Source organism: Esox lucius, chromosome 16 (genome assembly GCF_011004845.1).
Source record: "Esox lucius isolate fEsoLuc1 chromosome 16, fEsoLuc1.pri, whole genome shotgun sequence".
Lineage (NCBI taxonomy): Eukaryota > Metazoa > Chordata > Actinopteri > Esociformes > Esocidae > Esox > Esox lucius.
Window position 1 is genome coordinate 24,860,174 of NC_047584.1, and position 70,562 is coordinate 24,930,735.

At 42.7% G+C, this 70,562-nt stretch overlaps 5 protein-coding genes across 8 annotated transcripts; 2 read left to right on the forward strand and 3 right to left on the reverse strand.

Annotated features, from left to right (window-relative positions):
• Window positions 1–18,039: 18,039 nt before the first annotated feature.
• On the reverse strand, window positions 18,040–20,442 carry c16h3orf38 (chromosome 16 C3orf38 homolog). The gene is made up of 4 exons (XM_010880210.4): window positions 20,200–20,442; window positions 19,931–20,106; window positions 19,428–19,660; window positions 18,040–19,300 (listed from the first exon to the last, which is right to left on the reverse strand). Exons 1-4 carry the CDS (start codon window positions 20,336–20,338, stop codon window positions 18,931–18,933), a joined length of 918 nt encoding a protein of 305 aa, XP_010878512.1. The 5' UTR covers window positions 20,339–20,442; the 3' UTR covers window positions 18,040–18,930.
• A 50-nt stretch (window positions 20,443–20,492) lies between these two features.
• On the forward strand, window positions 20,493–28,083 carry zgc:152951 (uncharacterized protein LOC569013 homolog). Its single transcript, XM_034286900.1, is given in 15 exon segments — window positions 20,493–20,592; window positions 20,696–20,758; window positions 22,483–22,722; window positions 22,925–23,048; window positions 23,280–23,281; window positions 23,757–23,869; window positions 23,871–23,899; window positions 24,023–24,145; window positions 24,148–24,198; window positions 24,473–24,546; window positions 24,632–24,829; window positions 24,918–25,055; window positions 25,200–25,289; window positions 25,395–25,538; window positions 26,060–28,083. Coding segments are annotated over 15 exon segments (1,527 nt in total). The 5' UTR covers window positions 20,493–20,583; the 3' UTR covers window positions 26,189–28,083.
• Window positions 28,084–28,173: 90 nt separating this feature from the next.
• On the reverse strand, window positions 28,174–37,186 carry LOC105016401. Of its 2 annotated transcripts, XM_010880212.4 has the most exons (13): window positions 36,907–37,186; window positions 36,029–36,174; window positions 35,852–35,933; window positions 35,633–35,768; window positions 35,333–35,535; window positions 35,103–35,239; window positions 34,670–34,811; window positions 34,269–34,544; window positions 32,602–34,050; window positions 31,743–32,497; window positions 30,520–30,930; window positions 29,172–30,088; window positions 28,174–28,928 (listed from the first exon to the last, which is right to left on the reverse strand). In XM_010880212.4, exons 1-13 carry the CDS (start codon window positions 37,027–37,029, stop codon window positions 28,924–28,926), a joined length of 4,782 nt encoding a protein of 1,593 aa, XP_010878514.2. In that variant the 5' UTR covers window positions 37,030–37,186; the 3' UTR covers window positions 28,174–28,923. The 2 variants fall into 2 exon arrangements, with proteins under 2 accessions (XP_010878514.2, XP_010878513.2); XM_010880211.4 differs by having other exon boundaries at window positions 28,174–30,088.
• A 5,084-nt stretch (window positions 37,187–42,270) lies between these two features.
• Window positions 42,271–48,932, reverse strand: ccdc93 (coiled-coil domain containing 93). Of its 2 annotated transcripts, none has more exons than XM_010880214.3 (22): window positions 48,654–48,932; window positions 48,256–48,369; window positions 48,055–48,149; window positions 47,433–47,544; window positions 47,251–47,349; window positions 47,059–47,115; window positions 46,865–46,965; window positions 46,420–46,456; window positions 46,111–46,212; window positions 45,947–45,997; window positions 45,761–45,847; window positions 45,573–45,686; window positions 45,339–45,475; window positions 45,150–45,231; window positions 44,971–45,045; window positions 44,804–44,875; window positions 44,582–44,690; window positions 44,406–44,488; window positions 44,274–44,311; window positions 43,874–43,958; window positions 43,141–43,254; window positions 42,271–43,013 (listed from the first exon to the last, which is right to left on the reverse strand). In XM_010880214.3, the coding sequence occupies exons 1-22, from the start codon at window positions 48,735–48,737 to the stop codon at window positions 42,957–42,959; spliced, it is 1,905 nt and encodes a 634-aa protein (XP_010878516.2). In that variant the 5' UTR covers window positions 48,738–48,932; the 3' UTR covers window positions 42,271–42,956. The 2 variants fall into 2 exon arrangements, with proteins under 2 accessions (XP_010878516.2, XP_010878515.2); XM_010880213.3 differs by having other exon boundaries at window positions 45,573–45,689.
• An 8,008-nt stretch (window positions 48,933–56,940) lies between these two features.
• On the forward strand, window positions 56,941–62,294 carry insig2 (insulin induced gene 2). Of its 2 annotated transcripts, none has more exons than XM_010880216.5 (7): window positions 56,941–57,136; window positions 57,883–58,153; window positions 58,940–59,033; window positions 59,617–59,741; window positions 60,003–60,169; window positions 60,268–60,367; window positions 60,491–62,294. In XM_010880216.5, exons 2-7 carry the CDS (start codon window positions 57,974–57,976, stop codon window positions 60,530–60,532), a joined length of 708 nt encoding a protein of 235 aa, XP_010878518.1. In that variant the 5' UTR covers window positions 56,941–57,136; window positions 57,883–57,973; the 3' UTR covers window positions 60,533–62,294. The 2 variants fall into 2 exon arrangements, with proteins under 2 accessions (XP_010878518.1, XP_010878517.1); XM_010880215.5 differs by having other exon boundaries at window positions 56,941–57,052.
• The last annotated feature ends 8,268 nt before the right edge of the window (window positions 62,295–70,562 follow it).

Below are 70,562 nucleotides of genomic sequence, written 5' to 3' on the forward strand. Positions count from 1 at the left end.
TGACCACAGAGTCAATTGGTTGTAATGGCATAATAGAAGCCAGCCTGGACAGTGATGCAGACCTAGAGAGGAATGGACAAAGAAACATATAATGACAGGATCCCTGTGGGCTAGCCTACACATTTGATCTTAACATGGCACATTTGACATTTCTGCCCCATAGGGAAAGTGGGTACGTAGCAACTTACAAAAGAATGTAAAAACACGGAAAAAAACAACGACAAAAAACATGAAAATGTAACAATATGGAAAATAGGCCAGATGAGAGGCCAGAATGGTCTATAAGCAGTACGCAAGGCAGTAGTCTATCAGCAGTACGAAAGGCAGTAGTCTATCAGCAGTATGAAAGGCAGTAGTCTATTAGCAGTACGCAAGGCAGTAGTCTATCAGCAGTACGCAAGGCAGTAGTCTATCAGCAGTACGAAAGGCAGTAGTCTATCAGCAGTACGAAAGGCAGTAGTCTATCAGCAGTACGCAAGGCAGTAGTCTATCAGCAGTATGCAAGGCAGTAGTCTATCAGCAGTACGCAAGGCAGTAGTCTATCAGCAGTACGCAAGGCAGTAGTCTATCAGCAGTACGAAAGGCAGTAGTCTATCAGCAGTACGAAAGGCAGTAGTCTATCAGCAGTACGAAAGGCAGTAGTCTATCAGCAGTACGAAAGGCAGTAGTCTATCAGCAGTACGCAAGGCAGTAGTCTATCAGCAGTACGCAAGGCAGTAGTCTATCAGCAGTACGAAAGGCAGTAGTCTATCAGCAGTACGCAAGGCAGTAGTCTATCAGCAGTACGAAAGGCAGTAGTCTATCAGCAGTACGAAAGGCAGTAGTCTATCAGCAGGATGCAAGGCAGTAGTCTATCAGCAGTATGCAAGGCAGTAGTCTATCAGCAGTACGAAAGGCAGTAGTCTATCAGCAGGATGCAAGGCAGTAGTCTATCAGCAGTACGAAAGGCAGTAGTCTATCAGCAGTACGAAAGGCAGTAGTCTATCAGCAGGATGCAAGGCAGTAGTCTATCAGCAGTACGAAAGGCAGTAGTCTATCAGCAGTACGCAAGGCAGTAGTCTATCAGCAGTACGCAAGGCAGTAGTCTATCAGCAGTATATGAGGCAGCTGAAGAACCTCCAAGGAAAAGGGAACCATAACTCTTCAAACTACAGACCTCTGTTAAAACAATGACCTGCTTATTAAAGGTCCTCCAGCCGAAGCAGGGCTAATTGAAACTTACTGTATGTAAGACCGTTCTTTAATTGATTACTGCCATAGAACCGCCCACCAACACAGAGGTATATGATAAGAGATTTCAGGTAGGCGCTGCCATGGTTATTAAACATCCCTAGAGGAGGCATTGTAAAACACTGGACAGATATTAACCTACCAGTTGATGTCAGCCTGCGTTGGCTTTCAACAGGGTGACAGGAGAAGGAGAATGAAGAAAAGAAGAGGAAAATGTAGTGCCGGAGGGTGAACTTGAAGGAGATTAGTCTAATTTGCTGCAAACAGCAGAGGGAGAGATGGGGGGGGGGTTTATCAGGCTCTTGAAAGGGAAACGTTAAACAATCTGAGATATGGGGCAGAATCAAGGCCTTATTAATTGCATCAGCATATATAAAAGACCTGGAATAGTGACCTCCTCTAATATGAGGGATGCAGGAGGGAGAGAAAAACAATATGTTAATCTTCTCAGCAGCACTTAGATAAATGTCAACAGTATCTATCACCTCAATTATCCAGGCTGAGAGGCTGTCAGGTTAACTGCTGTCAGGCTAACTGCTATCAGGCTAACTGCTGTCAGGCTGCTGCCAGAAGGAGGTTGGAGATGGGGTGCTTTCCATCATTGCCCACCACACACATATACATATACACACACACACACACACGCATGGCCTCTCGTCAGCAGCAGATTACCAGTCAGGCAGGTCAGTTCACAGTGGTAGATACACAGTTGTCACGGGGGAGGCGGCTTCTGTTCTCAAATCACCGTCTCCTCAGGTCCTCCTCCACTTGCTCCTCTCCACTCTCTACCTCCGTACTTTATCTGTCTCTTTCCCTCCCTCTTTCTCCGATCGAAGACCAGAACAGCAGAACACTGTGGTTCTGACCCCAAAGAGGCTGCCACAGCACATACAGTATCCCGTCCATTAGGAGTGTTTTTAGTCAGCCCTGTCTCCATTGTAATAACAGCAGTTTTCATGGCAAAGCTTTTGGAGCTGTGTTATATTCATTCATTCGCCCCATTTTACTCCCCCTCTCAATTCCCCCTCTCAATTCCCAATTTGCAGGTTTGTGAGAGTCGATGATCGATACCCTTGTTGTGTTCTACTACTTAATTATTCGCCCAATCAGGAAGTATTCGCACGAGCCTATGCACGTGGAGGATAGCATTTTCTGCGGCTAACAACGAATGAGCTTGCCGACCCAAACAGCGATAAGCAGGTTCTGGAGCGTGACAAGGCATTTTTGACATGTCAAGACATCTCAGAAATTCACTCCACCAATCCCAGTGGATCTAATTAAACACCCTCCCAGAGACCCCTGGGCACTGTCGGAATGTCGCGACCAGGATTTGGCTTCGGTAATCTAAAGCTTCACACCAGTCTCTAGACTCAGTGAGCCTGGCACCGCAACATAATCTCTCCCTAACTGAATCCAATGCTGCTGGGCTAAAATCTCACAAGCCATAGCATCTTTGGTCATTCTACCAATAAAGTAATTAAGAGCCCAAATTAAGCTGTTTAAGAAAGAGTTGAGTGCTGTAAATGTGTGTTTAACTGTGCTTCTCAGCTACTGGTAACACTTTCTAGCTGCTAATGTTCCTCTGATGTCCAATGCATTCAGAACCTTCCAGTGGGTGATCTCTATTACGCACTACTGTTCTTAAGGACCAGATGGCTAGAATCCAGCTGTTAGCTAAACTCCACTCTCAGTGATTAAGTGTGATGATAAGTTGCCTGTCGTTAGAGAGTGTCATTAGTGTGTTAATTAAAGCAGCAGCAAGGGTTTGTCTGTGACATGTCTGTGTGCCGGTCTGGGAACAGATTCCCTTCACTCAGGGGGCCTAACTCGCTCCTCTGTATGTCTCTGTCACTGTCTGGCTCTGTCTGTTCCTCTCTCCCTCCAACGCTCCAACCCTCTTTCTCTCTCTCTACCTCCCTTTCTTTGTCTCCCTCCCTCTCGGTTTGTCTCTCCCTCTGTTCCTCCCTCTCTCTATCCCTGATACAGTTCAGTTCACATTTTTGCCACGTCTGTTTGTCACCTCGTCGGTGTAGAGTACAGACACACACGCACGCACACACACCCAAACACACACGTACACGTACACACACCCAAACACACACAGATGGCGGGCCCCCTGATTGGTCCCAACTTCGCCCTGTGTGGTCGAGCGTCTAGACAAAAGCCTGGCATGATGGTTGCGTTTACAGAAGGGACAAATGGGTAAAGTGCTGTGCAGTGCAGGGAAAGGATGGGTTGTAGAAGACAGTGACTCGGGTGCTACACAACCCAGGCAAACCCCTCCCACACACACACACGTTAACAGGCCTGAAAAATGGAAGTGCACTGTCATATTTCTAGCATACAGCAGCATGTAGGCACTGTCTACTGTATTCAGATTGTTACACAATATGGAACCATTTCCCAGTCCAAGGGACTTTGCCCTGAAGGCAAACCCAGGGAAATATACTCTTCCCCCCATCTGATGTGTTCAGAGCAACACAATTGCTGTACCTTTATAGGGAGCACAAATATGTGCTAACACAATCAACAGGCAGAGTGAAGTTCAGCGAAGTAAATGGATATATTGGCATAACCTGGTATAAACAAGCCTAGGTGCTCATGCTGTGTTTTGTTGACCACCCACGGCGCTTCATATCTAGATGCTAATTGTGACCTCTGAGCGAATTAGAAAACTGGAGAAGAAACTGCTTGTGAAAGTCAACAAAAGAGTCAACAAGGGAGGGGTGCTTTGTATTTCTGGCTTTTGTGCGAAACAAATCTTCTAGATGGCTTTCGCTGCTGAAATCAACACATATAGCTAGTACAAACAACATGTTTCTACAAACATGTCGGTTCATAAAGGCTAACTTACTTGTTTAACTTATTGTGGACTGTCGGAATTTCCTCAGTCGAAGCACAAAGCCATCCATGCACACATGGTGACCATGCTCCCACTTTCAAGTGGAAGTATAAATTACATTTTAGGTAGTAAATAGACCATATACCACACACCCCGTGCTTTATTGGTTGAATATATCACAGCTTTTATAGCCAGTTAGCATTCAGGGCTCAAACCACGCCGTTTGTAGATAAGCAATAAGATATGAGAAGGTGTGGTACATGACCATGTTCTTACGGATGACTTCCTCGACACAGTCCTTAGGCATGGTACATCAAATCTAATTCTGCCCCCAAAAAGCAAGAACCAGCCCTGGATGTGAGCCAGCGGGCTACAGCCCTGCTGACACATGGCGATTGGAGGAAAAGTTACGAATACAACTTTAGCTTTGTCTATTCTGTCATTTTCAGACTGAAGAGTTGTGAAAGTGCCCTTCCCTCCCTTTCACAATCTCTCTCTCTCTCGTTCTCTCTCTATCTATCTCTCTCTCTCTCTCGATCTATCTCTCTCTGCCTTCCCCGTCAGCACTCTCTTAACCAGCACTCAGAAAACATCAGGTACCTGACAGAGCCTTTATTAAATGAATCTAGTGCTAAATTAAATGTTATCAATACCTCTAAATTGCAAGGCGCTGTATAAAATGTCAATCACTGTCCTTGCGGATTTGACGTGGCTGGCCATTTTGATTACTTACTTTGTTAATGTCCTGGGATTTACAGCACTCCCAAGGACAGTTGACTTTAAATCACTGTCTGATTTAAAGACACTACAAATGAATACTGTCTGGCTTGGCCTGCTAGGATGCATATATATAACAGACATTTCAAAGCATCCTGTGGCAGGAGAGACTTTCACTCAATCACAACGGCCAAACTCACCTTGACACTGTCTGTGCCTGTGCAGGCTGTCTCACAGCGTGTCATGGTCTCACCTCGACTGTCTCCTTGCTGTTCTTGGGTGTTGATGCCTTCTCAACGCTTTACCATCAGTCTTGATTTTTCTGTTGCTAGAAGAACAAAAACAAATCCGTTAACGAATACAAATATATTAACAAATACAAATCCACTAACAAACACTAACCAGCTGAGGGACGAAGGTAAAATAGATAGGTACCGTAAAAACAACACTCCTCCACTAATACATTTTTCATTACATTACAGTACATTACAGCTCATTCTTCCGCACTTACAAGCTTAATTTTATTACTTTTTGAATATGCACAACTGAATTTGTTCTCTATTTTTTTTTTCTTGCAATACCAATGTTATTGTTTTTTCTCAATTTATTTCTTAATTTTATTTTTGTAATGGCCATTTTGATTATTAATGGCTCAACAGTAATTCCATATTAGTCGGCCTGGATGATGAGGAAGAGCATCTCTCTGGATGTTCTACAACTACTGCAGAGTATTATAGGGCTGTCATAATGTGAAGCAGCAGGCTACTTAATAAATCCTCTGTAATCCCATCATAATGCTTAGGAAAACATGTTTATACTCTACAGGCACTAAAGAAGTGAAAGTTGCATTTATCAGTAGATAAGTCTTTTTGAATCTGAGAAATTTCACAGGAGTAAAAGATGTACTTCAACAAACACATATGCATCAATATTCTGTATTCAACAGGTAAAATACAAAATGCATTGCTGACTTTGCAAGTCTTTGTAAGTATTAAATGTTTAATCCTTAATCATAAATACATTGGGGCTACATGGGTGTTTTTTCTTTATTATAGGCAACAAACTGTATGCTCCAAACAGTCCGAAGAATATAACAAAAATAAATAAGTAATATTAGATTAAATGTTATAGATATATTTTGGGGAAAATCTGAGATTTTTTTATTCTTGCTGCTTTAATTAATCTACTTTGTATAAGTTCAGCAATATATGAGTATGTGTGTGGGTGGGTGTGTATGTGAGAAACTGAGAGAGAAAGAGAAGTAGAAAAAGAGAGGGGAAGAAGACAAGGAACCTGACACTCCACTAATCGTGTTTGATTGGTGGATGTAATTCCAGACAGTTTTCTGTGATTACGCCAGTTCAGTGAATTATCCAAAAATGACAAGCTTTTTCAGAGAAAAGTCATGGAGCGGGAAAAAAGGAAGAGGGATGAAAACTCTGGTGAAGATGTTAACATATTCTTCAGAGGTTAGGTAGCTAAAAAACATATTTTTCCAAATGTTTTCCCCTTGTGATCATTATAACATTTTCTGTAACCTATTTTTGCCCTACTGGCATGAAATGTTTCCAGAAAATGGTCCTGCTGTGGTCAGTTAAAGCCGTTAAAATAACAATTTCAAGTTTCCTACTATTTAACTAGTCAAGTTGATTAAGAACCCATTCTTATTTACAACAACAATCTGGGGGGAATGTTACAGAAAAGGAGAACCAATTAGAGTTAACTGTTTTAAACAGGGACAGAACAACATAATTAGGGGGATGTGAAGAAGTCACCTTTCGGGCACTAGTCAGATGGCCCTAACCATTAGGCCTCTTAGCTTATCCTAATTGCTATCCCTTTCTTCAAAATATCTATATATTCACACTCAGTCCTTTTTAATGCAACTAGACTCAACAATGTTTGGCCTGACAATGTACCTGCATCATCTAGCTGGCTTAGGATGGAGTTCAGGGATTGCCTCTCCTCGATAGGTGCCATGATATTGTTCCCTACAAGCAAGACACTTTATAATCATAAACCCATTATACACAGTCAACTCAAGAGGTATTTGCACCGTTCATGTAATTGCAAAATTGAATGTTAAAAATAAGCAACACAAAGGGCTCCAACATAAAGGAGAGACATATATTTCATTTCAACACAATAATTTCTCCGACACAAAACCACTTCATGAAGGGTGCCAATACTGATTGTAGATTACATCGCCACTGATGATAATTAGAATAAATGTTTTATTGCGAGTAATGTCAAGAAACGTACGATCTGTTCCTATATAGGAAGCCTATTTGCATTTTGTAAACAATTCTTTTAGTAGGAAACACTATGGTCAATTCACATGGCCAGATAATTATCATAGGAATAATGGTAAAAGAGTACACCATTCAATGTACCTAAATCAGCAGAAATATGTGACTTGGCCTGATACTTGATGGATCCCGAAAATACATCTGGAAGATCTAAGCTGTAAGTTGATTAATGATTCCAATAGTTTTGCTCAACAAAACTATGTTAATAAATTGTAATAGTTATTTATGTAGGTGTTATACAAAGGGTTCACCACCTTTGTGTAGAGGAATCACATGCTTGTAATAAATACTCAGGAGAAGGTCAGGGTTCAAGCACAGAGCGCAGGAGGCTTTATTGGCAAACAACCCAAAGAAGGAGGCATAAATGGTGGTAAGGAGTCATGCTGAGTGTCCTAAACAGAATCACAGGCAAAGGCACAGGTCAGGTAAATGCTACAAACATTGTCTAAATAAAACAAGCGGAAACTGGTCCGTACACAAGGCTAAAAATGGAGACCATCAGCTCTGAACCGGTGTCAGTAGAGTTCACAAAAACAAACAAGACCTCACAAAAGAAAATGGGCACTACGTAGATAGTGGGGAACTAAATAGTGGCGCTGATGAGAAATAGGTGAGCGAACAGTTGAATGGAATTCCTGTGATTGTGAACTGAGGAGTGAGGTGCGTTCAGGTGTTTGGGAGAGTGAGGTGTGTTCAGGTGTTTGGGAGAGTGAGGTGCATTCAGGTGTTTGGGAGAGTGAGGTGTGTTCAGGTGTTTGGGAGAGTGAGGTGCGTTCAGGTGTTTGGGAGAGTGAGGTGTGTTCAGGTGTTTGGGAGGGTGAGGTGTGTTCAGGTGTTTGGGAGGGTGAGGTGTGTTCAGGTGTTTGGGAGAGTGAGGTGTGTTCAGGTGTTTGGGAGAGTGAGGTGCGTTCATTGGATTGTGAAAGTGAGGTGCGTTCATGCGATTTGGAAAGTGAGGATTATTCATGGGATTGTGAAAGTGAGGTTTATTCATGGGAGTGGGAACGTGAGGCGTGTTCATGGGAGTGGGAGTCTGGTCGAGGACCGGACCTGGAAGCAGACCTCACAATCCTGCCTTCCAGAGCTTAGTGATGAGGCCTGAGACAATTGATAGGTTCAAAATATTAGTGACAGTATTATGATCAAAGGATGAGCAAGAAAAGGACCAAATAAATGACCTCCAATAGATTTATTTCAATCAATCTTAAGCTAGCCATCTAGCACATAGCCATCTAGAAAAATTTTCAAATGAAAACTATGTCATTTGAAAAGGGGGAGGATTTCAACATTGATGGAATATACATGCGAAGTAATAGCACTGGTTGAGCTAGCCAAAGTGAGCTTCCTAGTTGAGCTAACAATAACAGAACTAACAATGGAATTTATCTTCATGGACAGGGATTAACTGGGAATATGAACGTCTGTAACAATTCAACGATGGCTCTGTGATGTAATGGAAGGGATTACCTAAAACAACAATGATTTATTCCATAGCGGTGGACGGGGATATACTCCCGAAGGCTTGGGCTGTAAGAACTTCATTTAGTCAGTGACTACAAAGCGTTGTGAGCCAGTGACATATCCAAAACTTTATTAGAGTCTATTCTGCAAATATGTTGACCATGCACTGTTGTCAATGAGAGATTTGTGGGAAACAGGATTCTCTAGTTGGACCCTATGACTATACAGCTGTCCACCCCCAAACATTGTTTCCACGACAACCACAATGTTTGAAAAAACTATTAAGTGAGTCAACACATCTAAGAAGAAGCAGAGAAAATATGCATGATCCAGTTGTTACTCACATTATCACAGCCATCATCTATGTCATTACCGCTGTTTTATCTTCCAATGGAATTTTATCTCTTATCTTCCTCCTCGTCATCATCATCTACGGTCTACAGGATCTTTGCCAACGTGTGCTGCTCCCGCTCTCATCTCCCCCTGAACACACAGAATTAATTCAGGCGAACAGCAGCAAAGTTGCAATTTCCTGTAATTTAGCTGGAAGGGGGTAGCTTCTGGGCATCTAGTGTGGTTGAAGGAGACTGGAGCCTGCTTCCCTCAGTTCCCTTTACCTCTGGTCCTACTCCCTTCCCTCTTCGTCTCTCTCTTCTCTTCTGAACTGAGGATGAATTGGTACTTATTTGTGTCCTAACCCTGACACAGATGACAAACTATAAAAGAGATTTTTATGCTGTTTGTCTGACAGACTTAAGTAATGACATAGAAATTCCTCTTATGCGACTATAGACCCTAGATGTATCTTATTTATAAGCAGCTCTGTTTTACTGCAACAAACCCACTTTACAGTATGATGCATCATGTCTGATTTCATTGAATGAAAGATTATTTCTAACATACACACATTGTAACAATTGCAAAATGTTTCTATATTTGAAAAACAACTGGTACTAGCAGAGTCGCGTGCTGGCTGGTTAGTATTATGAAATAGCTATGGCAGCACATTGAGAGCAGACTTTAAACTCACAACTATCATATGCCTCTGTTTAGCATTTAAACGTAAATGTTTCGAGCTTGCACATGATGCTTCTACAGGCTGTGATGCATGTATTTTCCTCTCAGCATTCAAACAGAATGAGTGATGTGAAAAAGGATAAACGATCAGTTTAAAGAGGAGAACGGAGCCAAACTCTGCCTTTTTCCTGGTAGCGAGCCACTGCAACACAAAGACACACAGGTGAATTATTAATATGATACATTTGTATTGAGGAGGTATCATCTGAGGAATCTGCTGTCTTCCCTCTGCCAGCTGAAACACTGCTGTCAGCACACCTAGTTCAAGCCAGAAGTGCTTACTGTTGCTGTACACCCACACAACGTTGTGTCTTAGGGCTAAATACGCACACACACACAGTAAGAGAGACACACAGACACAGCTCTTTGTGTCTCAAATGGCCACGTGTCTGTCTGTTCATCACAAATACCTCTCCATTACAGGAACGGACTTTCTGAACAGAGACAACTTCATGATGAGTCCAACTCCACTAGGACCCAGCTGAGTTACGTTTGACTGTGTGTTCCTGACTTAACAATATAACAGGGATGAAAATGTCTCCAAACTGGGTTAAAAACAGAATAAAAGCAAAATAAATGGCAAAATATTTTTTTTGTCAAATTCCGAACAAGTTTGAGGGCAAACAGGGTTGGGGTTTGAACAAAGGTAAGGATGAGGCATTATCGGTTAGGTTTAGGAATTAGGGGTATGTTAAGTTTTGGCATACATGTTAGTAAGGTTAAGGTGAGATTTGGGTTGAGAATAGGAATAAGCATAATGTTAGGATTAGGGTTAAGGTTAGGGTAAGATTTAAGATTAGTAAAAGGAGGATTTCTTTTACAGGCAATCAACTTTGGTGTCTCAATTTAGCTAAAGAAATGTGTGTGCGTGTGTGGGTTTCAGTGTATGTGTAGGATTTGTGCAGATAGCTCTTTGTCTGATAAAGAGAGAGGGATAGATCTGCTGACCCATCTCTGCTGTTCATGGCTCTGCTCCTCTCTGCTCTTCTCCTCTCACAGTGCCAACTGGCTTATATACGATGACATACTGACAGAGGCTCCATGGAGACATGGGGCTCCCTCGCTGCCTGCTATAGGGTCTGTTTTATGGGGTCGTCTAGGGAAATAAAGAGGGGGAGCCCAGGGCTGTGGTTGAGATGAGAATAAATGAACACATTCCTGGGTGTCAGCTGCTGCACGTTGATAACCAGCCAGACGAGAGGTGAGAACGAATTAGACTATTGAGATGCACCCCTGGGTTCTAAGAGAGCACGGCGGACATTGATTTCCTCTCTCTCTAACTGGTGTTACCAGTGGTTACCAGGCCCGCTGGGCAGCAGTCTGGCCTCCAACACAAACACACAGCAGGAGACCTGGGGGTTGACAGCCCAACCAGGCCAGCCACAGTATCAATATGACCTTCTAAACCATGGAACAATGATACTACTTTCTGACTACATCCCCTAGAAAGCACTCTAGACCTGAGGCCCCCTGGGTAATGGAGTTCTGTACTACCAACAGAGCTGAGACAGCCTGACCTCATTATTTGTCTTTTAGAAAGGTACTGGCAGATGATGAACAAAGCCCCTTCAATAGACAAGTGTTTTGGCATTGATTCAGTGTAGTTTCCTTGATGGAGCCCTTAAGAAATAATTTCCCAACACTAAAACAGTCTTGAGACAGGGGTGAGCAGGAGATTTGGTCTAGGATATCGCCCCCACAATCCATTTACCGTGGCTCGAATCCGGGGTTATAACTATATTGAGTAATATACAAACAACCCTTGAAAATCACAGAGGAAAATTATTTAATAAACTAACACTCTTCTCTTGGGAAATCTAGAGCAGAACATTTTCCCTTTTCATCCAAGCTCTGTTCTCTAATTGGCTTACCGTGTGTGGGTTGTGTTGTGTGAGGAAGTCAGTCAGGCTGCAGGGGTTTGAGCTTAGGTGTTGCCCCCTGGAGGCCTGTTAGGGTACAGCTGTACAATGAATCACTCCTGCAGACTCGTTTTCCCAGAAACCCCCAGGCTGTGAGGTGACAGAGTGAGAGGGAGAGAAGCAGCAGCTGGGTAGGAGGTGAGACTTTCACTGCTCCTCTGGTCAGCCAAATGTAGGCTTAGTAGAAGAGTTCTGCAGTTGAGTCCATGCAGCTGAGGCAGTGATGTAGCAAGGCAATGCGCAGCAATAGAGCGGCAGTTCTCCCCACGTACAGAAACTACCATCTAACACCACTTACTTGAATATCAAAACATTCATAACTTTTTGTTGAGTTATTTGTTAGAACCTCTAGAGTTTTCTCTTTGTCCTCATCTATTCACCAGGAAGGAGCAGATGCTTTCATTTTGTACACTCCGTAAGGCTCTGAAAGAGCTTGAGGAAGAAGAAAACAGAGATGAAGAAGTTATTATCAAGATGAGGCATGGGAATTAATCTGATCCACTTGCTGGGTATCTGGAGGCTGGGCTATGGGCTTAAAAGATACAGTCATAGGTCAGTACCCACAGGTACACCTGTCATGGAGCGTGTGTGTGTGGGGGGGGGGGGTCTAATGTTTTTCTACATAAATCCCCAAACAATGTATAAATAGGATAATTAAACAATTAATATTTGACTATGTGGAGACATGTCACTGGTCCAAATAAGGAAAACATGCTATTTTGCCTTAGGGGTTAGGTTTAGAGTTAATGTTAATGTTGAGGTTAGGGTTTATGTTTAGGGTTAGGGTTAGGGTTTTCAATGGGAATAACATCTTGGGTCCCCACAAGGATAGTAAAATGTCAAACATGTGTTTGTGTGCGTGTGCGTGTGTGTGCGTGCGTGTGTGTAAAGCTGTGGTGGCTGGGGTTCCCTGGGAATTGAAATTAATGAGTGTAATCAGAAGCAAACAGCGAGCAAGGCAAGGGCAATTAATACAAACAGGCGAGCAGCGGGCTGAGGGCTGCAGGCTGGAGGGAGAGGCTGGAGAGGCTGGAGAGGCTGGAGGGAGACGGGGATTAAGATGCAGCTTGGGCCGGCCGGCAGCTCTCAGCAGCAGATGTCCTGGAGGACGGGTGCTGGGAGGCTGGCACGAACACACATCCGCCAAACGGCCGCTATGGTCGGGATGGCCGGCAGGCCCAACACGAGCTGACAACCTCCTGCCAGCACTCTGATAACGTGATCATCTCCATAGAGCCAAGCTGAGAGAGCTGTCAGGGCAGTGGGCTGTGCAGCAGAGGTCCGGCTGTCAGAGAGGGACACTGCAGTATGTAGGCCAGAATGTGATAGACCTTCTACTAAAGGACTCTGTGTCTATTTATGAAGGAAAAAGTGGCGGCCTAGACCCTATAATACTGCCACTTTATGCTGTGAATTAACCAATTTTTAGCTGTCAGTCAAGCAACACAATCCCTGAGTTACTGAATCCATCCCACCCCACTTCAACCACTGCATAGGAGGATGCAGAACAAGGATTGTTTCCTACTGGTTTATTTCTGATTCAAACATCCTAGTTGGCTTCACGTATATAGGTGTGTTTATCCTTTTACATTCCTCTTGTATAAATACACAATTCTTTTCCCATAGAAAATGTTCTGGACGTTGTTTAGGTTCGTTGATGCTAAACTAGACTGTCACAGACACGGGATCCTCTCCTCTCTGCCTGTTTGTTTCCTGGGATCCTGTACATTCCCCTGTGGTCTAACGTTTCCAGTGTTTACAGGAGCTAATTATGGGAGTGTAAAATTACACTGAGCTGGAGCATGGAGAGACTGTCAGAAGCTCTGAGGCCTGCCTCTCCAGTCCACACCAATTTACCCTGAAACGGAACAATGATGTCAGCTCTAAATAGACGCATTCAGCTGACATAGCAGGAAGGAAGAAGGAAAGAAGGTGACATCATTTGTCAATCGATGGAGGTCTTGCCCAGAATTTTGTCGACCATAACCTGGAACCCCAGGTTTTTACCCAACAAGTCTACTCACCAAAAGTATGTGAAGGCTAGTGTGGAAATGCTCTGGTTGAACAGCACTTCTGAGATTTAAAATCATATGAACAAAAAGGGAAAGAAAAACATTTACCCCCTTTAGGTGATTTGTCACTCAATGTAAAGAAGAAATATGATGGCCTATTGATTGATTATAGTTCCCGAATTGTAAATCCTCTTTTTATTGTCTATGCTCTGGAGCGGTCTATGCTGTCCCTGTAAGCTTCATGTGCATCCATAAATTACTGGCACCTCAATAACTAATGAAATATACGTGTTTTCATACCTTTGAAAGGCACTAGTTAAATGTGCCTCTCCTTAAGAACCCTATCAATTTAATGGCAGACAATTCACGATATACTCAAAAATTTACTGTTTTGTTCACGACCTGGGCTACAAGCAACTGCCAGCTTAAATAAAGTAGTCTAGGCTGTGCTTAGCTATGGACGACTTTCTTCACATAATCGCTTTAAAAGCTTTTGAATCAGCCAAGGATCAACATTTTATTCTTCCTGATGAAGCACGCCTGCCCCCTTGAGGAACGATGGGATTATGTCACTCTGAAAGTCAAAAACATGAGAGGAACTAAGTTCAGTACTGTTCTTTGAGCATTACATTATTTTGAAAAGTTGGACAAAATTATTCTATATAACATTCATACTTTATATATTATACCTTAATGAAAAACAGACATAAAATGTCAAATGTTTATCTAAAGAACAAACATGGATTTCAGTGAACCCGTCCTTTTGTCTCTAAGTCTCTGAGAAGGGCTTATGGTTCCAACATCTTCTCTCACTAGAACTTATTCATATCAATTAAAAAAACTACTGTGTTACATAATAACAACTGTCATATCCAACTGAAGGGCAAAAACAACATTCTTGTCCATTGAAGCTCTTTCCACAGTTCGACACCCGAAAACTACAACTACTATTTCGAAGACTGAGCGACCCACGGCTTCAACTTTCCAATGTCATTTATGAGAAACACACTTCTCCATTAAAGACAAACTCAGAGTCACAGTGAGCACACACACACACCACACACACACACATACAAACACACAGAAACACACACAGTCAGACGCCAGTGAATGGTATTTTTGAGGCTGTGCGTCAGAGCTGTGCCATGGGACAAACCGCTTATTAAACGGAGGAAAAGCCAAGTGCCATAAAGGCAGGGGGCGGCCTGCTTGTTATTATTCCTTCTGTGAGGTGAACAGCCAGAGATCAATGGTCACGGTGGTTTCCTTTGCCACAACTATGGCCCAGTAAAGCACAGAGACCCGGCCCAAAGAGTTTGATATTAACTAGCTCAGTTCTTTTGAAGGGAGCGCCAAGAATAATTTCCCAGATGTAACATTTCCCACCAAAACCACAGTCACGGCTGCATTCTATACCCCGCCACACAGAGCCCAACGGATAGGCTGCGCTCACACAGAGTGAGAAAAGAGACAGTGATGGAGAGAGATTTAGGGCAAGAGAAAACTAATGAAAAAGCGAGTGGACCATTATCACTCCATCATTAAATTGTGTTGGTGAAAGTACATTTTGTGTCACTGTCCATGTTCAGTTTTTTATTGTATTCACTATCACGAAATGTGGCCTAGTTGTTACAGCCTTAGGGCTTTTTGCTAGAATATAAAGGGTGTATCTCTGCAGGGCTCCCTTAAACTTTACATAATTAAGTTGTCAGAGACATGCACTTTGTAGTTCCTTTTTTGCAACTCTACATATTTCTCCTTGGGGTGTAGAGAATATTTAGCAATTGTAATTGAATAATATTTGCAGTTTGTAATATATTTATGAAAGTGACTGAATCAATGTGAGCCCTCTGGTAGGAAATGTGAACATGATAGAAGTTCAACTAGCAGACTAACTTAGCAGTTAGCTGACCTGGGCTCCTAGAGCGACTTTAAGGAAAAAAGGCTGATGCACACAACCACATTTTTAAACTGCACCATGTGTATACTACAATTCTAACTCGTAGTTGTAAGTTGTCGGCCCTGTGTAATTCGTAAATGTGAAGTATTTTTGTTTGTTTGGGGAATTGATCCATGGACAGCCCATCCCTGATATAATATTAAAGGTTAGAGTAAGATCAATGGGACTCATTGCCTAAATAAACAGTTAAGGTTAATTCAATGGGACTCCCTGCCTCTGTGTTAATGGCCCTGTTATAGCTACCATCTGTGTCAGGATACCAGGGCCTACTGGCCATAAGAGTTTCATGCCTCGGCAGGGCCAGGAAACGCAGGCCGATCATCTCTGCTCCTTCTCAGCCATCTGTAGAATTCTTTCCATCACGGATCTCAGAGCAGTCTTTGTAGGTCTCAGACTGAGCTCAGGGCAGTCTTTGCTGGTCTCAGATTGATCTCAGAGCAGTCTTTGCTGGTCTCAGCTGGCCTTTGAAGGTCAAATCGTCTACAAACACAGTGTCTTTAAAAAAAATAAACAGCTATAATACTTTTGTAGGCCACATACTGCTACTTGGGCAATCTTGGCAATGGCGTATTCGCAATCTTGCAGTCTTAATATTTAAATCAAAATAAAATGTTATTAAATTAGATTTATTTACTAAATATCATTTTTTAAATGAAAGGCTTTTATTGAACATTTTCCCCAATAACAAAATGTGATTAAAATACACTATTAATTTATTGCATGTTTTAACATTCCTACTTTTTTTACATTCATTTGGTTGCCATTACAGCTGGGAATACTTTTGGACTCTTATGCAACACTTGGCCATTGTCTTTGTAAAAATGGCTCAAGCTGGGCCCAAGACTGGCGCAGCATTAAAACGACTGCCTTGAAGTTAATGGCGTCATTGCAAGGCCAGTGTTCATGCAAATCTAAGTCAGGGCTGAGACTGGATGACTCACATGTATTTGCTGTCTTACGCATTAAAATGACTATTATTGTCGAGACAAAAAAAGATTCAGGTCAGTAATTGCTTTAATGTTTGTCTGGGCTTTCCTCCTATCATATTTCATTTGGTCCTTGCCAACTCCCCAGTCTCTGCCCATGACAAGTATGACCATACCCAATTGAGCAGGGTAATTAAAAAACAGTGGGAAGTTAATTGGAAGACCGGTACACTTCTGTGACATTTACAAAACAATAGAAACAATTGCTGAGAGGGAACAGCTTTCAACATAACACCAACTAAATGACAAGTATAGCCCCTGCTCACCAAGGCACCTTTCCTGCAACATTCTATGTTTCAAATGCAATTTGATATCTAATAAATTATGATTATTTTTAGGCTAAACTATATCCTATCATTGTGAAGGTTATGAGGAATCCAACAAAATGGTCAAACCACCTACAGGACTTCATAAAAGACTAAAAGAAATGTAAAAAATGTGTATCCAAGTGTTTATTTGTTCACTATAACATTTAAGTAAACACAAAAGAAACAATGATATAATAAGAAATATACATTTTGTAGCCTCCCAGAAAGTCCAAAGCTGAAGCGATTCTATTCGGTAGACTGTTGAGTCATCTTTTCCAAGTAGTTCTGTGGTATATGCTTCTTACAGGATTTGCCATAAGTCTTCTTTTCCATGTCCGAAATGACCCTTTAATTACTGCTGATCAGATGCAGATAGCCTTTTGGATCCCTCTGTAAATGTTCTGTCTTCAGGATGTTCAGTTTCTTCAGATTGGTATATGATATTTCTTCTAGCAATCTCACAAGATGGCAGTTACCTTTAGGGCATAAAATTAATTCTTATTACATTTTATTGTATCAGTGTTTATTTGTATTTATTGGTAAGTGTCCTGTTTTATGAGCAAATTGTTACTGCCTAGATAGCTTTAAACAATTTTCAGGAAGCCTAAGACGTTTGCATTTATGTAACAACGTAATGTTTTTGTCACTATTGATGTTAGTTATTGAGTTTGAAAGGTTTATTAGCCATAATTTCACACCACTCTGATATTAAGAATCTCATTATGATTTATAATCTTAAGCAATCCTAATGTTAACCATGAGTGTGGATTTGATGTGTGGATTGGCATCAGTTGGAGGGGAATAATGGCACATATATTATATGTTATTTATTTAAAAACAATCACAGATTGTATTTTTAACTTTGACATCATGGACATTGTGTTCATCAACAGAAACCATTCCAGATTAAAATGCAATTCGACTTCATTTTGTAACACAATAAAATATGGAGAATTCAAAGGGGAGTGAACAATTTTGAGAGCTACTGTACTTGAAATGTGTCAAGATAAATTCCTTGTTTAAAAACTCATTGTTTGACTGTCTGTCAAAGTTTGCAGCTTTCTCACTTCAGAGAGGGAAGTAGAGTACAATCAATGATCTTAATTCATCATAGATTACAATGTACAGAATCAAACAATCTGGCTTGGTGGAAGTCAAGCTTTGAAGTAATTATGTACAGTACCTAGTGGACACGACAATGATAACCCAACAGAACACTGGCATCCGAATACATTTATTTTCTTTTTAGTACATGTATGATACATATTTTACAATATAATGTCCTAAACATTCTCTAACCCTATTTACAGATTTTAGAGGCATGGTTCAGCTAAACAAATGATATTATATAAGGCACAGATCCCCAGATCCCAGGCACTGAACCACAGAGGAAGAGACAACTCAAATGAGACAACAGAAGAATTTTGGGTAAAACCTATTCCATTACTGTAAATCTGAAAATGTCCTGGAATATGGTTTAACAGCTCGGTAACAATTGGCTGAGGGGGCCAAATAAAGGGGCCCAAAATAAAAGGGGGCCAAAATAAAAACACAGAATGATTGCCTGGTAAGCATCGGTTAAACATGTTTTTTAATGACCCTTGTATGGGCAATTGTTCAATTAAAAATTGCCCATATTAGCAAACAGATTTTTATTCAAACTACAGATTTCACTGGCATAGGCTACTTATCGTAATAAAAAAGGTTATCATCAAAATGTCTGATATAATCTGGCTCAGGGTCAATCCTTTTCGGTTAAATGTCCTTGTTCTAAGCAAGGAAGTAGCTGTATGTCAGGTATCACTAGATTATACTGTTGCAGAAAACAACACATAAATCATAAGAGTATTACAGCCATCATGACAGTAACACAAATTGCATCATGTATTTAGTGTTTTGACATCCATCAAAGACATCTCTAACCAGCGCTTCCTCATAGCCCACATTAACACCAGATGTAAATCTTATTAACCTGAACCTCCTTGCTTTGCAAAGACCTGACAACCCAAGATCAACAAAAGCAATATGGTAGATGGCTACCTATACAATGTCCATGTTTCTCCACCTGAGTGATTCTGAAGAAAAGTCAGCAGCGCCCGACGTTCCTCGTCATCTGAGCAACAGCAGCTGTAGTTCAGTGGGGCTGCAGGTCAGCGAAGGTGAGACCAGCTCTCCTGCTCCTCCCAGGACTTCAGGCCCCCTAATCTTTAGGTTGACAAACTTAATCTTCCAGCTGTTCTGTTCCAGCGGAGAGCGAATGAGGCCAAACACCTGTTCATAGACTCCCAGGCAGACGGTGTCTCTGTGGATTGTCCCAGCCACAGCGACCAGCACCAGGCCGTGGGGGGAGGACAGGGCCTTCAGGCCGTTAGGCTCCAGGTTGGGGCTCAGCAGGAGCCTCTCATCCTTCGCCAAGGCCAGGAGGCGCATGCTGGTTAGCTCAGAACCACGGAACTCCTCCATCTGTTCACCATCAACACTGAGAAACGGTGAGACAGATCGTATGGACAGAACATCTTCAATACCAAAGAAAATACAAAAAAAAGCAAACATTTTAATAAAATGATAGTCAGTCCTAACACAGCTTAAAATATATAATTTTTTACTTAGAGAAGAGGCACAGGTAGACATCCTCCCAGAAGTGTTGCGGTCCCCAGTCCTGAGGTGGCTGACCCAGGGAGGGATTCTGACTGTTGAAGAGCTGGAAAAACCATTGACAGAACTGTCTGGCCAGTGCCAGATGGTCAAAACCAGCCCCATCCTCCGTCTCAGAGGACAAAGATGCTGATGGTCTCAGACCTAGGCTGGTCACAACTGATGGGGTTTGTTGGTCCAATGCCTACAAATAAGGAGACAAAATCATAATTTAAATGTTCCATGGAACAGATAAACGAACAAGGCAAAATAATGTTCTATTGAACAGATAAAACAAGGCAAAATAATGTTCTATGGAACAGATAAACGAACAAGGGAAAATAATTTTCTATGGAACAGATAAACGAACAAGGCAAAATAATGTTCTATGGAACAGATAAGCGAACAAGGCAAAATAATGTTTTATGGAACATAAAAACAAACATGTGAGATGCTATTCTGACTGGCTGTCTACCTTGCCAGTAGACCAGAATTGCAGAGTCTTCTTCACTAGCTGGTTTTTATCGCTATCCGTGGGCATCACAACCCCCTCTTTCGCCAGGTACTTGAATATGATGTCACGGTGCACCTTTCTTCGTTTCAGCAGCTCCTCAGCATCCTTGGTGTATGAAAGAATAGCCTCGACTGCCTCTGAAACATACAAAGACACCATAGAAATTATACTATGATATCCCATTACTGATTAAGACAGATAGCAAACTGTTCTAGCCACTAAGATATTACCGGTAGTACTTCCCACCGCAATAAGTTTGTTTGTTACTGTGTCGCTAAGAGAAAGTATGTCCTTCATTGACATGATATCAAACATATTTTTAAAGCCATTGCGCTCTGCATCGGACAAACTAGACATCTTTAAAAACATAAAATCTAATGTTTCATCCAGTAAACACTGAAGCAGTAGCCCTAGTAGGGGTCTGCACTTCCGCGATCCGCTTCTCTCTAATTTAGAGTCTAAGATTAACTGGATAGCAACCAGAACGTCCGGAAGGAAACAAACCATTGCTCGTGAAAGGTTCCTAGCAGTGTCGATTTCTTACTGCCATCGACACAGACCAAAGCATAAGAGACAGAGATGGAGAGCTTACGCACACAGTGCCATCTGGCTATATGAGCTCTGTAATACTTTAAAGAATTTACTAGTTAATTGCTTTCATTTAATAATGCATACTAAGGCTCAAAAGCAACAATGGCGTCATTTATTCCTTTATTAATCTCTTAGATTTGGAAGTACAGTACTGTAACTGCTGTAGAAAAAGGAGGGGGTCCGACGCTGCACGATAAGGTAGGAAACGATTATAGATACTGCTGACAGTAGATAGCTAGATGGCAGGCGAACGTTGTAGACTGTTTCATATTAGATAGTTATATTCGAGCATATACATTTGTTTATGATAGCCTCCGGTTGACCAGTGGTATAGTGACAGAAACGTTACACTAAGGCGTCGCACATTTTTAGGTTCATTGCTAGCTGTTCCCTGCTAGTGCTAGCTAAGGTTAGATGTCTTAATATTAACCTCAAACGAACTCAATTACCAGAGAATGGACGGCTGCAGTGGAGTGAAAAATGAAGTGGACACTGCGGTGACGTTAGCTTTATACTGAAGATTCAGACTTTGATCGTGAATACCTCGTCAATGAAAACTGCCAGAAAGAAACAACTTAGCCTACATTTTCCCAATATGCTTTTATCTCATTTGCCTTTCAATGAAAAACGTTAATTGCTCTGAGCCATTACAACTTTTCTCTATATAACCATTACATATAACTTCAGGAACAACTGCCCTACAGTAAAATGTTTCTTAAATGTCTGGAATATGTTCAGAAGCACTTTTGATCAAATAAATGTCAATAACTCGGACCCAATATAACTTTGATCAAAATAACCAACTAATGCAAGTTCTGGCTACAATCAGTATTCTTTAGTTTAGCATTTTTTTAATACAGACAATTACTGATAATTTTGAACGCATTATTATATATCATATACATGTCAATACCCAAATAAATAAATTGGACCAATTAGAACTTTTGTCAAAATAACCAACCAATATAGGTTAAGGGACATTATACCTACCTTTAATTTTCAAATGTTTCAATATTGGTAAGTTTTTAAATAATTTTACCATGAAATATTTGTAATAGCTCTGAGCCAAAAAAAACGTTCATCCATATAATCAACAAAAATAGCTTCAAGGAATACTGCTCTACCATCAGCAACAACAGACAATCAACATGACTGTAAAGTTGACTTTTGAACATGGAACAAAACAGCAAAAACAAGGAGTGTTGGAAGTCCTAATCTTTAATGTACAGCTAACTTAACCGCAGTGAAGTGGATGACCTAGTGAAACGGATGATTGCAAGGGTAACAGCACACAACCACATTAAATAAATAAATATGTACTAATACTGTACTACATGGGAATAACCATTAAACATCAAATTAGCTGGACTACAGTGGGACACATGATGATAGGTTTGAGGATGTCAGCAGCTGCAGATTGTTTATGCTGTTTTTGTTTGGAAGTGAGATCTGAAGTGAAATTAAAGTCGACCAACGGTTTTTGCCAAGTTAAATAAGGTATAGGAGCCATTTAGCTGAAGAAGTTGGTAATAGTGAGTCTGGCAATGTGTCTGTAGCAAGGGTTAAGTATCGTTTTATTTAATGATTCCTCAACACAACAGATTCATGCTTAAACCACACCAGTGTGTTAAATGTCACAATGGAGTGAATAATAGACTTTATCCAGTATTGAGTGACTGTAGATAAGCTGGCCTTGAGGAAGAAGTAGATAAGTGTACCAGGACATTATCTACCACATTAGCCCATATTGCTAATCAATGTAGCTTCCCCATTAAAGAATTAGGTACGCCTACATCACTATTTCCACACCTCAAGAAAGTGTTGAAAAAGCCCTGTTCATTTTGACATTTTCACTTCTACCAACCAACAGTAGCTGCTTCCTCAACATCTTTCTCTACTCTGTCCTCTCTGGGGCTGTTTAGATGGGGGACACTGAGGGCATGGTGCTGGGCAGGGTGGTCGTCTACTCTGTGATGGGCTGTCCCCATTGTGTGCAGGCGAAGAACAGCCTTGGTCAGCTGAGGCTGCCTGTTTGTGCTGTGGACATGGGAGAACACCCAGAGCTCTGGGGGAGGGTTAACGAGCTGACCGGACAAACCACAGTTCCTCAGATCTTCTTCAACAGTGTCCACGTTGGGGGGGGCGATGACTTACAGAAATTGGTGAGCGTGAGCACACTGATCCGCTGTCATTTTCAGTGTCTCAGCTAAACAGATACAATTGTCTATCTGTTGACCTCACCCAAATAAGCTTCAGTTACTTTCCAAAAACCAAATGTCACCAGTTTGTTTTTGTAGAACATCACTTTTACCCTGAATGACCTGCCTGCTTAAGGAAAGGTTAAAATTGAACTGTTTACTGCAGGCTCCAGAGGAGTTGGAGCGCCTAGTGCGCCTGGTGAGGGAGGAGGCTGTCCCAGCAGATGGCCCACCCCTGCCACAGGAGAACCAATCACCTGGCTCAGACACGGTTGGAGGTGTTAATGGAGGTCAGTGGACACACAGGAGTCCTTTGTCTCATGTGATTTGGGTTGATGTGGAGTAGGCTTAGAATTTTTAGACATTCAGTGAAATGTGTTTAGGGGGGGGGGGGGGGGTGTTGTTATCTGCCAGTTGCAGTTCTATGGTCTGAACTCTCCACTCTAGAAAACAGGTCTGTCCTCTTCCCAAAATCTTCATTTTGTTGAAACCCATTTTGTCGAAACCCAAAACTACTGTAGAAGTACGGGTCTGACCTTGAGCTATAATAACTGGGTTCATTCGACATGGTACTGTTGCAATATCGGTAGTAATATCAGCCCTGTAAGACCTGGTGAAGACCTGGTGAAGACCTGGTGAAGACCTGTCTGTCTGTCATTTCTTGTGGAATGTAGGAGTCTGCTACATGAGACAGACAGGTTTTGTTTTAGCATCCCCAGCTGTGCGCGTGTGCGCTTGTATGAGGGTGTGCATGTGTGTGAGTTCCAATGTTCTGTCATCACGGCAGATAGAGGCCCTTGCAGAGACAAGGGATTAGTGTTATCTGATAGCCCCTGACCTGCCAACACCTGGCCTCTGCCTGTCTGAGTTATAGGCCAGCCTGCTGCCTCTCCAGTCTCCAATCATTTGCTCTTACATTCCTGCAACATTTATTCAACAACAAAACAAAAAATGTATCTGTTCCCACAAATGATGCCGTTGATCCATATCTTGCTGAGTTTATGTGTGACAGGGATTTATTAGGGGATGTGGTACAGGAGTTCAAGTGGAGCAGTGTGATTGGATGTCAGTGGAGTGGACTGAGCATGTGCAGAAACAGCTTCACAGGAGCACGGCTGGCTGCAGAAGGACAGGGGCATAGGTATGTCCTATGATAGTCGTGGAACGAACATTCCTATTCATAGATTCTACTCGTTGATGTTTAGTCTATTTTTCTATTCTGTGATTCTACCTAATCATTCTCTTACAAGCCTTACTTCGCCAGAGCGAAGTAAGGCTTGTGAGACTGGACAGTTGTTACTGGACAGGAAGTACATGGTGGGCATGGCTGAGAAAGGGAAGAGGGAGGAGTTTGAAGTGAGTGACAGTCTGTACAGGCTGATGGAACATCACACTCTGCCCTGAATGCAGGACAGACTGCTGCATGCTCCCCTTTAAAGGGTAGGTAGGGAGGACTTTTTTAGAGGCTGGTTCTTCTCAAGGTTTTTCCCTAATATGGTGCTTTTCCTTGCCAACTTGTCTCTCAAATAGATGAACAGTTACTGCCTGTATAGCTTTAAACCGTTTTCTTAGGTGGCCAAATATTTTAGCAAATGACTGTATATATAATAATATAAACTTAAGTGCATACATTATATATTCACAGTATGTATATACAAGTTTATATTATATTACTTTATTATATTATATTACTTTATGTATTTCTCTCTATCAGCTGCAGAGTTGTCAGTCATTCTGAGGGATATGATCCTGAAGTTGTTTTCGGAGTATCTCTCCACTGATGGAAAGGTAATAGCCAAAACAAAGAAAAAAAGAATGTTCCCCTGAAACAGATCTATGAAAATATGACATCACGATAAGTTTTTCCAAACAGAGTGTGGATTACAAGGCAATGTCCCTGAGCCCGGTGTTTGAGCACTACTGCGAGCTGGCAGTGCAGCTACAGAGAGTAGAGCTGCTGTCTCTGACCAGAGAGGAGAAACTAGCCTTCTTCATCAACACCTATAATGCTCTGGTGATCCACGGAAACCTCCGACTGGGAGCCCCCACCAACATGTGGCAGCGTTACAGGGTAGGACCATCTAGGGATGTGGAGAAGTGACAAACCACATAGCACTGTCTGGCCTTGACATGTTTTTGTCCCTGTGTTTCGTTTGCAGTTCTTTAACTATGTAAGCTACCTGATTGGAGGAGAGGTGTTCACACTGCAGGACATAGAGAACGGAGTTCTAAGGGGGAACAGAAAGGGTGTCGCACAGCTTCTCAGACCCTTCTCTAAGACTGACCCTCGCCTACAGGTGCACAACTCCGTTTGACGGAAAAGGCTACTTAACTAATCCTCGTACATTCATGTGGTTCCATTTACTTTTTGTAGTGAAATGTGCGTTCCTTGGCACAATCTGTAAAGTGGTTGTAATTGTTATTCTCGTTTCGTCCACCAGGTGGCTCTCCCAGACGCTGAGCCCCTGGTCCACTTCGCCCTGAACTGTGGCGCTAAGGGCTGTCCACCCATCAAAACTTACACTCCACAGGTAACACAACATGGTACACTTCAAATGCTGCACGTATAGTGGACCGATCTATTGTAGTCCAAAGTTTGAGAAGGGTCACATGAGGTGTCCTCTCCCACCAATCAGGACGTCGACAGTCAGCTGCGCACTGCAGCAGAGGCCTTTCTGGAGGACGACGGCGGCTGTATGGTGGATTCTGAAAAGGGAGAAGTCCGTCTCAGCCAGATTTTCAAGTGGTACAAGGCAGACTTTGGAGGCACGGACGAAAAGGTATCTCAGCACTGGCTTTGTGGAGGCAGCTAGCCTAGTAGTTAGTATGTATTTCACCAGTAACTGAAATGTATTCGAATCTCTTACCCAGGTGAAAAGGCTGTGGTTCTGTCCCTGAGCAAGACTGTTGACCGTAATTGGTCCCAGATTGCTGTTATAAATTTGAATTTGTTCTTCCGGATAAAGTTAGGTTAACAAAACGCTGCACTTTCACCTTTAACTGATGTGTACAATGTCTTAAAACCCTCCTCCAGACTTCTTAACTGCAGGTAAAATTTGTTATTAACAAAAGGCCCATCTCAGACGGGTGCCTTCTGACCAGTGGTTTGCCCAAAAAGTGTTAAATGGGGTGGCCAGGCATGTAATTTCTACACCTTTCCTTCATACGTTTTCTTTACTCTTTAATGTGTGTATTTATCACCATATTTATACTTTTAATATTGCTTTTCAACAACTAAAATAGCTGGAAGACATCTTTTAAGTCTACTGTCCTAACTCAGACTTGCCCCGTCTCTCTTCAGCTGCTGAACTGGATCCTGGAGCACATGGGGAAGTCGCCCAAGAGGTCCAGCCTGCAGAGTGTCCTCTCCTCTGGGAAGATCAAAGTCAGCTACCTGCCCTACGACTGGAGCACTAACAACTCTCACTGAAGCAGAGGAACAAGCCATATAAACACACTGTTTTGTCAGCAACACAAAGAAGCCCAGCTCAGCGGGGCAGATAGTACTAACATCAGTAAAGAGGTCTGTATGTTTAATCCCACACTCTCCTCCTCAACTACCAGGCTACAGCATGTGGACCATTTTGGTCTGGTTTTACTTCCTCTTCCTGGGTCTTCCATTTTGAGCCTTGAAAGTGTTAATGCTGCATTTTAGCACACCTATTTATTATAAATTGTAAAGCATTGATTAAAAATAGATATATTGATACTACATCCAATAGGAAGGCTTGAATTCCATGCATGTTTATGATCCAAGTCAACACGTGACACATTTTTACTTTTTTAACAAGAGAATAGTTGCCTATTTAAATAACTGTTTTGTTCCTAATTGTAGTTTCATCTGTTTAATGCACACCAGATTTAGCTTCTCTCTGAATAACTAGGTACTGGTTCACTACATTGCTTTCAGACAAAGCTTTGTTTTATTAGCACTCTGAGTATCTTCTAGCACATTTGTCTACAGCTCTATTACAGGACAATAGAGGGGTAGATTCCTTGCTACCCACAATGCACTTGTGTTCTCAGGTCAGCTTCCCCATGTTAGAGTGGGAGGAGAGGGCTTTCTTTGTGAACAGAATCAAGAAAACTGTTTCTTCACAATAGATTTTGTTCACCAATCCAACACGGTTTGTGTATGTACATCTAATGAGGCAAGGGGTACTGTCAAGAAGGGAATAACTCAAGCCTAGAAACTATTTATGCATAAGCCTCAACCTTTTAACGGTTTGTCTCGTTCACTTACTGAAATGCATGTTACAATGACTGGAATGCCATATTAGTTTGATGCATGCATTCATGTATGCCTGGGCTAGTGTATGTTCTAACCCTGAAGCCTGTTGATAGGATGACCCTGTTCTTTAGCCAGTGCCTTTTAACCCTGCATGACAAATACCTCAGACCCTGGCCACATCCATTGCTAGTCCTCTTTATCCCCACTTCTGACCCTGTTACACATCAGCCCGTTGTAGCACAGAACTTAGTACTCCATACTACCGCAGTGGTAACTACATGTAAGTACTACTGTGTAGACCTGTTTGCAAGTTACTTTAACTTGGGCTGTGTTCTTCAATCCTGATCCTGGATAGCCAGTGTTTTCCGACTTGTTCCGACACTTCACTGCCAGAACTGTGAACGAGACCATGGCTAAAATCCCATGACCTTATTCCCTTCAGCCCTCAATTTGCATGTTCAAGTGTCTCAAAGCTGAGGGAGTACAGCTGATCAAGGAATAATTAGAATCCAGTGGAGAGTTTGCATCAATTGAGCCTTTAATAAGCAAATTGGAATTCCTTAATGCACTACATCTTCTCCTAATTATATTTGTCTGAGGCTTGACATGATAGACCTTCTAAAGTAAATGTTTAGTAATGGTTCTCTATCATATGCACATTGTATTTAGAAGTGGGACACGATGTTCCATCAATCAAGTCATGAGTGCATCCCATAGTTGAAGGGTTTATAATCTGCTCGGCCTCCACATTTTGTCCGCAACACATTGTAGGGCCACCCGAGCAAGTTGGAGTTAGGGACTGCTTTGAGGTTCAAGGTTTGATTACCCCCAAGACCAGTAATGAAGAACACTTAGTGGGGTTTTAAGTACCAACAATGAGCTTTTACTCTGAAGGAGAGCTCAGTCTGCTACTATGACTGTGTACCTCTTAAACTGACCTCATCCCTCTTTGTACTTGAAAAAGTGATGCAAACCTGTACATAATACTGTCATTACTTTTGTCTGGCTCAAACTATGATCTAGCCAACTGAAGCAATACTTTTGATTGAAACTATGAAATTTGTGATTTAAAATAAAGAGTTTCTTATAGTTCACCGCTTTGTGCGTCCTACCTTGTTGACCCAGACAATCTTGTCATTTTTGTCAAGTAAATAACCATCACAGCTAAGCACTTCTTAGGTTCATAGTGGAAATTGTTTATTGAAAACAAAGTCAGTAATTTTTCTTTAAGAAAAATAGAGTAATTGAGAAGGATATTTTTACATTAAGTACAAACTTAATAAATATCAACATTGGTTCATATAAATGACCAATGCAGGTAAGTGCACATCATTCATCACATTATCAGTTCATTAACAGTGATTTCTTTCCCCCATTCATCTTAATGCTCTTTTACAAAATAATTGTCATCAAATGCATAGATGACCAGTTTCTAATACACTGTGAAACTGTTTTTCATTTCTGGCATTATAAAAATTCTGTTCAAATACTGAATAACATTGACCCCAAAATGTCAGATTTTATGTCTGAACTAAAACATAGGTTAAACTGAATATATTTCAAAGTACTTTTGAAACACCTATCTACAGTATGAATCTTCATACTGAGATTTTACAATACTTACTGAAAGTATTTTAATGAGGGTTGGCAATTACTGAAATGCAGAACTGTTTGGTCTAGACCTATGTACAGTGTATTGCAGTATTAACACTGATTAAAGAATGTAGTAGGATGTAGTGCCAATAGTCTGCCATGGAACTGGCCCTACAGCTCTCAGAGCTGAATGTGTGCTAGTATTGCCTGTGATGGGTCCAGTTCAGAGGACAGACAGAACACACCTGAAGAGCACTGTGGAGCTTCAAGAAGTCTCTGTAGTGCCTAACATCAACACTCTTCCCCACCACAAAAAAAACTTTCACTCCAGTCCTCCACCACTAACCTGGGAAGGAGAGGATCAAAATTAAGTTTTGCATGAACAAATACTTGCTTTAAAAACACACACACACACTCCCCCTCTCTCCTGGATAGGACCATCTGCTACATTTCTAAAATGTACAAAACAAGTACGGTCATTACATTTTTTTAAAGCAGCCATTGTGTATTGGCCAGGACTCGTGTCATTGTCATTTGGTTCCCATAACCGATCACCAGCTGAAGCGTCACTCCCATACGTGCTACTTACTGTCATCATCGGAGTCAAAGCTGAAGAGGGACGAGCAAGTGTTTAGGGAGATGTGCTTCTCCAGGTCCTCGGGACTGGTGAAGGAGGAGAAACACTTGGAGCAGCGCTGTCTCTGAGGAGGGACCTCCTTCTCAGCCACAGCCCTTTCCGGAACGTTCTTCTTCCCCAGCACACTCTTCACCGCGGCCTTGCTCTTTTTGACAAGCCCTTCAGAAGCTGCTTCGCCGGGCTTCCTGCGCTTGCGCATGCTCAGGGCTGCCTCGTTTAGGTACGTGGAGGGGGGTGGGCGGATGAGGGGAGCTTTGGCCAGGGGTAAGTAGGAAGGATCCTCTGGTTTGAAAGTTTTGTGTTCTGCAATGACTGGTTCCTCGCCACCGGGCATCACCTGGGCCAAAGTGATGATATTGTCCACTTCCCTCATGGTCATGGTCTCGGTGAACGTCTGGAGGATTCTGGCAGGGGGGATTGTGTTTGTGGCGATTTGGGACATGGCAGGGTCGGCTGTCTCAGGGGCTTGGTCTTTGTTGTCCTCTCCATCACAGCCGTTGATGGGTTTCGGTGGTGTGTGCTGCGTTGGCGTGGTGACGGCAGCACCGCCGGTATCTGAAGTCTCCATGTGGCCGTCGTTGTTGCCATTGGTGTCCCCCGCCAGAGTCTCCTTTCCGGTTGGTTCTGGGGGCTTGTCTTTACTGTAGTGTCGCCACTCGTGGTCGTGGAGCAAAGGGAGGCGCGAGAAGGTCAGCCCACAGCCAGGGTACCCACAGAGGGCCTGGAGAGGCCGGTGGGTGTCCATATGCTCCCAGAGCAGTTGGGTTCTGGAGAAACGCTGGCCACAGTTCAGGTGGAGACACAACTGCTTCAGGGGGGCATCGTGGATCTTAATGTGGTCGACAAAGTGTTGGTGGTTCCAAAGGTACCTGAAACAGAAAAGGGTATGCATCAGTAACACCATGTTAACCAGGCTGGAAAGGGATACTTCACCATTCTGGCAATGAGGCCATTTAATTATTTCCCCACATTTTTTGTCACTAGCCGATACCATAGACTACCGGTCTCCTCTAATGTCCTAGATACTGCACACAGAGAGAGAAATCCTACCAACAAATTAATCTGACTAATGAGAAGTAGCTGAAGGGCCTCTGCCAAAATCCCAGAGTATCCCCTTAATTAATTTACCAGTAAACCATTAATAGGCTGGTTCCAGAGTTGCAGCTGATAACAGAGCTATAGACTGGTTTGGTCATCAGTATGTAGTTTCTCAGGCCTGGCATGAGGTGACATCTCATGATTGAAATGTTGCTGTGATAAGTGTCATATTCCAGTTGTGTGTGGAGTCTGCCTCCTTTACCTGCTACAGTGAATGCACTTCTCATGTGGATCAGAGTGCCTGGATTTAGGAGTTGGTGTCTCTCTTTGTCCCCTCCAGCCATGCACGGTCATATCCTGGCTCTTCACCCTCTGTTTCCAGGGGGCTTCACCGTCAGGGCTCATCCCTTTGGACACAATTACCTCCTCTTTAGACTTGGGCTGGGTGTAATGTCTCCACTCATGTTCATGGAGAGAGGGGATCGTAAAGAAGATCTTCCCACAGCCCAAGTAACCACAGGGGGCTTGGAGTGGCCGGTGGGTGTCCATGTGGTCTTTGAGCTCCTGGACGGTCTTGAAGCGATGGCTACAGTTTATGTGAGGGCAGGCCTGTTTCAGTGGAGCATTGTGAACCTTCATGTGGTCTCTGTAGTGCTCGAACACCAACAGGATCCTGGAGCATAATAAGGAAACAAGACATTAAGTTGCACCATTGTACACTCAAGGGATGCAATGATAAGAAAATCATTGGCATATCAATAGCTGATATTCATATACCATTAAGTGCTCTGACATAGTTGGCAGCTTAAAAAACACGATTCTTCAAGGCAGGGCTTCAACTTAACTTTTAGGCTCACCAGCAAATGTATTGGGTAGACAAAAAAAAATCTACCAGCCACTCATTTTGGCAGTCAATCCCTTTACACCTAAAACACCAAACCAACACGTATACTGTGTAATGATTCGAAGACAAAGAATACACATTTCTAGTAACAAATAATGTGGTATATTGCTGCTCAATTTACACAAAAAAAAAAGATTGTGACCCCAGTCTAATTTAAGACAAAGTATCACTCCTCAGAAATGTTCATCTGTAAAGGAGGTTACTGTGGTAAAGGAAACCCACAGCACTTGTGTGCATTAGTCTGCAGTCTCTCGCTATCGGACTAGAATCTGCCTGTCCTGTAGTAATTTGACACCTTTGCTGGCAGTTTAAACTCAAACATAAAAAAACCACCACGCGTGTAAACCAAACAATGGACACAGAAACGCTGGCATCTGGCCCTTTTCAGGACGAAAAGTATCTTGTGCTTGAAAATAAACTTTCACCATTCCAGTGAAGCACAGTCCACTGGCAAGACATACTTAACCCGGCTACGACACGCCTGGTACGACAACTGACCATTCTGATCTAGGGGGGCTGGAATATTGGGACAGGTGCCCGAGTCCAACCTGGGAAATAACATGTGGACAGACCCTTCTTACCTCTGACAGATCAGGCATTTCCCCTTCCCCCACTGGAAAGTCTTCTCCAGGACAGCAGAGTCTTCCATGTGGTAGGTAGCAGCGTGCCTCAGCAGCGACGGGCCAATCCTGGTAAAGATGCTGTCACAACCCTCGGCGGGGCACAGGTGGTACTGCTTCTGTTTCCCCTCCTCCTCCTCCTCCCCGCCCTGGCTCTCTTTCTCCGACTCCACGTCTCTTACGATCACCACTTTGTCCTTCACGGTCACCTGCTCGTCCTTCACCTCCACCTGCTGGTTATCCGTGTCTTTTTTACACTTCAGATTCTGGGTCTTTTTGATCAGGTTTCTCAGGTTCTGGATGATTCGACTCTGCTTGCTGACCACTGGCTTGACTTTAGCACGTCTGGGTTTGGGAGACTGGTCCGCCAGAGACGGAGAATCAGTCACATTGTCACTGGGTTTAGTCTCATTCTCTGGAGCATGATTAAGCTTCTCCATAACCTTTGCATCCCCATTAACAGCAGGTTTGATCTTGCTATTGAGCACGGAGGTTCTCAGTTCCTCTATGTGCTCTAGAACATGTTCCTTGGCGTGATTGTACCGTCTGAAGTGTTTTCCACAAAAGACACAGCTGAGCCTGGTCTGTCTTAGCTTCAGGTGAGCCAGGGTGTGTCTCACCACATTGCCTCCCTTGTAGAGCTTCTGGCAGTGGCTGCAGTGGAAGCGTAGGTGCTTGGAACGACCTGGAGCCTTGTCTGGTGGTGGGCCCTCATCCTGCAGGAAAACAAGCTGTTACGTAGTCAAAGTGAAGAGGTTATATAAACAGAACCAGGTGTACTAGAGGACCATTCTAAATATATTCTAGGTTAATTACTAACCTGAGTGTTGGTTTCTAGCCCCGCCTCTATCACTGTGGCATCACCCTCTGTCACAGTTAGTTCCTTAGCATCCGTCACTTTAGAGATTTTGGAGTACATGTGGAACAGTTTCAGTGGGCACTCCTCCATCTCCAAGGCTGGACCGTCCAGCTCTGGATCGGTCTGCATGCTGGGACCTTCTAAAACCGTTAAGTCTGAAGTCTCCAGGTCTGTAGGCTCTACATCAAAATGCTCTACCTCTGAAGATTTGAAGTCGAAAGGCTTTACACCTGAAGGCTCTACCTCTGAAGGTTCCATTTCCAAGGTCTCTACCACTGCAGGCTCAACTTCCAAAGGCTCCACCATTGAAGGCTCAACCTCCAAAGGCTCTACCACTGAAGGCTCAACCTCCAAAGGCTCTTCCACTGAAGGCTCAACTCCCAAAGTCCGTACCACTGAAGGCTGAGCTTCTAGGGGCTCTACAACCGAAGGATCCCTTTCTAAAGGCTCTTTCACAGAAGGCTCTAACACTAAAGGCTGTACATTTGTTTCCAGGTCACACTTAAACGGTCTTTCAGCATACAGACCATTAGGCTGTCCCATGTTAACGTATTTTTCAGAATCACTGTACTGCTGTTTAATACTAAAACTGGGTTCTAGACTGTTCTCTACCACCTCCTGGTCCACAGGCACTTCGTTTTCAGGGAAGGACAGCTCCATGCCAGGTACAGTCCTACGGTAAGGTCTCTTGCCCTCCCTTATCTGCCTCCTCTCTATCTTGTCCACCTTTTTACGGCCCCTTTTTTCCCCTTCCCCCTTTACCACTTCTCTCTCACTTTTATCCTCCCCTCCGTCCCTCCTCTCTTCAATACCTGGTGGTCCTCTCAATCTCATTCCCTCCCTTCCCTTCACCCTGGTCCCCCTCTGGGACTTGTTCTCGGTTTGTCTGGTCACCTCCAGAAGTAGCCATCTTGGTTTTCTGCCGCGCCTCTTAAGGATTTTGTTCTTTACGTGCCTGGCCAGGTATTCCCTTTGCCGGTTGGCAGGCGGCTTAACAGAGTTTTCAAAACTGTGATTGTGTTTGACGGACAAATTAATATCCGGATCATCAGCACAGTCGACATCAGACCTACACCTCGTTCTCCTCATCCACCTTCTCTTCTTCCTCCTCCTTACAGGGAGGTCCCCACCCTCTCCCTCTCCAGGCGCCGGGTCTGTTGTCTTACAGCTCTCCAGTGCCGTGTTGGCATTCACGTGGAGATGTGGGGAATCGGTGTGTATTCTGCATGTCTCCTCCTCCATCCAGTAACTGGGAATCCATTCCTCCTCCACCTGCTCCCACTCCTCCTCCTCCCTCAGCTCGTTAAGAGCGTCTCTCATGGCCTTGTCAGTAATCAACTCCAGGCAGTGTGTTCTCAGTGTGAGCAGATTCCAGAACTCTGGGTCAAAGAACAGCCCTTCCTTCAGCACCTGGACCACATATGAGCAGTTACAATTATTAACATGACATTATTAATGAATGTTTGTCAACAATTCAGGCCCAACAATTCATTGCAATTCAATGAACAGGAGTGGGAGAGAAAAAGCATGACAATGGTCTCTGTTCCAATCTTTTACTCGTTAAATGCCCTATTTTGCAATTGAATGTTTTGGGCACCATGTGTCCCACCTTCCAGGTGACTTCTAACCTGTAGGACATAGAAGCGGATGTTGGTTCTGACAGGGGTGTGGTGGGGCTCCTCATCGGGGTGTGTGTAGAGCAGATACACGGTCTTGTAGGCCTCCACACTGCGCTCCAGGCAAAACACCAGCAGGGCACAGAGGCGACACACCTCCAGGTCGCTGGGGAGCAGGAAGGCGATGGCCTTACACAGCAGGCAGCGTGTCACAGGGTCAGACTGGAGGTCTGTCTGCAGCGCTGTAGCACAAAGCTCCACACACAGCGGCACTCCCTCACTGCCCATCTGAAAAAGACAGAATATGTTCAACTGATCGTGTGGATCATAGAACAAAGTGGACTTCAAGTCGCCATCGAAAGCAAAGGAAAGGGTGTCCGATTTGGAAGTGACTGGTTGGGCTGTGCACCCACCTCTGCAGTGATCACTTTGATGAAGGGGAAGATGGCTCTGGCATTGATGGCGGAGAGCATCAGCTGACGACACTCAAACAGAAAGCTCTGCTTAGAGGGATGGGCCCTGAGGTACAGTCTGCTCCAGAGGAACACCAGATCCCTGTATGAATAACACACAGTCTACAATGTTACAATTGTGTCATTATAAAGCCCTGTTAATAGAAGTGAATCCTGAATAGATTTACAACATGTAGTATATACATCTTACATAAAGTGTTACTGACCAGACGCAGTGCATCAGTAACGGTGTTACTGACCAGACGCAGTGCATCAGTAACGGTGTTACTGACCAGACGCAGTGCATCAGTAACGGTGTTACTGACCAGACGCAGTGCATCAGTAACGGTGTTACTGACCAGACGTAGTATATATAAATAACAGTATTACTAACCAGATGTAGTACATGTCTCCATTGTGTAGCTGTTGACTGAGGAAGGCTTTGCACAGAGAAAGCAGCAGCTCATCTTTTTCTTGGCTCTCTGTGTTACAAATGATCTCTACAGCATCTCTGCCATCTAGCTCAGCTATCTGGGGGGGCCGAAAAAAAAAAAAAATGAATCCACTTTGATAATTAGAAAGTCTTTCAGAAGATGATGCCGAGTGATATGCATTTAGCTATACCTCTTTGTTCAGGTGTTCGTGCAGCGAGGCCTTATACAGGCAAGTGAGATAGGCCTGGTGAAAGAACAGGTGCCTTCCCACCACTGGGTGCTCCAAGCAGCTCTTAGCCAGGGCCATAGCTTCCTGCACACGCTCACAAGCCTGCAGGTAGCGAACACGCAGCTCAAAGAACACAGGCTTCTCTGAGCTCAGATACTTCTCCACTTTACCAGGGAGATAGAAGGAGAAAAGGGAGGAGAGAGTGAGATGAGACCAAGGGGAATGCATTGACTCCAAAACAAGCTGGGGTAAAAGAAGTACCTTCTGTTTGTGTGATACCAGTGTCTTTCAGGATTGCCTGTAGAGTCGGTCTCTCCCAGGGTCCACCATCTTTGATTACTTGCCTCACTTGCAGCAGGTAAATGTTCCTGTGTCTCAGCAGGCGGTGGTGGCAGGCCTAGGAGAAGGTGGTTTTCAGTTTATTGCACTACACGTTTGCACTTAAAATGTACAAATAGTCTACATCACAGTTAGCGCCACCTGAAATGAAGCAAGTATGTCCTTCAATGGAGCCTCTTGAAACTCTTCTTTACCAAAGAACAGCATCAGCTCAAAAAAGCTCCTGAAAAAAACGTGTATAATATAACATTTGCAAAAAATTATTTAAAGTCAGAATTTGGATCTGCATGAAAATGTAAGACGTATATAGGTGCTTACAATGCTAGACTGCTGAGAGCATAGCAGACATGCTGACAATCGTCGGGGTACGCAGAAGTGGCTCTGGTGAAGCAGGTAAGAGCCGTCCGCAGCACCTTCAGCTGGGGCAGAGGCACCTGCAATCTCTCGGTATGCTCCTCCACCAGCTAGAAACGGAGAAAGACAGTCAGACAATGCTGGGGTAAAATGTACAGGCCTTTGCAGATGATTGGATTATCGAGTCATCTGTGGATTAGGTATTGAAGAGAGATGCGCAAAACCGTGTAGCTGGTATTGTAGCCTAGGCTATCTGGCGAAATGTAAACAAAACGTGGAATTACATTCTACGATTCTATCTAAGAAAAACGTATTTGACTAAAGTGGTTATGTACCGTATTGTTCTTGCACGCTGAACTAGAACCGGACACATTATCAGTAGGCTAACTTGCAGGCAACCAGTTCTACAATGACAAGATAACTACGCTACCACTCCGGCTAACTTTCAACTTTACAATGATGTAACGTCAGCTAACGTTCAAGTTAGCTACGTTAGCTAGCTAAAAGAAAGACGTTACATTAAATAGCTATCTATGTAGCTAGGTAACTAAATCATACGGTACATTAGGCCGTTGTGGGTTGAATAATGTGATAACTGCTAGATAGCCAAATTACGTTACGAAATAGCTAATAAGTTAATTCGATATTCACTTTGCTGACATATTAGTCAGTTAGCCAAGTAACGTTTGTTAGCTAAGCTAGCTACCTTGCTTTGTAATGTCTAATGAACAACTGAGTAGCTAACTGTAGCTACGCTAGCCATTTAGCTAGCGATTGGCGGAAGCAGACTACTCCTCGCCCCTTTCTCAAATAAAACCAGAATTTGACGTAATTTAGCTTACCTTACAAAACTCATAGCAATATTCCTTGCTTTGCACTGAACAGTTGTCGTTAGAGTATATGTACAAAGTCTCCAGTTCCAATTCTAACCTGTCTGTTTCCAAATCACTTTCCCCATCCGCCATACTGGCTAGTTTACCTTGCACATAATCAAAGATCCTACTAGCGGATAGGTTGACTTACTACAACAACTCATATACTGGGTTTTGATTGGATATAAGCTGCTTCCATATGAAGATGTATGATAATAAATAAAGAAAACTTAGTTAAACTAAAATAACATCTGAAATGCATCTTCTCCTGAAATAACCAGATTATACAGAAAGGAGGAGCTATGAATATCAACGGCCAATGAATTGAAGAGCGGTTAACGGTCCGGCCCCGCAGACGGTCGACCAATTGCCTAAGGGTTGTCATGACGCGTCACGCGGTTGCTAAACTGATCGTTAGAAAAAGTTTCAGCGGAAGTCAGTTCTACATTCTTCATTGTTTTTGGAGTTGGCTACGTAAAGTCACGACTCAAAAACGATATATAAAAAATAAGATATAATAGCTCAAGTAATTTAAATGCTGTTGATTGATGATTGTTCATGTTGGGTTTCAGCTAGCGCCCTGGGTAAATGGTAATGTCCGCGCTTAGCTCGGAGCACGGTACTCTGCCTGTAGTTCCGGGTACCTGGAGGCTTTGAGGAGGTCCAGATATGACCTACAGAAGGCCATCAGAGACTTCAGGGATACGTTTTATTCTAACCACCACAGCTGACCAGATATGTATGTGGTGTGGACTGCAACACATCACAGAATATGAAGGTTGAAATAGCAATGATGCCCAGCCTGCCGCCTCTCTCCCCAACAACATCTTCTATACACGGTTCTATACACGGAGGCGACCAACACCATTCCTTCTGGAAGGCTTGCTGAGGACCAGGAAGACCGCACTCTCTCCCTAGCCATGGCCGACGTGAGGAGAGCTTTTCAAAGAGTGAACCCACAGAAGTCACCAGGGCCAGGGGTGCACCGACCAGCTAGCGGAGGTTTTCACCTCTATATTCAAACTCTCCCTGACTCTGTCTGTAGTCCCCACCTCCTCCAAATAGACCACCATTGTTCCCGTACCGATTCAACATTCCATCACCTGCCTGAATGAATGTCCTGTAGCACTGACCTCCCACATCATGAAATGCTTCGAGCAGCTGGTCAGAACCCGCATCCGCTCCACCCATCCTGACACCTTGGACCCCTTTCAATTTGTATACCGCCCCAACAGATCTACAGATGATGCCATTGCCCTGACAACACACCCTCTCCCACCTGGAAAAAGGCAACACATACGTGAGGATGCTCACGTGGACTACAGCTCAGCATTCAACACTATTGTGCCTGCTAAGCTTTTTCCTAAGCTGAGGACCCTGGGACTTAACTCCTCCCTTTGCAATTGGATCCTGGACTTCCTGACGGGCAGACCCCAGGTGAATGGGCAACCTCACCTTCTCCGCACTGTCTCTGATAATCGGAGCCCCCCCAGGGCTGTATACTCAGTCACCTCCTGTACTCCCTGTCCACGCCTGTGCTCAAAAGTTTGCATACCTTTGGAGAATTGGTAATAACTGCAACATTTGTAAAGAAAATATGAGTGAGCAGGCAACACACATCTTTAATTTCTTATGGGATTCACATTCAACTGTAGGTCATAACAGAACGGCACAATCATAAAACAAAACATGGCAACATAGAAAAAAATTACCCCTGTTCAAAAGTCTGCATACCCTTAGTTCTTAATACTGTGTATTGCCCCCGTTAGCATCAATGATAGCGTGCAGTCTTTTGTAATAGTTGTCTATGAGGCCTGAATTCTTGCAGGTAGTATAGCTGCCCATTCGTCTTGGCAAAATGCCTCCAGGTCATGCAAAGTCTTTGGTTGTCTTGCATGAACCCCAGAGTGGCTCAATGATTTTGAGGTCAGGAGACTGTGATGGCCACTCCAGAACCTTCGCCTTTTTCTGCTGTAACCACTAGAGGGTCAACTTGACCTGGTGCTTAGGGTCATTGCTGTGCTGGAAAATCAAAGAGCATCCCATGCTCAGCTTCCATGCAGAAGAATGCAAATTGTCTGCCAGAATTTTTTGATAACATGCTGCATTCATCTTGCTATCTATTACCACAGGATTCGCTGGGCCTTTAAAGCTGACCCCCCCCCCCCCAAACATCAGTGAGCCACCACACTTCATAGTGGGGATGGTATTCTGTTCACTATAGGTCTTGTTGACCCCTCTCCAAACATAGTGCTTATAGTTGTGACCATAAAGCTCTGTTTTGGTCTCGTAACTCAAAATGACAGTGTGCCAGAAGCTGTGAGGCGTGTCAAGGTGTTGTTGGGCATATTGCAAACTGGCTTTTTTGTGGCATTGGCGCAGTAAAGGCTTCTTTCTGGCGCCACGACCATGCAGCTCATTTTTGTTCAAGTATCGTCGTATTGTTCTCCTTGTAACAACCACACCGTCTTTTTCCAGAGCAGCCTGGTTAACTGTGTGTTTTTCTTTGTATCCTGAACAATTCTTCTGGAAGTTTTGGCTTGAATCTTTCTTTGTCTACCTGACCTTGGCTTGGTATCAAGAGATCCCAGAATTTCCCACTTCTTAATAAGCGACTGAAGAGTACTGACTGGCATTTGAACAGCTTTGGATATCTTTTTATATAATTTTCCATCTTTATAAAGTTCCATTACCTTGTTACACAGGTCTTTTGACAGTTATTTCTGCTCCCCATGGCTCAGTATCTAGCCTGCTCAGTTCATCCATGTGGGAGCTCACAAACTCATTTACTATTTATACAGACAATAATTGGAATTTCAAATGACACAGGTGTGGAAAATTCACATTTAATTGCCATTTTCAGGTGTGTCTGTAACAAGGCCAAACATTCAAGGGTATGTAAACTTTTGATCAGGGCCATTTGGGTTATCCTTATAATTTAAAAGGGAGCCAAACAACTATGTGATAAATGGCTTCATTTGATCACTATACTTAAATAAAATATATATTTTCAAAATCAATGCCAAAATGTCACAATTTCTACCAGGGTTTGCAAACTTATGAGCACAACAGTAACTGCGCGGCCACGCATCTCCAACATCGATGAGACCGCTTACAGAGAGGAGGTAGGGGACCGGGCTACATGGTGCCAGGAAAATAACCGCTCTCTCAACATCTGCATGACTAAAGAGATGATCATGGACTTCAGGAAGCAGCAGAGGGACAAAAACGGCCCCATACACATTGATGGAGCTGAAGTGGAGAGAGTCTCCGACTTCAAATTCCTCTGTGTGTTCATCAAAGATTATCTCACCTGGTCCAGGCAACAGACTCTGCAGTAAAAACGGCTCCAAAACACCTATACTTCCTGGCCAGGATCTCCAGAGGGTGAAGTCAGCAGAGCGCATCATCGGTTGCCATCTCCCCTCTGTGCAAGGCATCTACCACACACAATGACTTAGGAAAGCACAGAAAATGATAAAAGACTAAAGCTAAAAAATATTTATTTATTGTTCATATACTCCCTTTCTACTCTCTACAATTGCTGCTAGAAAATATACATAATGTAAACTATCACTTTTTTGCTTTCTACAGTGGGGAGAACAAGTATTTGATACACTGACAATTTTGCAGGTTTTCCCACTTACAAAGCATGTAGAAGTCTGTAATTTTTATCATAGGTACTCTTCAACTGTGAGAGACGGAATCTAAAACAAAAATCCAGAAAATCACATTGTATGATTTTGAAGTAATTCATTTGCATTTTATTGCATGACATAAGTATTTGATACATCAGAAAAGCAGAACTTAATATTTGGTACAGAAACCTTTGTTTGCAATTACAGAGATCATAAGTTTTTCTCGACCAGGTTTGCACACACTGCAGCAGGGATTTTGGCCCACTCCTTCATACAGACCTTCTCCAGATCCTTCAGGTCTCTGGGCTGTCGCTGGGCAATACAGACCTTCAGCTCCCTCCAAAGATTTTCTATTGGGTTCAGGTCAGGAGACTGGCTAGGCCACTCCAGGACCTTGAGATGCTTCGGAGCCACTCCTTAGTTGCCCTGGCTGTGTGTTTCGGGTCGTTGTCATGCTGGAAGACCCAGCCACAACCCATCTTCAATGCTCTTACTGAGGGAAGGAGGTTGTTGGCCAAGATCTCGCGATACATGGCCCCATCCATCCTCCCCTCAATACGGTGCAGTCGTCCTGTCCCCTTTGCAGAAAAGCATCCCCAAAGAATGATGTTTCCACCTCCATGCTTCACGGTTGGGATGGTGTCCTTGGAGTTGTACTCATCCTTCTTCTTCCTCCAAACACAGTGAGTGGAGTTTAGACCAAAAAGCTCTTTTTGTCTCATCAGACCACATTCAGACAGGCCTGGACATGCGCTGGCTAGAGCAGGGGGACCTTGCGTGCACTGCAGGATTTTAATCCATGACGGCATAGTGTATTACTAATGGGTTTCTTTGAGACTGGTCCTAGCTCTCTTCAGGTCATTGACCAGGTCCTGCCGTGTAGTTCTGGGCTGATCCCTCACCTTCCTCATGATTATTGATGCCGGACGAGGTGAGATCTTGCATGGAGCCCCAGACAGAGAGATTGACCGTCATTTTGAACTTCTTCCATTTTCTAAGTGTGCCAACAGTTGTTGCCTTCTCACCAAGCTGCTGGTCCTGTAGCCCATCCCAGCTACAATTTTATCCCTGATGTCCTTACACAGCTCTCTGGTCTTGGCCATTGTGGAGAGGTTGGAGTCTGTTTGATTGAGTGTGTGGACAGGTGTCTTTTATACAGGTAATGAGTTCAAACAGGTGCACTTAATACAGGTAATGAGTGGAGAACAGGAGGGCTTCTTAAAGAAAAACTAACAGGTTTGTGAGAGTTGGAATTCTTACTGGTTGGTAGGTGATCAAATACTTATGTCATGCAATAAAATGCAAATTAATTATTTAAAAATCATAATGGGATTTTCAGGATTTTTGTTTTAGATTCCATCTCTCACAGTTGAAGTGTACCTGTGATAAACACTACAGACCTCTACATGCTTTGTAAGTAGGAAAACCTGCAGAATCGGCAGTGTATCAAATACTTGTTCTCCCCACTGTATTCTACTAATGCTACTGCGTAGATGCCGGGTGCCATGTCATAAGAATTTCACTGCTCAGAACGACACTGTTATTTTGACCTAACTGATTATAATTAGCTCCTTCAAAGTACACTCATTGTCTCAATTATTAACCATAAATCAACGCGCGGCAGATTAAATTGTAATGTTACAGAATTTTGTGAAGTTTCCTATTTCGGAACTTAAAATAAATTGAAAAGCAGATCTTTCAGACTTAGTGTATTTTATTAAGCGCTAAAATTACAGTAAAGTTGTGGATAGACAACATAGAAAAAATGCTGTTCACGTGCTTGTCGGAAATAGAAGATTCTGAAATATCCTACTTGTTAATGGTTGTAGTTATCAAGGCTTGAATTTACGAAATCAGAGTTTCCTGAAACCACCTTTTACATGAAAGCGGCATAAGACACGGGTGAAACCTTTAACTTCAGGTGAACAAATGGCAGCAAAAATGTGTAATTAAAAGTACACAAAATTAAAGTGCAGCATTAATTACATTGAAATGCTATAGTTGAGTGTCAAGTATGCCTCATTGGTAGAAACTCAAATATCTGAAATTATATCTGAAGAAGCTACTGAATACAACAGTAAAATTCAATGGAATACCTAGCAATCTACCAGATTAAGTACATAGTAATGTTAATGCCATAGGGGCCAGGTAATTGGCAAATATGTCAAGAGAACATTCGTCATGTCACAGTGCAGTTGACATTCCTCAAGAATGCCCCCTGCCCTGATACTAATAGCATCACTACCACCGCGTTCAGCAAATCAACATGGAATGTAAAAGGAAAATACAGTAAGCACAATAAGGCAATACAACATAGATGACAGAAAATGCTGAAAGCCAGACACACTTTTTCATTGTTGTTTTTTATGGCACGGCTTTGAATTAAGAAGCACCCTTGGTTCTCAGCTTGGATAGCAGCATTTCATTCTTCCGACACTCCTGTGAGAAAGAAAATGTCATCTTTTTTTTTAATGATCAGCTCTCAGAGAATAAAGTAGAACACATTCGTAAAACATTAAAGTAGTTCCATCAGATCAACCATAAAGACCAAGGACATTTTCCTCACCTCTTTGAAGTCCTTGACCGTTTTAAAATAGAGCCTCTGTTTGTCCAGTAACTCCAGGTACTCATCATTCAGCTGGTCTCTCCTCATCTTGTTCTCCTGTTTTTTCTTCTCCATCTGTACATTCGGGTGAGAAGAATCACATGACCAATATACTTCATAGTTTTGCTACTTATCCACTTCCATATCACTGTATAATTTCTATGAACATTATCATAATTGTTATTTTACTACATTTTCTGTCCAATTGTTGCCCTGTCTCATCACAACAACAACTCCACCACAGGTTTGGGTAAAGGCCAAAAATTGTGCTTTACAAGACATCTCACCAAGTTTTTGTGCTCGTCGTCACACTTCTCAATCGAGAAACACACACCAGCACATACGCACTGGAGGAGGGCATACTTTCCAGCCAACAATCATCATTGGTCTCACAATGTCCTGACCTCACACCAGAGCACGAAGAGACAAGACCTTCCCATTCGATATCCACACCTGGGAGCACTGAGCCAATCTGCACCAACTTAAGCAGGACCCACATGTACTGTCGATAATTTGCAACCAGGATTTAAACTCCTGGGCACAATGAAACGGCTGTACTCCGAGGCAACAAATGCAACACTTAGTGGTCTTCAATAAATCACTGAGTTACAGGGAGTAAGCACCTGGCATGCTTAGAGAAAGCTGCCATTAGGTAGCAGAGGGCGAAGATAAGAGACATAGTTACAGTTCTCACCTTAATGCGGCTTTGTTTGATTCCCTCCACTATCTGCTCCATCTGTCTCAGAAACTGCTCCTTGGCCCCCGAAGACGCCATTGCCCTAAGCAAGACCAGACACCAACACTTAGACAGGAAGTAAATCCGATTGACCCCAGTCCCCACACACCAAACAGGATAGTTTTAGATGGTACATTGTTCACAGCCACAGTTAGTCTTTGACATGCAGATTATAGCAGATGGCTCCATGAATCCACGGGAGAGTTTCCACTCCTGAATTTGGTGTGCAGACATGATACTGCATGTCAAAGACTAACTGATTAATCGTTTAAATACTCAAGCTGTTGGCAATCGTACAGTATGTGCGAGGCATTCAACCCCAGAACTGTATTATGTGGAAGAAAAATACAGTACTCACTGTTGGAAATTGTCATGGATGGAATTTAACAAGTTCACCTAAAGAAACATCATGACAGAGGAAGATGCTCAGTAAACACCAGATTTCAACGGGAACGGCTGCATCTAGTGATAGCATGCTTTAATCACTTACTTCCTTTTCCAGATAAACCTTCTTGTCATCTAATGTGTTATACAAAGTGAAGAACTGCTTGGTCTCTTTATGTGTTGCCGAAACTAGAGGACAGAAAGCACCACAAAAAAAAAAAGGTAGGCGTTTGATTTACAAACAAACACACCCTGATAAGTGGATGAGGCAAAGACACCTACCTTGACCATAGAGCTCAATGAACCTCTTCTGATATTGTGTCAGTTCTGCCCTGCTCGGCACTTCATCAATCTTCCTCTGTAGGACAGCGATCTCACGGTTCCTCCGAGCCTATTAGAAAGCAACGTTCAGCCTCAGGTCATAAGCAAATTCTAGACATGGAAATAGGAACAATATCATATCAGTTCAAATAGAGTAATGTTAGGGCAGTGTGGACCATTTACCATCAGTAGTCTGATCTTCTGTAGCTTCTCTCTGTCTGTGTCATACTGCTTGTCTATTAACTGACTCCTCTCCTGAAAGACACAGAAAGAGAGAGACAGAGTAATTTTTGTTAACTATAGGGGAGAAACGGTTATCTGGTCTTGGGTGGGCTTCGTCAGTGCACAACCTTCTCGTCCTCTCCATCATCTCCTGACTCAATCTTCAGATCCTCTATGTTCTGCTGCAGACGAACCATCTCCTCCTGAAACCAAATGGCACCCCAAGTTTGTTGTGACCATAAATCAATTCTAATAAGCCCAACAAGTTACGGGCATTGATGTACTGGGGTTAAAGTTGATCACTCACTCTACAATGCGTGCGGAACTCCTGCTCCTGGCTCTTCAGGTTCTCATTCATAGCAACCAGCACCCTCAACTTCTCCAACAGACTGTGGCACACACACAGGGCAGATGAGAGCAGTCCAAGATCCAGGTTGTATTACCGACAATCGCTGCATAACAGCCTTATGCTTTGCTCTGCCAGGTCAGCACTCACCTAGTATCTGCCTGGCTCTCAGCCTCATCCAGGACACTCAACTCTTTGTCTAGTGTCTCTGTCTGCTCTGTGGCCTCCATCACTTTGCTCTTTGCTTCTTCACATGCCGATTTCACCTCAAAGTACCTGGCTTGTAGCTAAAACACACATGCACGCAAGCACGCACACAAACCTTTATTTATTTTTTCTATTAGGAAAACAACATTGATTGTACCACATCCTTTCATCACACACCTCCTCTAACTGCTTGTTCTTCTGTTGGATCTGTTTGGTCAGGGAGGCTACCATTCTCCGGTGCTGCTGTACTGGGCCATATCGCTCCGGACGATCCTCAGCAGACAGTTCCGACTGCTGGAAGATGAATTTATTTTAAAATGTTTGCCTACATCTTTTTTTTAAAGTGGAAATGTGTAGTAGCTCACCTTGTCGGCATATTCAGACGCGATCTGTTTAATCTCCTCAGACTGTAGCCCAACTATTTGGCCCACAGTACTAGCCGTTAGCCTGCCCTGCAGGAAAACACTATTTATACTGATATTGTACATTAAATAATAACACAAACCAACTACAGTTTGGGCAAAGGCCAAGAGAACTAAGGTCGTGCTTACCTCCTCAGTCGCCATGGCAGCCATGCTGGTCATAAGAGTTTTGATGCGTAACTGAGAGAAAAGGACGGGAGATATCGTCACGAACAGGGATGCATTGATGAAGTACTGGGAAACGGAAGGTTAATGTAGTTGGGTTCATGTGGATACGTGTGTCGTGACCTCACCTCCTCTGCTGCCTGCAGGTCCTCCTCCTCCTGCAACACCTCTGTCAAGCCTGGGGGTGTGGCCTGAGAGCCCGGAACCAGGGATGCTTTCCGCTCCTCGGCCTTTACAGGACAGGGAAGGCACAGCGTTTTTCATCACAGTCATTTCCCTTTCTACTGTAGCTACAGGTCTCTCTTGTGGTAGTGATGATCAGTGTGTTGTCCTTGTATTTACAGGCTTGGAATTTATGTCATTCTACAACTAACTTCAAAGAGATTCAAGTCATGATGGAGATTTTTGTAAATGGATGTGATTAAAATTAGGCTCACCTTGTCCTGTTTTGTCTGCTTGCTGAATCCATAGCGTCTAAAATCGGGGAGAAATTGGTATTTAATTTTAAATCAATACTGTTTCATTAAAGGAAATCATTACCAAATGTATGCACTCAAGCATGCATGCATGCAAACACACACGCACACACTTGTGGTAACTGGGATGTACTGTCATTTGTACTTTAACACACACATAGCATTCATGTGAAAAGCACTCCTTGCAGAGAACAAGTCCATCCATATACTTACAAAAGGCAATCTGACAATCTAACATGGATGAAATGCATGAAAAGATTTGGAAAATGGAAGGAACACAGTTGTCAAATGGGATGAAATCACACCGGGTCAACTGTCAATCTGAACAGGTGGTATGAACTGTGAACAAAGTTGGATGTGAAGGACAGAATAGAGGCAGAAGGCAAGGTCATGAGAGGTAACCTACCTTCCGTACTCCAGCAGAGTGGAATGAACCCTGGACTCTTCGTCCAGCAGTTCACCTGCTTCAACCTGTCTCTTGTACTTTCTCTGCGGTTTATACACTTCCTGTCAACACAGGAAAAGAGAAAAATCAAATAGGGTGCTAATTAATTAGACAAGGAGAATTTGACCGAGATGGTATGTGGGAGAATGACTCACTGATACATCCAAGACTGCTCTCACAGCCTTCTCCTTTCTCTGAAGAAAGTCTTCATCCTAGAATGGAGAGACAACACATGGTCCAAATGACAGGGTTTTCACTGAACTGCTCAGAACGTTGCAATCAGAAAAGAACCAGTAGGTCTGGAGTCCCGGTCATGAATCCACCCTGATATAACAGTGCAGGCTCACCTCAGGGTAGTTGTGTGTCTTCTGGAACTGAGAGATGGAGTAGGCTCTCACATAATCGCCCATCTCTTCCCTCGTTTCAATGGCTCTCTTCACCAGCCACTAGAGTACATACACAACTGTTCAGGCATGACACAAACCTAGTGTGGTACTCAACTTGACAACTACTCTCTGGCAACTCATACCTGTATCACTGGAAATATATGGATGAAATCCAGCCCCTGGATCTGATGGGGCTCCAGGCGATGGGGACATTTCATTTTGGGCAGGACAGACACTATCTTCTCTGTCAGAGCTCTGCAGGGAAATGCACAAAGTCATTACAAGCACCAGGCAAGAGGAGCTCTACTTTCAGCCATTTATGTCATGTGTTTGAGGTGTGCCAAAAGTAACTTTCCATATCAGGATAGATTAATTGCTTTCATTTTACTTTTAGTTTACCCTTTACTGTACCACTCGTTTGTGTTAACATTATGACTGTTTCTAAAGACCTATCAAGATCTGTCCAGTTATCACTGAAATGGGATTAATGGAACACAAAGGTTGAATCTATAAGAACGCAACTTCTTGGTCTGGAATTTAACAGACATTTGCAAAAAAAAAAACAGGAGGGAATATACTTCATTTTGATAGATTTATTTCTGCACCAGGGAAACATTTATGAAACGAAAAATCAACACTATAAATAAGAAGGTTGCACTGCAGCATGTCTTAGATTCCTGGCCATCAATGAGTTATCATAGTACAAGGTGAAAAAACAATGTCAAACAATTAACAACCAACGAATGCTGTCAGTAAGCAACTTACATTTTCTGTCCAATAGTAGAATTTTCCTGGAAAAGCAGATCCACGTCAATGTCAAAGTTGCATGTTGTGATGCACCATGTCATCCCTCCAACAACCTATTAATAACAGCATGCACATCACTGTTCAGATAAGGGGAACTGGTTGTCATATACAGGGTAAACAGCTGTCCGGGAGAAGGGCTTGGGCCCGCCATGTTCCCACCTTATCAAAGGGTCCCAGCCCTTTAATTCGAGCTCTGAAGTATCCGGCAGCAAGCAGAAGTTCCAGGATTTCTGCCAACTTAACACTCTGCTCCTCGTCCTCCCGCGTCTCCACCTACAAGCCACAAAAAAAATTACATTCCAGACCTAGAAGTTGTATTCCATGAAACCCATTTCAGTGAAAACTGGACAGATCTTGAAAGGTCTTTAGAAACATTTCCCACCTACACACGTCAGTTGGTTCATCTAACTAGCAGTGAGCAGCCAGCTACTTAGCGAAGTGGCAAAAGCAACAATGATGTTAATATAGCAATGTTGTCAACTGTTATGATGACACAAATTGCACCATATTTGAAACAACGAAAGACTGCAGTTTTGCACTGTAGTAAAGTGTGTTACCTGAATAAGATTTCCCTCTTGGTCGTATTGAGCTCCTATTTTGGAACCTGTTCTCACTCTCTGGAAAACAGATGTGGCCGCCATTTTTGACTGATATGTTGGTACTGTCAGAAGGGTAGAAAAGCTAGAAAGTCAACTCGCCACAATCAAGCAGTCCTTAAGTATCCCTAAGTTTATCGCCTGTAAGAACAACGACTACTACTATAAAAGCGGAAACATGACCACCTAAGTATTATTATGCACAGGTCTACCGTACAGCACACAGTCACATGACAAACACGTGATTTGGTTTCAATGAAAGCTGCGTTCAAGATGTAGCTGTTATTTTTACACAGTTCTGCAATTTTTTTAATAAATTCAATTTATATTGAATCCAACACGGCCACCTTCGAGTGTTGAATTTATTGGAAAAAGTTATAAAGCAAATATGCATCTAAAGAAATAAAAATGCATACGTTTAGCATTTAGCAGAATTCCCTTGCATTTCTTCTAAAAGTAGCAATTACAATGTTTTGCCACTAGAGAGAAATCGAATGCCTTTATGGTTCTACGGGATCCTTACCATGGTCATGATTAGGAAGCTATTAACGTCTGAAGGCTTGTCAGTCTTGGCAGAAGATTTCTCTCCTTGTCCCTAAGCTATGTTTTTGTTATTAAAATTAGATTTTTGCAGCTTGTGAAGTCAAGGTGTTCTACTGTTAATAAGGCACGAGGGTGTGTAGAATGTGGGCAATATACACTCACCTAAAGGATTATTAGGAACACCATACTAATACTGTGTTTGACCCCCTTTCGCCTTCAGAACTGCCTTAATTCTACATGGCATTGATTCAACAAGGTGCTGAAAGCATTCTTTAGAAATGTTGGCCCATATTGATAGGATAGCATCTTGCAGTTGATGGAGATTTGTGGGATGCACATCCAGGGCACGAAGCTCCCGTTCCACCACATCCCAAAGAGATCTGGTGACTGTGGGGGCCATTTCAGTACAGTGAACTCATTGTCATGTTCAAGAAACCAATTTGAAATGATTTGAGCTTTGTGACATGGTGCATTATCCTGCTGGAAGTAGCCATCAGAGGATGGGTACATGGTGGTCATAAAGGGATGGACATGGTCAGAAACAATGCTCAGGTAGGCCGTGGCATTTAAACGATGCCCAATTGGCACTAAGGGGCCTAAAATGTGCCAAGAAAACATCCCCCACACCATTACACCACCACCACCAGCCTGCACAGTGGTAACAAGGCATGATGGATCCATGTTCTCATTCTGTTTACGCCAAATTCTGACTCTACCATCTGAATGTCTCAACAGAAATCGAGACTCATCAGACCAGGCAACATTCTTCCAGTCTTCAACTGTCCAATTTTGGTGAGCTCGTGCAAATTGTAGTCTCTTTTTCCTATTTGTAGTGGAGATGATTGGTACCCGATGGGGTCTTCTGCTGTTGTAGCCCATCCGCCTCAAGGTTGTGCATGTTGTGGCTTCTCAAATGCTTTGCTGCATACCTCGGTTGTAACAAGTGGTTATTTCAGTCAAAGCTTGTCTTCTATCAGCTTGAATCAGTCGGCCCATTCTCCTCTGACCTCTAGCATCAACAAGGCATTTTCGCCCACAGGACTGCCGCATACTGGATGTTTTTCCCCTTTCACACCATTCTTTGTAAACCCTAGAAATGGTTGTGTGTGAAAATCCCAGTGACTGAGCAGATTGTGAAATACTCAGACCGGCCCGTCTGGCACCAACAACCATGCCACACTCAAAATTGCTAAAATCACCTTTCTTTCCCATTCTGACATTCAGTTTGGAGTGCAGGAGATTGTCTTGACCAGGACCACACCCCTAAATGCATTGAAGCAACTGCCATGTGATTGGTTGATTAGATAATTGCATTAATGAGAAATTTAACAGGTGTTCCTAATAATCCTTTAGGTGAGTGTATTACAAGGGCTTTTGTATGCATGCTGCATAGAATGCCTGGATTCATTACTTGAGTGGAATTTTAGTAATATACCACATAGCCCAGCATGCCTTGTTGCTTTTATAAACGGGTTATTGGCTCAGTAAAAAGTTGTGTGACGTTATTCCCTTGGTATAATGTCTCATGGTTTTCAGACAATAAACATTCAGTGTTCAAATTCAGGGTTAAAACCACCCAGTTTACAATAATATGTAAGATGTTTTAACTGTTGAAAAGTGTCTGGTCTTCTGTCTATGTTGTGGTTTTCATCTTTGTAATGGTGGACATTTTAAAATATTCTCAAGTAAGCTTTTTAGATTCACCACATTAGTAAGTTACACTGCAGCACTGTCTAAAAGAACAGCACAAGGCAGATTAGACCTTCAACTAGGTGGTGAAGACTTTGGCATCTGACATCTCTCTATTTCATATGATGGACACTCTATTAAAGTCGAGAATCCCATAATGGACTATGCATCCGTGCAGGTAATAGTTGTCAGGTTGAGCTCCCAGGAAACAGTGGAGAATTCCATCAGAAACCCAAAGTTCCTAAATCACTCTCTGTCAGAATCTCTCTCTCAGGCACACACTCTCTTTCTCTCTCTCTCTCTCCATGTGTCTCTTTCGGGTAATTACTACAGCTTTATACACTGTCTACACCCTTGCTTCCTCAACACTGAAAAGAGACCTAGACCTCAGACTTACCTATACCCTGAAACTAGTAAACAGGGGGTTTCCATTCAGTCACCAGAGCCTCTGACTGGAGGTGTATGTAACATTTTGGCTACAAGTTTTCCTTATGCATTGAATTTGTTTTACGTGTTACTTTTATCTGCGTAACATTGGTAGAGTTGATATGAAACTAGCCAGTTTCATAGAACAATCTTTCCTATTTGCCTGTTATCCAAGGGCCTCCTCTTGCCCACACTGACAAGTGTAAGATTAACTTAGTTAGGTGCTAACCCACTCATGCACATCAAATTAAATTAATGGAACAAATTTCCCTCCTAATTAAGATGAAAATCTGTGTCAGTTGTAACCTTGCTGAGCACTAATTATGTACAAATGATTTATCATCTGTTTGGTCCGGAATAGCAATAGGCTCACCTCACTGATAGCCATGGTCTCTGTTTAAGAGATGGTTGCTGATTAACACTGACAGTTTGTGCTACAGAGGAGCTGCACACAGCCAGACAATGAGAACAGATGCATTGAATCTCCCTCCTTTCAATTAACCTATATTGGATGTGCAGCTGAGCATCACAGGGCTCGGCTACGACATGTTTCTCTCCCCTGAATGAAAATAAAGTGTCTGCTGACTGGAATTTATGGAGTGTCTCACCGTATGTAATTGATGCTGAAAACTATGTAAGGGATTTCAAATTGACTGTTCACTAATGATACCTGTGTGACGACCGGTACATGTCCTATAGGGGTAAATAAACATCATCCTATTGCACTTATATAATGTCTTCACATTCCTCCCATTAGATACAATGGTTTGTTTGAAGCACATTTGTGCGTCTACATTCGACATATAAAGTTCTGACCCGATGACTGCTTCCTGAAAAACAGGAGCTGTCTGCGATAGTGCCAGCAGGTGGTGCAATAGGTTAAGTTTGGCAGTATGAAAATGGGCTGTTAAATGCGGGACAGCTAAAAATGATTTAACACGCAGAGCACTGTAATACAGTAACTGGTGTATTCCATTTGATCTCCCCGCCTTAGAACTACATGGGAAAATGCGTGGTGGAGCCAACAGTGATTAGCGTTAGAATCCTTGTCCTCATGGGGGTGAGGACACACTGGGCAATCTGTAATCAGCCTCCCCCAGACTTGCTCACAAAGGATACAGCGTACTTTGTCATTATCATCCAAGATGCCACACACATTCTGGTATTTGTGCTTCCGTGTTGCCAGCTAAATGACATTAGCATTTTGCCTATAGTCGCCATCGTTTTCATAGACAATGATGAAGTACACAGACTTGGAACCACAAATAACTCTGTTTCTATATCTCCAGTATGCATTCTTTCCTGTGTCCCCCCCCCCCAATGTATTTAAAATTATAGAAATAAGCATTTGTCCCTCTGGAATATCTAATCATGCATTTACGGTCAATTTGACTTTCCATGAGTACCCTGAGTCATTAGGCAGTACAACAAATGTGATAGCTAGTATTTTATTGTTGCTGTAAATGTCAATATACCATCTGGGGGAGGTTCTCGCGCGGTTCTCTATTCATTCCTGACTTGTCTTCCGCTTGGCCAGTCTTCTGCTGCAATGTGAACACAACACAGTACAGATGTACATGGAGACGTGTCAGTTAAGCTTTGAGAGGGAATACGTATGTCAATGCCCCATGAGTGATCCACCCTTTAAGCTCTGTGGACCTGGTGGCATGCTGGAACGTGTAAGCACTTATGGCACAGATGTTCATAAAAGGGACATTTTAAATAAGTAATTACATACATATTATGGGTTTATTTTCAATAAATCTTTCTCAATTCTCAATCGCATTTGGCTAACGGCGTTAATAATGTTTCAAGTGACTAAAGTGTGTCACCATCATCACCCACAGAAATGATACACAAAAGCATTAAATGTGTTACAAGGGTTTATTTGTCAGGCAGCCCATGTGAAATACATACTTTGCCATGTCCCTTTGTTTCACTCAATGGTTTTCAGTTTCAAAACACCTCTGAAAGGCTGAAGTTATAGTGTCACTGCAAAACGCATAGTTTTCCTTGTTGTCTGGGGATTGGTGGACAATTAGGAGGGAGAGGTTAATTAGAGGCAACAGAGAGGTCAGGGGCCTATTATATGTGATTTGAGCCCTGTAACAGGCCAATAGGGTGTGACTTTAACGGTAGCCTGCCCCAGTCTGCGCCTTCCCCATCAGTCACATTTTTACCAGGGTTGTGTCCGTCTGCGACACACAGGTCTGGTAATGAAAAAGCCTTTAACATTGAGCCAGACAGGATGATGAATTGGGTCCCCGGTGTCAGGGGGCCTCCAAATAGCCCTTGACAACTAACTGAAACCCCCGTCCGTATTCTGCCTGTACCAAACAGGTCCCTCTATCACTCTGATTATTAGGGTTAAGGACATATCCCTGGGGAATGCTGGTACTGCTGGAGGGGACTTGCAGAGCTACCCAATTGCATCCAGGAAACCCAAGACGATAACAGTTCTAAATGAATTCTTCTCCTCCGGCCTCCATGGGCACATCCTAGCCATCTGTGTGGAAAAGATACTGTTGATGTAGGAGGAGGATCTTTTAACTGGTGTGCTTGGTAGTTGTTTGGTGACAGCTCTTCCTACAGTATGTGAGAAAACTGAAATATGGTTTATTTCACCTTCTTGCCAAATAATTTAAAATACTTGTGTGCGCCTCAAAAGTACAGCTGGCCAATATCCCTGTCCTGCTCCTGCCTGCACACTCAAACAGCAAATGCCTCCTTTTTCCTCCTGTTATCTTTAATTGACAATGGCTGAACAACTTCTCCCCTCAGGTTTCCTATCACTATTCAGTCAAACACATTCGATTTTCTCCAGCGTGTGTTCTAATAGGCTTATGCTACGGTGGTGAGGCAGTCACAGTGTGGAGTGGATCATATTAATCCTCAAACGCATTTCCACGTGAATATGGTATTCAGTATTCAGGTGTAGTGCTCATAACGACGTTTCAAGGATTACGCGTCTCTCGTGATGCCGTCTTCAAGTTTCACAGACCATCTACGATCACTCCGTTTTAATATGATTTATTGTTATGTTTTATCACTAAAACGCATGCAATGGATTTTATGGAATGGATAAATAAAAACGTAAATAGGTCTAATGTCAGATGTGATCTTAAATGCATCATTTACGAACACTGCTTTGATATACATATCCAATTATGGCTGTTGTCAATTATAAGTTTAATTATGTATCCGTTTTCTGAAGAAATCAATAAAATTATTAAAGCTGCAAGCAGTGTTTCTGTTTTTCAGTATTTTACCCATTCTGCCACCATCAAGGCAAATTAAGCCTTTCCCCATAATTAGCTCCCTCTCTGCTCCTCAGTCCACTTTCCAAAACATCACAAATAAACAATGAGACGATGTGTATAGGTTATCAGTGTATTTTTCAAAATGATCAATGATCCCAATCCCCATAAAACGTTTTAAGTAGCGTCCACATGAGCCAGATTCTTTAAAAGCAGTCTAGCTAAAACAACATGGCCGCTATGCCAATAAGCTTGCATACGTTTTTTTTTACCCTGTACAACAGCTCTGGCCCAGGCAAAACCACACTTTAGAATTTAGCTAGACTTACATACCCAAGCATATGTGCAATATTTCCCTACTCTATGTCAAACGGTTTAGAACATAATAAAAACATGGTCTTTATAACGCCACTGTGTTGTCGATCTGAACATGCTAAAGCACAATTGTTCTGAACATGTTCGCAAGCTTTATTAAGATCTGAATACCCACGCCTGATTTGTGTTAGACCCCGCCCACTCCAAAGGAAAGAAATATGGTGCAAAGTCCGTAATGGCACACTATACTGGTTCTAGAGGCAAATTTGTTCAGTGTTTGGAGGAAAATCTACGTTGCAAATGTTACCCCTCTATGTCACTTGGGGTGAGGGACATGAGCTTTTGAAAAGCACCACCATATGGCCAATTGGCCTGGCATTGTGTCAGATGTTGTACACCAGTGCCATTTACAATTCTAATCTCATGGGAATTTGCACTTCCAAGGCAGAACCTGAATAATGTTTTTTTTATTCACCTTTAAATATATAGTTTTTTTTCACTGAGACATATCTCTTTTTCAAGAAGGACCTGTTCCAATCAAGATCGCAGCAGAGAGTGGGAGGACAATATAATATTTCATACAATAGAAAAACCCTATTTCAGCCTGCGTATGTGTTTATGTTTGTTATTGCAGTAATAACAAACAAACACATATAAACAATTTCAGACATGAACATATGCACATGAACAAACTAGTGTCAGTCAATAAAATCGTTGTATCTTGATGTACCTAATGACAGTCACATTTCTCATTAACCTGTGACTCAGGCGATCTTATAAATTCCTCAAACTGGTCTGGAGCAAGGTCCAACTAAAACACATTATTCCTTTTTTCTGTTCTCATTGCTTTTTCTGTTCTAGTTAGCAGGTATGTGACCACAGTTTGTATTTAATTTCTGGACTTAGTATAACAGAACAGAGATAAGTTGGCAACTTACCAAAAATGGCCTTGTAGATCATAATATATGCAATGCCAGTTAAGGCCTTAGGGCCGAATGATAAACAGAATGAAGTGCCTTTAAAGTAGCGATTGAGGCCTGCATATAAATTACATCACTGTAGTCCAAAACATACATGAATGTGCACTGAACCAGCTCTTTTTTGCCTCCAGATTAAAACAACACTTGTTTCTACCATAAACTACTATTTTCAGCTTAAGCTTCTCTTAAATATACTCAATATGATCAGAAAAAGTCAGCTTGTCCTCCAACCAAATCTCCCATGTGTGTATACGTTTTGACTTGCTCTATGGATATCTGTCCATTTTGAGTTAAGGAGAGTTAAGAACAACCTTCTAAGTCATGCTAATTTTGTGAAATAATGTTATATGTTGTTTGAGAAAACTTGTGGCGCACCTGAATTCAGCTCTGTGGTTTCTGACAGCTGTCTGCCTTAACACACCAGGGACAATTTGAAAGGTAGCTCACCAACCACTGTAGAGCATGATCACGTATCATGATGCTTTTAAGTTTCTGCGCAAGTGCAGTGTGGTCCGTAGTATCAAAGGCCTTCAATAAGGCTATGAATACATCAACGCATTGCAGTTTTGTGTCTAAAGCACAGTGAATATCACTGAAAACTTTCAATGTTGCTGTCACAGTGCTGTGGCTTGACCTGAAGCCTGACTGCATACCAATTAAAATCTTGGAGGGAAACATTCGGTTGTTTATTGACTACTTTGGCTGAAACAATTCAGGTATGGGATGATAGTTATTCAGTAGGGGTGAATCCCCACAATTTAGTATTTTTGGGACAATCTTAGGGCTTAAAAAGGTATGTTAATGGGAATGCAATGACATTTTCAGATTTTTGTAGTAGGCAAGGTTCTAGATTCTTCATCAGGGCCAGAAGATAAAAAAAATTATAATAACTTCGAAAGATTTACACGCCTCAGAGACAGAAAAAAACAACACAAACAATTATAATAGGTTTCCAGCAGCTACCAAACGACTTTGGTGCACGTAGTAATGTGATAACCTGCACATCAGAGACAGGCGTTATCCTACCTGGGCAGACAGTGTGGTTGGTGGGTGTGAGGTTACGTGATCGTTTTAGAAGCTGATTGGTTGGCCACGTAGCCAGTGCCAAAGCCAATTCTTCGGGAAGTTAGCGAGAAGGCTAATTTCAAAGGTAGTTCTCTAAATCTTGCTACATGAAAACAATGTGAAATTAGTTTTTTTTTCAGCTTTATAAGAAACATTTCTTACATTGAAGGTAACATTTATTATTTTATTCAAGAGACATAGCTTGTTGTTATCAACCATATCAGCTGTCTAACGAAGATTGCTGGCTTGTCAACTGTACTGCACTGTGCAGTAGAGCTAGCTTAGCTAGCTAGTTAGGCTAATCAACAGGATGTGTTAGCTGAAATAATACTGACCTATCTCGGTTGTTTTGTTCAAAACTAACCAGCAAATTATGTTTATGTAACTTAACTCGATATGAGCTACGTCAACATGAGCTAGTAGTTGTTTGTATTCTACCCTTAATGAAAGTATTATGCTAGCTAACGTTAGTATTTAGCTGGTTGGCCTTATATACCTACAGCACAATAATAGCTGGTATCAGTGACCTCAGTTAGCTGGTTAGCTAACTTGTTACGTTTCTCTGGCTGTGCCAAAAATTACTCTAATGTTATAGGAGTTCCATATTTTCAAGATTGGGGTAACTTACTTGCTAGCAGTTAAATGGTGAGTGGAGCAGCATAAAATGCAGTTTTTTTTTAAATCAACAAAAGCTACGTATTTCAGTATCCAAGGAATAGCCCGCATTAACTGTAGACATATGTTCTTTGGGTGCTGGGAAGCTAGCTAGTTTACCTCTAAAAGTGGAGTTGAGTGTAGTGTACTGCAAATACGAAGTTGGCTAATTATTAGCTAAGGATCAGCATATTTGATTTGGTGTGTGTATACATTGAAGTCTGTGTTTCTTATTGATTTAAATATGTTGCTGTGTTTCAGGGCACTGGTGATGTCAGTGGACGGTTTAGTCATTAAAGGACAGAGTTAGCATTTCCCTTTTCCTCTCCTGGCGTCCACGGTTTTCCCGGCCATGGCAGCCATGGCCGACTCAGTGGTCAGTGACCAGCAGCGGTCAGGATCCGGTCAGACCGTTCCTTCCAGAGGACCGTACATTGCGGTGATCACCAACAGAAGCACCAACCTGGTGATCCGTGGGTTTATGCTGTTCTCAATAGGAGTGTTCCTGGCTCTAGTGCTCAACCTCCTGCAGGTAGCCCTATATTCATTTTTGTCTTCTAATTATACATTCCTTTTTTACAAACATTTGCTGTTTCCCATATAAGAATCTGTCGGTTGAAATTGATTCATTAGACACTTACCTATGGATTTCACATGAGAACTTATACACTGAAATCGGTTACAATACTAAACTGCAATCATGTCAAGACCCAGGTGAGGATGACAAGCTCATAGTTGTGCTTCCCTGAGATGTTTATAGGCAAAATTATTTGGCTGGGCAAACCTGTTTCATCAGTAGTCCGAGTGGCTAGTCTCCGATTATCCGGTGGGTGAAGAAGCCAGATGTGGAGGTCCCGGGTCGGTGTGGTTAAATGTGGGCTGCGGTAACGGAGACTGCTTATGGTAGAAAAGATGACCATCTGATTCTCTGGCATCAGCTCCAGTGGACATTGTTACAGTCGGCAGGCCAACTTGCTGTAAATTTGAAACATCTGTGGCATTGTATTGTGACAAAACTGTGGCCTTTTATTGTCCCTAGCACAAGGCACAAAGTGTAATGGTCATTGTGTTTGATTCGCTTCTTGAAATGCCTCCCTTGTCAAATGGGCGATTATTTTGGCAAAGAGGAAATGCTCTCTAATCGGGATGTAAGCAAATTTGAGCACAACATTTGAGAGAATTTTGATTTATTTTGGGCTAATTTATTTCTTGCTCAAGAAACAAGGAGACGGCACTTACATGTCGTGTTTATATTTTTGTTCACTGTAGCTAATCTTTGTTTTTTTGTTTTGTTTTTTTACTTCCTCTCTCACTGCAGGTACAGAGGAATGTCACGCTGTTCCCCCCTGATGTCATCAGCAGTATATTCTCTTCCGCCTGGTGGGTGCCGCCATGCTGTGGGACCGCCTCAGGTACAGTCGACGCAGACACAGGCGTTCCCACAGCCAGACCTGAATACCAACCTTATTGAATAGTTTTCCTCTGGGTGTACTTCACAGAGAGTAGATGAAGCTGCTGGTCCCTGGTGGACCAGTAGAAAAGCAGCCCCCAGGCCTGCTTCCTCCTGAGACTGCTGTGCTCTGCTGTTAAGTCTCAGGGACAAGATGCAGTCTCTTCCTCTTATTGCCATTTGCACCGTTTGCATTAACCATTATCTACTTGGCTTTTATTGACTAGCGAAGACTGAAGGCGCACTTTTCGTTTATTGTGCATATTAAGTTTTACTTCCACAGCAATCTGTTTAGTCCTTGTTTAAAGTTCTTGTGTGCCTTTTTGATTTCTAAGAGGGCCGATCACAACACCAGTCTTTTTAGAGTGTCATTAGAATAGCAGGTGTGGCAGCCTTTCAACCCCCAACAACACTAACAGGAGTGTATGGCGTGGTCTGTGCTACTGTAGCGACAATAGAGACATATTTTCGGCCTCTGATGTTCTGTTCCTATTTCTGCATCTTCTCGCCTCACAATTCTCTCTTTCCATCTCTCTGGCTCTCAGCCATTATTGGCCTGTTGTACCCGTGCATTGACAGTCGTCTCGGCGAGCCCCACAAGTTCAAGCGGGAGTGGTCCAGTGTGATGCGCTGTGTGGCGGTCTTTGTGGGCATCAACCATGCCAGTGCTGTATCCTCTGCCTACCTGCCAGTCTGGCGCAGACTGAGTTTGTTTGAGCGTAACACACGTTTGCATTTTCTCATAACTTTTGAGTGTATGTGCTATCGATGCCCTCGTGACAGTGCAGTAATCACAGGATGTGTAAAGCTTAAAAGGTGTGTTTCGAAGATGGCATTTCAAGAAAAGGCCTTAACGCTGAATCGGAAACCACGGTTCCTGTGTGGACTGTCCTACGGTAGGCTCATCTGTCCTTAACCCCAGCCTTCTCAGAAAGTGGACTTTGCCAACAATGTGCAGCTGTCCCTGACTCTGGCAGCCCTGTCCATTGGCCTGTGGTGGACATTTGACCGGTCCCGCTCCGGCTTTGGCCTGGGGGTGGTCATCGCCCTGCTGGCCACTCTGTCCACTCAGCTTCTGGTCTACAACGGAGTCTTCCAGTGAGTCTTCTACTACAATGCTATAACATGGAATATGCAGGACATATGTGCGTTGTATTTCTCAACCTTGTTTTTGGTTTCCTATTGCTCTGTTCCAGGTATACCTCTCCAGATTTCCTGTACATTCGCTCCTGGTTACCTTGCATCTTCTTTGCTGGTGTGATAACCATGGGGAACATAGGACGGCAGCTAGCCTTGGTGAGGATACATATTTTATGTTTAATATATTTTAAGTCTGTGTTTTTCATATGTTTGTTGTATAGAGTCATTTTAGCCAGTTTTGCTTTCAATATTCAACTTGCTTTCTGTTTTTTTTTCCAGTACGAATGCCGACTTATGTCAGAAAAGACGCATCAAGACTGAGAACTTCTGTGCATATCAAACCTTTGTTACAAATGACATTTTTATAGCAATAAAAAGCCAAAAGGAGGATGCAGAAGGACGTTTTCATGCAGCGTTGATGCGGATTGGTCAACCTTGCTGGAGGTGGAGCAGTTATGCACAGGCAACAAATGATGTGCTTCTGTTTAGCTGACAAGTGCTTTGTTATAGGAAAAGACAGTGTTTTGGTTGGCTCCTATGTGCCTATTCAGGGCCTTGGGGTACAGACTTCAGTTAGCTTTGTTAAAAACATTCAGTGTCTGGCCTAATGAGAAGCACAATAACTGCCGATAGGCCCTATACACAATGCAATCTGTGATTGCAACTCAGTAGGCACCAATATCTGCTGGGCTTATGTTCAGGTCACCTCAGCACCAGCTTTGCATAGCCTTTGGCTCTATCGTGCCGACCAGACTTACACATACGATCATCTGAGTTATTTTCATTCATTCTCTGTATCTATTATATTCTGGTACAACCTATAGCCCATATATGTATAGACAAATGTATTCCATGGTCTTTTTCATGCAATTTTTTTATATACACACACAGACAGACACAGTTGTTTTATCTGATGTTGATTGTCTGTATTGGTTGGTGGTCATGGGCCAGGTGAAGAGTTGCATCTTAGCATTTAATCAAGGCCATCAGCATCCTGGGTCCCAGTAGGTATTTCAACCAACAGAACCAGCTCTTGGTTTTCTAAACATGGACTTTTTTGTTTGTTGCTACATTCAATTAAACTGATAAAATTAAAATGCATTTACAATGTTATCGGCATATTTCACTTTGATACTCTGATGAGATTCAAAACAAGACCAGGCTTCACCGTTTCTTATTCAGTCAGTGGGTGCACACAATAATCCATGTCATGAGTGGGATCTTGAATCCATGTCATGAGTGGGATTTTGAATCCATGTCATGAGTGGGATCTTGAATCCATGTCATGAGTGGGATCTTGAATTCATGTCATGCTTGGGATCTTGAATCCATGTCATGAGTGGGATCTTGAATCCATGTCATGAGTGGGATCTTGAATCCATGTCATGAGTGGGATCTTGAATCCATGTCATGAGTGGGATCTTGAATCCATGTCATGAGTGGGATCTTGAATCCATGTCATGAGTGGGATCTTGGGTCAGAGATGACGACATCTAATGCCAGATCTGAAATTCATCATGATGATATAATACAGTGTTTCATTCCTGGATGCAGTTGGCCTTGAATTGGATTTCTTGTTGTAATGCTTGTTGGAAATGGAGACATAGATAATGGGTTTTCTGTAACAACAAGTGATGGTAAGACTGCTACATGAAGGGAATTCAAATTGTTACTCTTTGAAACATATTGTATGTAATTATACATGGGTTGAATTAGAAGGCAGCATGTTTAGGAATAATCAGTGTCTCAAAACAGTGTTTCTGTATAATACATTTTGCTATGCATGATAAGGCAACCATGATAAGGCAGCCTGTTGGATAAGACGGCGCTGAAGATGCTATTTAAGTCTTACTATTCAAAAAAGGGACCTTTTTTGAAAACATGGTAACATGGAATTCCTAGCATGTCAGAGTTATAGCTACAGTGAAATAGATGAAGAAATAAAAATAACTGGTTTATTTCATGTATCTCTTCAGGATGTGGCGGATTTACTGGTTGAACTGTGATGTTCTCATCCACATTCTGAAACATAAACATGCGATTGTTTTGGTTTAATAAAAGAAAATGCCTTTTGTCGATGATAGGTTTGTTTAGTGATTTCCAGGTCACAGAAGGCAGAATGTTTCTTAGGAGCATTTGGGTAATGGCTTTTACTGTGCTACATTGTATACTTTGTTAAAGATAACATACTATTAATTATGATTCTTAGGTTTCTTAAACCTACTTGTTTCAACATGTATTTGCATGTATATACCAGGGCTGTAGTCCAAATATGTAGTGTTTTTATTGGCTGTCCAATCAAGACAGTGACTTTTTTTTTTACTAATGTGGATTGATGTCATCTGTCTACTCAAGCCGCCCACAAAAACAGGCTTCTATTGACACATAATTAAGGTACAAATCTGGAGTTAAGGTTCCTTTGTTTTCATGGTTTCTAAATACCAAGATATGTGGATATTTTTTCCCTTTGGTTTTATGGTTGTGTATGAGGCAATTTACTGTGTGAATGTTATTGTTCAACGCTAACTAGCTAGTAAAACAATAGGCGTGATGTGTCATAGCAGAAAGTGGTGCAGAGAAGAGCTAAACTCCCTCCTGCAAATGAATTAATTAATCTCTATTTATTCCTGACAAGTAATTATCTCCTCTCAGAGAGTGAGGGTCAGGAGGCAAGGTTGAGAGCACTCCGATACACTGCAAGGAAAAACTCAGAAGGGCTCTTTTCCCAACCAGCCCACCATTTAACAGGCTTCTCACCATGATAGTGAGTTGTAGAGATACCTGTTGTCATAGCATGTTCCTTTGAAACGTTCACCTTGAGTGGCCCACGTTAGCTATTCCCATCTAACAATTCTAGGCTGAGGGAACATAGCTGTTATTACCTGTCATCTTCAGCTCATATTTGAGTTGAGAACCTTTATAGGTGCCATAGAACAACAGTATGCCATACAGATTTATTGTTGACTAGACCTGGTTTTTCAGTAGTTTGTTTTGGGCAATTGGGTAGGATTAAATGCCTTAAAAACAATGACCAGATCTTTTTTTTAACCCTATCCAACTGCTTATATCCAAATAAGATACCTTGAGTGGTTGTGAAAGCCGAGTCAGAGAAGTCAACCAGACTCAGACCCATGCAGACTCTGACATATTGTACGTTTCTGGGTCTGCAACTGTAACCGTTGGTGACTGGGCGGTTACTGGGACGGTGACTTGAAATCCCATGTGCCGACGTGTTGAACTGTAAATATATCAATGAACATGCCCATTGTAAACAAACACTGAGCATATCTGACCTTGTTAACGAAGAGCAATTGAACAATCGCTTTCTTCAGAGTCTCAGTAACAAGGTTTATAAAGGTTTTATTCAGTGAACGTTTCTGTGTGGCCATCCTAACAACTGATGGACAGAAATGTTCCTGAAGCCTTCCCATGAAACATCTATAGGAAATTCGTGTCTTGGATTGTGAAGATGTGGCAACCATGACTTATGTGACAGTGAAGGGATGTAGCCGTGTGTAGCCGATATCTGGGATTGGACCTACTATGTAGTGCTACCATGTTATCCGGTTGCTGTATGTGGTACAGTTCTGTCCACCATCCCTCAAAGCAAGGCTGTTGTGAACTCGGTGCTACTTTTGCTAATAACATGAAAACGCTGCGCCAAGATTTGACCTTGGCCACTGAAATGTTTTCACACACGGCAGGGCACAAAATCCATAATGGCTCAGTAAAATTGAAAGGGGTGGGGGGGGGGTGTTCATACAATGAAATGGGTGCTCTGCTGCTATGTAGCCAGTGTCTCTGAGGAATGGCCATCTAAACCGGCGCCAAATCCTGTTAAATGGTGTCACAACATGAATCACCAGCTCCGGAGACATCCATCATGGCTAAAAAGGTGACCAGAAATGATCTGTGAACCAGTATATATTGATTACTCATGTACGGCCAGTGTCAGGTTTAATGTTATGGTGCCTCTGACAGCCACTTCCCTAACTCTCCTCAGATTGATTTTAATGGTGAGATATTGATTTCTCTTTGGCCAAGGTCTGCCATCGGGGGCCAGATCATTTGTTGGGGTAATGCAGGACACCTCGTTCACCGGTCACAATCTATCACTTTGACGGGGAGCGCCACAGCACCAAAAAAAGACGGACAATTGGTGAGCTACTACACCTGATATTATCCGCGACTGAGATGCTTGAACAGAGGGATGCAGGACATGGCTACAAGCTCCTGCAGAGAACTGAAACACCAGCTTGATAATAAGAATACTAACGTGTTTATTGAGTGGAAATGCTCAGCAAATCAGGGTTGACGTGAAAGCAGGTAGCCAGGGTGCCTGGAGCAGGGAATGAGGATCTTGGTGAGAGGGTCTATATTTTATTTAAACGTCTGAGGCTGTTGCAGGTAATGTGTTGTGTTACAACCCAGTGGCTGAATGTTGCTCTCCAACCGAAGCGATAACACACCAGCTAATGGGAAGCCATCAATCACAATCATGCTCCTATTTCACCAGTTCCTCCGTCTGCACTTCCTTGCTCTCTGCCAGCTCCATAGCAGGGAAAGCACAGGTAATAATGGAGTTTTGTAGCCTAACAGACCTAAGATCATATTTACAGCTAGGGAATGGGACAGTGTTGCTTTGTCAGTATCTCATGAGACATGAGAGTAGAAGAGGAAGAAATATTAGGACTTGAATCATGGGAGTGAAATTACCATAATGACAGAAATAGTATTTACTTTATTTTTACATTTAGATTTTGTAGCAAATTGTAATGTGTTCTTTTGTGGTATATAATGTATGAATAGTTTAATTTAAAATGATTAAAAGGATTTTGAAACCAGCGAAAACATTAAAGGTGGATGTTTATATGTATATATGGTGGAAGTTATTGTTTTGATTTTATTACCATTCAGATGCAAGCAAAACCACATGAATTGCACAACTATCTGAGCACAGAATGGTCAGATTAACACTATTAAGATGATACTAGTGTGATCATTTGTACATCATTCCACTCCCTGTCAGTTTGTATCTCCCATCATGATAATGCAGATAGATGACCAGAAGGGGGCACAAAACTACAGGATATTATGTTTGTTATGACCAAGAGAATAACAAAATGTATAAGGATAACATATGTCTGTATAACCTTTTTTAGTTCTGTGTATTGGAGTGTCTAAATCCATCCTCCCACCTCTATCTACTTTGCCTCACTGGCATCAACTCGATCAATGCACTACACATAGACTTTTGTGAATGGGCTGCTGTCCTGTGTTTTGGTAAGTCTCGGTTACCCTTCATGTCAACTCCCCACAGGCACAGACAGACCGACAGACAGACCTGTGTAGCTGGACATAAACATTGCATCCCCAGAGGGATGACGGGAAGGCTAAAAACCTCTGACCAGACTAATGGCTGACTTCCTCTCTGTATTGTTTGGTCATCTTCAGGGTGCATGTCTGTCAATCAAAAGCTTTTTATTTTTTGGGGGGGATATGTGGCTCCATGCTGTCATGGCAACCGAGTAGCATTTGGAGTGATGCAGGGAGTAGGGGCGCGAGGCCACAGACAGACCAAGGGTTACAGTGTTGGGTCAGCAACTGAAAGGCTGCTGGTTCTAGTCCCAGAGCCGACAAGGTGAAGCAAATCTTTCAATGGGTACAAGGCACTGTGCACTAATTGGTCTTGTATGTTGCATGTCAAATGTAACTAACCCAGCCATGAAACAGAAACCAATGAAAGGCTGGTTAATGTGTTTAACCAAACTAACATGAAATTTGTCATGTGTTTTTAATCCACCTGAACATTTCATAGAGAAGCAGCCTTTAAATAATGGTTAAGTTACGTTGATTAGGGTTAAGGTAAATTCAGCAGGTTCTCAAAATAGCTTAGGGATCGCAATTGGATTTGTGACAGTCACTGAGCAGAGAGGATCGCAGAGAAACGCCGAACAATGGTGGAGTCACACATGAGTGGCTGTGTATTGTGCTGGATTTGAATCCCGGAGTCACCGCAGAAACCCAGTCAGATAGAAGCAAACAGGCAGGGACATGTCAGCTAAGATCAAGACCAATGTTAAACCATTTTGGAGGAAGTTGTCCAGCCATACCTGGTTCACACACACACACAAACACATACAGGGCACGAAACATACAGTACAGTATATAATGATCCACATTTACATTTAGTGTTTTACTGAAAGTGTGAAACCAGTCCTATTATACTAGGAAATGTCCAATCGCACCACTACATCCTCTGTAACGTAAAGTTTTTTTTTAAAATGTTTTATCATTTTCATTTATTTAAAAAAGACACATCACCTATGAAGTCAGTCAATGTTGTCTGAACACCGACGCTGCATGCTGTAGCTCAGAGAGAAAGAAAGTTACTATGTAACAACATATGCGGTTTTTACTGAACAGTGATTTACTGCTCCGACAGCCTTACAGACATTTTGTCACAGGGTGTCACGCAACTGAGATTTCTGAAGAAGGATCTGAAGATGCATGGCACAGTCATGGACCCCTTGGTGATCCAGCAGCTCCTTCAGGAAAAGTCCATTTTCATAGGATATTAAAGCTCCCCATTGTCGGAGATCATATGATATGTGAAATGTATCGGTGGCCCGTGAGTTTTGAGGCTCATCTGGCATCATTGTTAATGTGAAGACCAGACCAGGGCATTTCTATGCAAACCCACGGATTGAGTTCATGTTCCTTAAGATGGCTTCTCTCTTATACCATACAGCTAGTGCTCGGTCTATCTCTATGCCGGTTTGCCAGTTTACCTGCTGACACATACAACGTGCTAAATCCCTCCCACAGTTAACCTCGCTGGCTGACCCAATGGATGACATGCTATAGAATCCTAATCCCGACCTCAATGGCTGTTTGCTCCGTGACTAAATGCTTTTCGGTCAAACACAAATCATCAGTGTGTAATCAACTCAGCTGTGCGTGTGTGGTCCTACGCAACACCACAGCCCGCCAGGGGTGTTAGAGTAGTCGCTGATAAGGGCTGGTGGTGCCTGGGTCGTAGGTCATGACACGGGACGAGCTAACCCACAGCAGAGTGGAGCAGTAAGGGTTCAGACAAGCAGATCAGTTTGCGTATTGTTACACCTGCAGCTTACTGTGAATCACATTTCTCAAAAGCTTTAAATTTTAAAAAATGAGGGCAAATTCATAATATTATTTATCACATCTGTTATTATCATTATACAGTTATATTTGTGTATTCAGCAGTGTATAGCACAAATGATTACCCTTTGCTTTATTCACGCATTTAAATAGGATGGGGTTCAGTTGCCGTTTCACCCTCAAAACCCTGAAAACAAGTAGTTGTAGTTATTTTTTTCCCCATATATAGTTATATTTAAAATGGGTAACAACATTTCATTTCCCAGATAATCGGTTTTCACAAATTCCACTTTGTCTGTGCATGTGTGCATGTGCATGTCTATCTGTGGGCTGAGATGAATGACTCGTATTCATAGTATTGGTGAACATTTAAAGGATGTAACACTCTACTTGATCTCCCATAATCCTCCAGAAAAACCAATTTAGCTTCCATAAAAGAGCTTCCTTTACCTTGCCTTCCTGTGTCCACACATTCGACACACACACACACACACACACACACACGCACACACACACATGCACACACACACTCACATTCACACACAGTCCCTCTCATAATGGAGATTAGGGTTATTAAGAGGTTTTTTTTGTCTGTGGTGTCATGGATACCAAGTGATTACATAGCCCATGGCTTCTTCTCCTCTGTTCAGGTTCAATCCTCTGGGGTATCTCTTTGGCAAAGTCAAATCAATTATTTTCTTCCACATTCACCTCTTATATTGTGTGCAATGATAGTGCACTGTGCTGTCTACAACAGATATGGTGTGGTACACAAAATATTGGAGGGTATGAAACATGCTGAAAGGGCGTTATGGTGGACTGAAATATAATGTTCTATAATGAGCAATGTTACAGCCCAGAAACTTTAACAATAACGTGTGTTGGTAGATTATGGGCTATACTTTGTAAATAGTGTACACTGAGCATCCAGTGGAAAATTGTTTTTATCAAATAAAATGCTATTTATACATACAACTATGTGAAGATAATTAAATAAACACATGGATGGACAGGGATATTGACTGGTAATTTGTGTTCTTTTGGAAGTCCTTATGGAGTCAGAGGATTGTTTGTAAACCCAGGACATTAAGCCCCTCTGGTGCCTCTAACCCTCAGGAGATGCCCTGGTCTTGGCCTGAGGTTCTGGGGGGGGGGGATTAGATGATCCCTTTGCAGCTATGACACTTGACCTTGACTGCCCTGGGAGCCCCGGTTCAACACTAATGTCATGTCACATCGTTTTCAGTACTGCATGCATTTCAAGGAGCTGGAGATTTAGAGGGCAATAAAGCACTGAGCTGGTGCATGAAGGCCTTGAATCTAAACATATGGGCTAGCTGTTAGGCCTCAACTCTCACTTGGTGTCTGAAGCACCTTCTGCAGGTCCCACAAATTATCCAGCGTACAGGGAGTTTATTACAGTGTCAAAATAGATAAAGTTTTACAGGAATTTGTTGTTGTGTGGTTGTGTTTGTTATGGTAACATGTTCTGTGAGTGTGGGAATTGTGGGGGCGACACATTTTTACGGGATCTGAGTTAGAGTTCCTGATCCTCTGAAGCTGCAGCAACGGCTGTTCTAGACTCCCCTCCAACACACCTGGTGCCGCCACAGCCAGTCCACAAACATTTGTGATATCTGAAGAGTACAGATAGACTGACGTTGAACTACCGCATGATTTGTGAGCCGTGAAACCCCCTCAATCAATCACACCCTTGTGCAAATACATTTGTAGTAAAAATCTTATAACTGTGAGAGCAATCTTTTCCAACCTTGTGATTTTAGGCTGCAGCTTGACTGCGCCCGGGTTGGTTGGTTGTAACACTACACCCCTCTGAGAAATGAGCAATTAATAATCTTTTGGTGAGATATGGGAGAGATAATCTGTATAATTGAGGTTGTGACATAGGCAGGTTAGCGCCTCCACTCAATGGATCCGAAACACAAAGGTTCTGCTCTGGATGTGTGAAAACAGCAGTGCCAAGGGACTGGAGGTGGAACCAGACAGAAAGGTCTCCAGCATCCCGAGACCAGGCCGATGATAGGCCTGATAGGCACTCAGCAACCCTCTTCATCTGGTTAGCGGTGACATAATTAAAAAGATAAACCTTATGAGCAGGGCACAGAGATAAGGTGGTAATGAGAGAGATAGGCAAGGGATGAGATGGTGGGGGGAGGGGGATGCGAGTTTTTAAGGGGGTTCGGGAGGGGTACCCCCAGGGAAATAAAAACCAACCAGTCTATAATTTTCTCAAGATAATGGATGGATAGATGGGTGGATGGACATAGCAGATCTAGGACTAGATGGGTGGGTGTTTGAATGGACATAGTAGATATAGGACTAGATGGGTGGGTGTTTGGATGGACATAGTAGATATAGGACTAGATGGGTGGGTGTTTGGATGGACATAGTAGATATAGGACTAGATGGGTGGGTGTTTGGATGGACATAGTAGATATAGGACTAGATGGGTGGGTGTTTGGATGGACATAGTAGATATAGGACTAGATGGGTGGGTGTTTGGATGGACATAGTAGATATAGGACTAGATGGGTGGGTGTGTGGATGGACATAGTAGATATAGGACTAGATGGGTGGGTGTGTGGATGGACATAGTAGATATAGGACTAGATGGGTGGGTGTTTGGATGGACATAGTAGATATAGGACTAGATGGGTGGGTGTTTGGATGGACATAGTAGATATAGGACTAGATGGGTGGGTGTTTGGATGGACATAGTAGATATAGGACTAGATGGGTGGGTGTGTGGATGGATGGACATAGCAGATCTAGGTCAAGATACAGTAGATGGGTGGGTGGGTTGATGGACATAACAGATCTAGGAATACTAACTGGACTTGATCTGATTCAAATAAGGTATACAGTTTATTGCAATAAAGGACATATGTTAAATCCTTCAAAAGATTTAGATCCGATAGTTTGATCAAAATGTCCTACCATAGCTTTGATTTTCATGTTGTTTTGAACAACCGAATGTGATTATGCTGGCACTGTCTTTTGTGTTGGCGACTGGATCACAATGGTGAAACCACGGCTAATTGGGACATGGCAAACGCGTGTTCAGGGCTTGGAGAGACACACCACACACCAACTATTGGTTTAACTGTAGCCCCATGTTATCTCCTCAGTGGGAGTCTTCAAAAGACCTGTCGCCTTTCCCAGCTTGCTCTCTTAGGAGACGTGTTGA

Bases quoted from the DNA above. Each gene is read 5' to 3' on its own strand.
- c16h3orf38 (XM_010880210.4), bottom strand. From the start codon at position 20,338: ATGTTTTTAAAGATGTCTAGTTTGTCCGATGCAGAGCGCAATGGCTTT. The intron at 19,661-19,930 runs GTAGACAGCCAG...CCTTATTTGTAG, and splicing joins AATTCTGGTCTACTGGCAAG to GCATTGGACCAACAAACCCC. The intron at 19,301-19,427 runs GTAAAAAATTAT...ACCGTTTCTCAG, and splicing joins TACCTGTGCCTCTTCTCTAA to TGTTGATGGTGAACAGATGG.
- LOC105016401 (XM_010880211.4), bottom strand. From the start codon at position 37,029: ATGGCGGATGGGGAAAGTGATTTGGAAACAGACAGGTTAGAATTGGAA. The intron at 36,175-36,906 runs GTAAGCTAAATT...CTCCGTTTCTAG, and splicing joins ATTGCTATGAGTTTTGTAAG to CTGGTGGAGGAGCATACCGA. The intron at 32,498-32,601 runs GTTAGTAATTAA...GTTTTCCTGCAG, and splicing joins GGCTAGAAACCAACACTCAG to GATGAGGGCCCACCACCAGA.
- ccdc93 (XM_010880213.3), bottom strand. From the start codon at position 48,737: ATGGCGGCCACATCTGTTTTCCAGAGAGTGAGAACAGGTTCCAAAATA. The intron at 45,476-45,572 runs GTGTGTGATGAA...TGTGTGTTTTAG, and splicing joins AGAACAAGCAGTTAGAGGAG to CTACAAGCCAGGTACTTTGA. The intron at 44,691-44,803 runs GTAAATGGTCCA...GCTTTCTAATAG, and splicing joins AGAAGATCAGACTACTGATG to GCTCGGAGGAACCGTGAGAT.
- insig2 (XM_010880216.5), top strand. From the start codon at position 57,974: ATGGCAGCCATGGCCGACTCAGTGGTCAGTGACCAGCAGCGGTCAGGA. The intron at 58,154-58,939 runs GTAGCCCTATAT...CTCTCACTGCAG, and splicing joins TAGTGCTCAACCTCCTGCAG to GTACAGAGGAATGTCACGCT. The intron at 60,170-60,267 runs GTGAGTCTTCTA...GCTCTGTTCCAG, and splicing joins GTCTACAACGGAGTCTTCCA to GTATACCTCTCCAGATTTCC.